Source organism: Pyrus communis, chromosome 10 (assembly GCF_963583255.1).
Source record: "Pyrus communis chromosome 10, drPyrComm1.1, whole genome shotgun sequence".
In the NCBI taxonomy this organism is placed as follows: Eukaryota; Viridiplantae; Streptophyta; class Magnoliopsida; order Rosales; family Rosaceae; genus Pyrus; species Pyrus communis.
Window position 1 is genome coordinate 21,765,511 of NC_084812.1, and position 72,089 is coordinate 21,837,599.

At 36.6% G+C, this 72,089-nt stretch overlaps 6 protein-coding genes across 7 annotated transcripts; 2 read left to right on the forward strand and 4 right to left on the reverse strand.

Annotated features, from left to right (window-relative positions):
- Nucleotides 1-16,185: 16,185 nt before the first annotated feature.
- Nucleotides 16,186-19,006, forward strand: LOC137749067 (trihelix transcription factor PTL-like). The gene is made up of 2 exons (XM_068489249.1): nt 16,186-16,660; nt 17,470-19,006. The coding sequence occupies exons 1-2, from the start codon at nt 16,218-16,220 to the stop codon at nt 18,734-18,736; spliced, it is 1,710 nt and encodes a 569-aa protein (XP_068345350.1). The 5' UTR covers nt 16,186-16,217; the 3' UTR covers nt 18,737-19,006.
- Nucleotides 19,007-23,361: 4,355 nt separating this feature from the next.
- On the reverse strand, nt 23,362-32,953 carry LOC137748002 (short-chain dehydrogenase TIC 32, chloroplastic-like). Its single transcript, XM_068488116.1, has 8 exons — nt 32,924-32,953; nt 32,153-32,206; nt 31,853-32,106; nt 31,628-31,707; nt 31,144-31,297; nt 30,937-30,991; nt 28,889-28,893; nt 23,362-23,425 (listed from the first exon to the last, which is right to left on the reverse strand). The coding sequence occupies exons 1-8, from the start codon at nt 32,951-32,953 to the stop codon at nt 23,362-23,364; spliced, it is 696 nt and encodes a 231-aa protein (XP_068344217.1).
- Nucleotides 32,954-34,199: 1,246 nt separating this feature from the next.
- LOC137748222 (cytochrome P450 77A3-like) lies at nt 34,200-35,919 on the forward strand. The gene has a single exon (XM_068488334.1). It carries the CDS (start codon nt 34,269-34,271, stop codon nt 35,811-35,813), a length of 1,545 nt encoding a protein of 514 aa, XP_068344435.1. The 5' UTR covers nt 34,200-34,268; the 3' UTR covers nt 35,814-35,919.
- Nucleotides 35,920-40,270: 4,351 nt separating this feature from the next.
- LOC137748223 (RING-H2 finger protein ATL8-like) lies at nt 40,271-44,840 on the reverse strand. Its single transcript, XM_068488335.1, has 3 exons — nt 44,221-44,840; nt 43,242-43,339; nt 40,271-41,615 (listed from the first exon to the last, which is right to left on the reverse strand). Exons 1-3 carry the CDS (start codon nt 44,377-44,379, stop codon nt 41,192-41,194), a joined length of 681 nt encoding a protein of 226 aa, XP_068344436.1. The 5' UTR covers nt 44,380-44,840; the 3' UTR covers nt 40,271-41,191.
- Nucleotides 44,841-58,363: 13,523 nt separating this feature from the next.
- On the reverse strand, nt 58,364-58,867 carry LOC137748003 (uncharacterized). Its single transcript, XM_068488117.1, has one exon. It carries the CDS (start codon nt 58,865-58,867, stop codon nt 58,364-58,366), a length of 504 nt encoding a protein of 167 aa, XP_068344218.1.
- Nucleotides 58,868-62,572: 3,705 nt separating this feature from the next.
- LOC137748893 (uncharacterized) lies at nt 62,573-68,791 on the reverse strand. 2 transcript variants are annotated; one of them, XM_068489087.1, is made up of 6 exons: nt 68,653-68,791; nt 68,457-68,536; nt 67,698-67,809; nt 67,151-67,584; nt 66,022-66,337; nt 62,573-64,022 (listed from the first exon to the last, which is right to left on the reverse strand). In XM_068489087.1, exons 2-6 carry the CDS (start codon nt 68,489-68,491, stop codon nt 62,628-62,630), a joined length of 2,292 nt encoding a protein of 763 aa, XP_068345188.1. In that variant the 5' UTR covers nt 68,492-68,536; nt 68,653-68,791; the 3' UTR covers nt 62,573-62,627. The 2 variants fall into 2 exon arrangements, with proteins under 2 accessions (XP_068345188.1, XP_068345187.1); XM_068489086.1 differs by having other exon boundaries at nt 68,457-68,762.
- Nucleotides 68,792-72,089: the final 3,298 nt, after the last annotated feature.

Consider the following 72,089-nt stretch of genomic DNA (forward strand, 5'->3'; position numbering starts at 1 on the left):
CTAAACCAAAATAACTACACGATTCCTACAATGGAACAAAAATAAACATTATTTTTGGAATGACTGCAAAATAAACACACTATTTATGAAACAATAGCAAAATAATACATACTATTTATGAAACAACAAAATAACCTACACTATTTCTGAAACATAACCAAAATAACACACTATTTCTAGAATTATAGCAAAATAACACACACTATTTCTAAAACTGAACTAAAATAACCTACACTATTTCTGGAATCACAGCAAAATAAACCGTACTTTTTCTGAAACTACAACAAAATTACCCACACTATATCTCAAACATAACCAAAATAACACATAATATTTTTGAAACTACAGCAAAATAACACACTATTTCTGAAATTGAACAAAAATAATCTACATTATTTCTGAAAGAAAGCAAAATTATCCACACTAGTTCAAAAAATTGAATCAAAATAACTCACACTATATTAAAATAAAAAATAAACATTATTCCTAGAAGTACAATATTATAATCCTCTCTCCACTCACATGTATTTCTACTTCTTCCTTCAATTCTCATGATTTCACCATTAAAATAATATAAAATAATATTAATAGGTTTTTAAAACAAATAATATTCATGTGTTATAATTGGTGATTCTATTGGTTGTAGCGGCAACTTGGTACATGTGGTAGTAAAATTGGGGTCTTGCCGCCATAATTTGAAAGTGATAGGGAAGAGGAAGAATGACAATCAGGACTCAGAGGTGCAGATTGAGTTTAGATACGAAAGACTACAGGATTTTTGTTATAAATGTGGAATAATTGGGGCATTCCAATACGGAGTGTTCTATTGAAGCCTTGAAGGGTGGAATGGCAGGGTATGGAGAATGGACCAAGGCTGTTCCAGTTCGGGATTTCATTGATCTTCCAAGACCACTGGCTATTAATTGGGGAGGACGAAGGCATGCAGGGGCAACAAGGGTAGGCTTCAGGTCCTCAAGTCAGCAACGAATGGAGGATTCCTCAGGGGGGGAACAAGTACTAATAGTGAAAAAAATGAAGGAGAACCTGCCCTAAAAGTACTACATTTGGGTAAAGGTAAGGAAAAAAAAGTGGCGTAGAGTACATAGAAGGGAGGAAGGTTTGAGCCTCAACCTGGCCTAATGGGTGATGGAAGGCAATGGGCCTATGAGACAACATCGATTCGTGATGGGCTTTGCACAAGTGGAATCAAGAAATGAATATATGAGAATCTCATCCCGTCTGTCACGATAGAAGAGATTCAGGAAGAGGAACTCAGTCAACCTGAAGGTACAGTAACAATGCATAATCTTTTACCTCAAACCGTTCAGCTCCAACAAAGTACGGAAAACAATGGAGAAGGGGGTGTCCAGGATCTTCAGGTAAAGGGTATTGGCAGTAACAACAAACGGGAGTTAGATGGAATGGGTAAGGAGGGGGGCCAGTTATCTATGAAAAAATGTAAAACGGAGGAGGATTCAGTAAAGGTAAAGGAAAGGAAAGAAAGGGCAGTAGACCGATTGAGGAAAATGATTACGAAGGAAAGGTGTTTGATGATGGAAAGGGCGATCTATGCAGAAGAAGAGTTGCAGTAAGTTTCGATTAAGTATCAGGATATGTGGGATTACATGGAGGAGATATATGAGAAGGAGAAAAATGATCTAATGGCCAAGAAAGAGGGATCTTCTTCCCGAGGTGGTGACGGTAGGCCTTCAACAACCGCACGATCATCATGATACACCTCTTCTGGAATTGCCGTGGTCTTAGGTCGGACACAGTAGTTCGAGCTCTACATGGGCTAATCAGGAAACATAGACCTTTTATGACCTTTCTCTCATAAAGAAAAATGAAAGATCATAGAATAGTAAGGGTGGGGCGAAGAATGGGGTATTGCAATGGGTTTGATGTTGCTCCGGTTGGAAGGTCAGATGGTCTTATTCTTTGGTGGGATGACTCGGTCCAAGTGAATATGAGGGATTCCTCAAAACACTTCATTGATGCGACCTATTGCATTGTGCAATTGCAATGTGAGTTATGATTCACCGGGGTGTACGGAACATCTTACAGATCTGAGAAGGCTGATTTTTGGAAGGGAATGATACAGAACTTTAGTTCGGATAATACCCCGTGGATATGTGGTGGGAATTTTAATGAATTCTTATGGGATCATGAGAAATCGGGGGTCGTCGAAGTGAGATAAAATCAAACAACATATCTGGAAGAGTTTATGAGCAAGTTGGAGATATCGGACTTGGGTTTTAATGGCCCTAAATTCACTTGGTGGGGGAAACGAAATAGGCAGCTAGTGGAGGCACGATTAGACAGAGGGCTTGTGAATAAAAGTTGGCAGGTACTTTGGCCTAATTGTTTGGTTTCTATTGGCATGACATTCGGTTCTGACCATAACCATGTTCTTGTGCACTGTGATCCGAAGGTAGAAAAAAGGAAAAAGATATTCCGTTTTGAGGCATACTGGGCGAATGAGGCAGATTGTAAGGAGATTGTGAAATAGGTACAGGTGCAAGCTTAGGAAGGAAATTCAGTGGAGCGATGGAACAAAAAATTCTGTGATTGCCGTGGTCAACTTGTCAGGTGGAGTAGAAGGAAATTCAGCCAGAGAAGATGGCAAGTTCAGGAGATGATGAGCCAATTGGGTCGGCTTCAAATGGACTGGAGAAGTAATTCTCAAGAAATAGAAGATTTATAAAAAGTTGTTGATAACTTGTGGAGTCAGGAGGAATGTATCTGGCAGCAAAAATCAAGGGCCTAGTGGTTAAAGGAAAGGGATGCCAATACAAAATTCTATCTTCAACCTACCCTCCAAAGAAGAAGGAGAAATAAGGTGGTATCTCTAAAAAATGGTAACGGGGAGTGGGTGGACAATCAAGGTCAGGTTCGAAGGTTGTTTGATGAGCACTTTGTGGATCGCTTCTCTTCTTCGGGACAAAGGGACTGGAGAGGCATCCTTGACTGCGTCATCCCTAAGGTATTTGAGGAGATGAATGCCACATTATCGGCTCCAGTTTCTACGGACGAGATAAAACATGCTGCTTTGAAAATGGGTGATCTTAAAGCCTCGGGCCCAGTCGGTTTCCAAGGAATTTTTTATCAGTCATAATGGGACATTATTGTTGCATATGTTAATAAAATGATTGAAGATTTGATGGTTGGGTCTTTACAACCTTTGCGAATCAATGGTACTCACTTGGCCTTAATTCCAAAAGTTTTAAACCCGGAGTTTGTCTAATTTTCGCCCCATCAGTCTCTGCAATTATTCTTACAAAAATCTATCCAAGGTCCTGGCTAACCGATTAAAGCGGTTACTGCTGGAGCTGATTTCTCCAACCCAAAATGCTTTTGTGGAAGGAAGACAAATTCAAGGTAACATTGACATTGCACATGAGCTATTCCACTTCCTTAAAACAAGAAAGACGAAATGCAAGCTGGAGTTGGGAATTAAACTGGATATGCATAAAGCTTATGATAGGGTGGAATGGGACTTCTTAATGGCGGTAATGGAGAAGATGGGCTTTGGCAGTTGTTGGAGAAACGTGATCCTGGGTTGTATTTCCACCGTGAGTTTTGCCATTCTCCTAAATGGTCAACCTGGTCCTCGGTTCACACTTTCTCGTGGGCTTCGCCATGGGGATCCCCTGTCCTCATATCTATTTATGTTGGTCAGTGAGGTGCTCTCCCTCCTTATTCAACAGGCGAGTGATAGAAAGCAGATTGAAGGGGTGAAAATGGGTCTTGCCGGTCCTATAATCTCTCATATATTTTTTGCTGATGACACACTAATTTTCCTTAAGGCGGATGAGAAAAATTACAGGAATTTATATCAAGTAATCGATGAGTACTGCTCGACCTCGGGCCAACAAGTCAATAAGTCAAAATCTAGTGTTTACTTTGGGGTAAATGTGCCGGAGTCTCTCTCAATCCAGCTAACTGCCACTCTTGGTATGGAAAGAGTTGGGGATTCGAGATTGTACTTGGGTGTTCCAGCTATTTGGGGTAAATCTAAGAAGAACGACCTTGCTTACATCAAAGGCCGGCTTTTAGGAAAGATTCAAGGTTGGAAGCGTACTACTCTCTCTCAGGCGGGGCGTGAAGTCCTTATCAAGGCGGTGGTGCAAGCAATTCTGACGTGCCTTATGAATCTATTCAAATTTCCTACGACTCTTTGCAATGAATTAGATACTATGATATCAAAATTTTGGTGGGGTAAAAAAGAAGGTGATAACCGTATTCATTGGGTCTCTAGGGAACTGTTGGGTCGGTCGAAACAAGATGGTGGGCTTGGCTTGTGGTGCTTTGCGAAGTTCAATGACGCCCTTTTGGCGAAGCAATGTTGAAAGTTGTTATCGGAACCGAATTCCTTGTGGGCGACGGTGCTTAAAGCCTGATACTTCCCTAATTGCTCTTTCCTCGATCCAAATCGGGGTGGAAGAGCATCTTGGGCTTGGTCAAGTCTCCTTGTTGGAAGAGATATTATTCTTGGGGGTGCAGACTGGCAGATTATGAATGACAAAAAGGTTCGAGTATGGGTGGACAGATGGCTTCCATCAATCCCCTCAGGAAGATCTTCTCCCTTGGGCACAGTGCAAGTATCTAGGAATTTGAGGGTCAACTCCCTGATATGCAATGAGAATGGGGCTTGGGACATTGATTTCTTGAAACCTTTTATGGCGGAGGAGGAGAGATAAAAGCGATTCTTGAGACTCATACGGGTGACTCGACCTTAATGGATAGATTCGTGTGGCCTTCCGGAAAAAAGGAAACGTACTCGGCAAAATCTGGTTATCATTGGGCTTTGACCAGAACCTGACTTCACAGGAACGTCAATCCTCATACGTCTGCTATGATCCCAAAACAGTTATGGAAGTGTATATGGAATCTAGACGTACCACCAAAAATAAGGGTTTTCAAGTAGAAGTCCCTTCATGTGGCAGTGGCAACGATGGCTAACTTATTTTTTCGGCGATCTTCTCAATCCCCCATTTGCCTTCTTTGTAACTTGGCAGATGAGTCTACAGAACATCTATTTCTTCAATGCCCGTGGGTGGAGGTGCTGTGGTACGGGGGAAGTATGACTTGAGGTGTAGGTAGGGGTGGGATAACTTCTTGGGCGAACTGGTTGAGTGGTATTTATGCTGACAGGGGTGAAAGGATCAAATTGCTATCAAATATTGCTGTCACTTGTTGGCATATATGGAAGCCACGATGCAATTTTATTTTCAAGCAACAACCAATTTACCAGGGGCGGGTTATCGCCGCTATTCATCATTCGGTGGGTATGTCCAAGGATGCCAATTGAGTTCCGAGTATAAGGCCTCTGGTCAACGACCTTTAAGTTGCCTAATTTCATTTTATTTTTCTCTGCAATTAATTTTCTTCAACTGGGACCCATATAAAGACTTTAATTGAGAAGTGAAAATCCACGTGTAAACAAGTCCAACTAGCATCTCCATTCCATTCCTCTCGCTATCACATGCATGTACAAACATGCTGACGACACTCAGCACTCATTACACCACATACACATGCAGGCATAGACACAACCAAACAAATATTTAGTGGGAGTGTTCCCTGACAAAATTTTCAACCAAACAAATATCTAATGGAATTGGCTCACAGAATGCGGTGTCCGTTAGGAGTAAAGGCTGGAAAAAAAAAATTATTTCGTTTTAGACTTTTAATTCAGCTTATGTGTGTTTAATATTTGTGAATCTAATATAAGTTAGTTTTGTTCTTATGATTAAATATGAAGTTTTTTTAATTAAATAATAGTATAGGATGATTTTTTTGTTAAATTAAGCTTAATCCAATCCTTTTCATAAAGCTTTTTTTTATTTTTTATTTTTTAGGCCAACTAAAAAAATTAGTGTTGGACCAACGCATAGCTGTTGTATGTGACAATATAGTGGATTCTATGAATTATTGAAGAAAAAATATTTATTGGGTTGAAGTAAAATTTTCATTTGATTTACCAAGTTTTGTGCTTTCCCTACTAATATCAATTTTCGAAAATAATATGTCATGCTTTGTTGGGCTATTTCCCAGAAAACCCTCTCCGTGTTCCCAGAATCAGCATCTGGGGTATCCTTCCCTATTTGCAGTTTCTCCTTTTTCCCAAATTCAGTATTTGGGACATTCTTCCTCTCTGTATCTTTAGGAGAAAACTGATATGTTCTATGCTACACAGAAAAGGATGTTGCCTAATGCTTACCGGTTGTTCACAGGTACATTTCTTTTATACTTTTAGTTGACTAATTTTTGCTTAATTTCAGTCCTGTATTTCACTTATGAGAGAGGAAAGTGTAATGTAGAAAGTTAGTTTGAGGAACTGAATAAATATCAATAGTTTATAGGTTAGCCTTGCAAAATGTTAACTGAGTTTATTACACCTCTGCCTTGCCTCTCGCCTCTTCTCTCGCTGTTGATCACCCCTTCTCACAACTTCATCTAAAATGTTCTGCATGTATAAGATTTGTGTTCATGGAGGTCATTTCAAAGGGATCTCAAGTTGGGCTGCAGAGATTTGATTCAAATTTATGGATTTGGGTAAGAAACTAAGAACCTCTAATCTTTTCTTTTGGTTTTAAGAGCTGAAATTGACATGTCTGTGCTTCTCCTTGTGAGATATAAGAGATTGAGAAATTTTTTGTTTACTGTTCTGGGGTGGGAGGGTACTGTCATATACAACAACAACAACAACAACAAAACATTTTCCCACTAAGTTACAACAGATTGAGGAATTTTAATCAATTTGATAAATTAAAAATTGAGAGTTGGCAATCTACACCAAAAAATTGGTAACTAAATTGGCTAATAGGTTTTCAATTCCATGGTATTATTTTCTGTGATGATAGTTTTTTGCGTATGAATTATTAGCATAGTCAGGCACTACAATAAGCTCATTCCTATGACTGAACTATAGAATATAGATACAGAGCTGGGTGGCAGATAGGATGAATTGAAGAGAGGGACGATTTCTTATCCTATAAGAATATGGTCTTTCTTTTAGTTAATGTATGGTGGTTGTGTTTGATTTGGGTCTAACATGAGTAAGTTCATTCTCTTAAATTCATGTGGTAGAGGCTTCCTGGATTGGTAAGATGGTTTTACCAAGTCATCATCCTTAGAGCAACTCCAGCGTTGGAGCCCTCCCCCCAGACTATGCACTATTCAATTCACCTAATGAACAGTAACTGCCCTAAATGACTTCTCATATTTCAAATAAGTAAATATGTCTAATCCTCCTTCAGATATCGAGAATTGTGAGATATTAGGTTCGGCACTAGAAGTAATTACACAAATAATTGCTTTTCAGCACAAATTGGTATTCACCTTTCTTTGGCAGCACAAATTGCATCTATACAACACCAACACAGTTGAAATATAGAAAAACGCTCTTAACCGCTTGAGTTACAACAAGTTCAATCTTTTAATTGACTAAAACAACAAATGGCAGGCAGGGTATAGAATTTGCTTTCCCACAAGTTTGGGGGTAAAATTGGAAGAAGAGTGGGTCAAAGAAGGGTAATGAGAATGAAGAGAAGAAGAGCAGCAATGAAAGAATACTTAACAGCAGCAACAAGTATAGCCAATGCGATGAACAGAAGCTGCCACAGCACCTGCACACTCGCCCACGTCAGCAGCCCCGTCAATCCGACGGCCAAGATGTTGTTAGGATCTGGGTCCAGTAGCAGATCACCCAATCTGATGTTTTCGAACGAAGGCCGTTGATTCTTCCCCAAATGGTCGTCTCCGCCACCACTGTCGGATCTGATAAACCACGTGTGTCTTCCGCGCCTTCTGTTGCTGAAGAACAATCCAAGTACATTGAGGATATGGTTCCTGCGCAAACATAATCCTATCAGGAATCCTATCAGCAGTTCCATTCTTGTTCTGTTTTGAATTGTAACCATGCTATTACTTGTATATTGTCCTACACGGATTCCTCTTGTACTACTATAAATATTAATGATCAGTTGGCTCGCTCCATTATTGAGTTGAGATTATAAACATTGTTCCACTATCTTTCATGATCCAATTCCTTCTTTGCCCTTCTCTTCTTCCCTCTCCTCGGAATTGAAATCCTGCTTCAACCCATTGCCGTCGTCGGCAAATACAACAAATCTTTTGGGTGTTTTTGGGATTTGGGTTTTGAGGGGCGAATAAAAAGAGAAGTTGAGATGGGTCTGTAGTGATGGAAATGGAATAGATGGAAGTCTTGGGATTGGTGGAAGTGTGAGAGCAATGAGCCCTAACATGATTTCCTGCAAATCCAATTTTTACAGGAAAATTGAGAAAGCGGGAGAGGATCTTTATCGATTTCCCCACAATATTTTTCAATTTTTGTGGGTTGGGTTTTGGGTTGTATGTGAATTGGATTGAAGCCTTTTGGACTCGGTTAATTAGTAGTAGTGATTGCGGACTTTGGGCTCCGTTGCAAGGGCTTTAGGCCTTCACTAACATTTGTTGGAGCAACTCCACCCCTTCCTTAATTAACTGGGCAACAACCCATTTTCCCCCCTAGCCCCCCAAAAACCCACCCCACCCAATCAGCTGGGCTTCGGTGGAGGCCAGCAGCATGCCCAACACAAAATAGACTGACCCAATTACCCGGCTCATGTGATGTCAACCTTATGCCCCTCAATAATTTATAAGTTTTAAGTTTATACTTTAAATTTATTGATTAACTTAATTAAACTACGTTTGATTGTTTACAAATTTAGCTGTTGAATTTGAATTAATTATTGCAATTGATAAGTAGGACCCCGAGAAATGGGCTAAGAAAGGGCTACATTTGGCCAGCCTTACGCCCCTTAGCCAAATAATGGTTTGGTGGCTTCATGGAATTATAGCTTAGTCATCAATTAGAGATGAGTTTTTTGACAGATCAACGCAAGGGACCACAAGCATGACTTTCCTTGAGATGGTAGGCTGCCCTACATCAGTAGGGACATTCAAAACTATTGTAATACACGCAAATATCAGTACACCATAGTGAATGTAACCTAGTCGTAAGTGAATCTTTTATGTTTATTATCCTATAATCCATCTCACCCGCTTCAATTGCCTTTGTTCACATAGGTTCTTGTTGTAACCATTTTCTAGCATGAATAACTACAGCTAAAAGTATTGTTTTCACTTTGTAAGATTTTCTTTTTGTTGTTTAACAACTTTGTCACGTTACTTTGTAATTAATGATTTATATATGAAAGCATCCTAAAACTTAAGGAGTTCTCAAAAGCTCAAGATATTTTGTGAAAAAAATAATAAACGTGAAGGGTTATGTGAAATATGATAAATTTTAAGCGGGTGTCCATGTGATTAACTATAATGACAAATTAGTGGAGAATTTCTTCAACTACACCAATTTTGGATGAAATTTTAACACATGGGGTTTCGTGGAAACAGCTTGAAACATCAAGGGGTATTATTGTAAACCTAACGGAATTTCACTTCAACACAAAAAACATCAAGGGTTACTAGCTTAAACAACAAAAAATTGTGAGGTATGATTAGGGTTAAACTATCACAACCTGCCACTTTACGTTATGGAGATCAAGGCCAGTGTAACATCCCACATCCCACATCCCCCAGGGGAGTGATCCTTAAATGTATATTCCCAACCCTACCTAGCACGAGGCCTTTTGGGAGCTCACTGGCTTCGGGTTTCGTAGGAACTCCGAAGTTAAGCGAGAAGAGGGCTAGAGCAATCCCATGATGGGTGACCCACTATGAAGTTGCTCGTGAGTTCCCAAAAACAAAACCGTGAGCGAATGGTAAGCCCAAAGCAGACAATATCGTGCTACGGTGGTGGAGCGAGCCCGGGAAGTGATTCGTCCCGAGCCAGGATGTGACAATTGGTATCATAGCCTAACCCTGGCCGCGTATGTCCCGACGAGGACGTCGGGCCCCTAAGGGGGGTGGATTGTAACATCCCACATCGCCAAGGGGAGTGATCCTTAAATATATATTCTCATCCCTACCTAGCACGAGGCTTTTTGGGAGCTCACTGGCTTCGGGCTCTGTAGGAATTCCGAAGTTAAGCGAGAAGGGGGCTAGAGCAATCTCATGATGGGTGACCCACTGGGAAGTTGCTCGTGAGTTCCCAAGAACAAAACCGTGAGGGAATGGTAAGCCCAAAGCGGACAATATCGTGCTACGATGGTGGAGCGGGCCCGATAAGTGATCCGACGCAGGCTGGGATGTGACAACCAGCCTTGGCCAAGGGTGGGGAGTGCGACGACCTAATTTTGGGGCCTAAAAAATTTATGTTGCTTGTTAAGTTACTTATAAATTGTTTAAAAAAAAAAAAAAAAAAAAAAAAAAAGCCCCCATGATGGGTGACCCACTGGGAAGTTGCTCGTGAGTTCCCAAAAACAAAACCGTGAGGGAATGGTAAGCCCAAAGCGGACAATATCGTGCTACTGTGGTGGAGCGGGCCCGGGAAGTGATCTGCCTCGGACAGGGATATGACAACCAGCCTTGGCCAAGGGTGGGGAGTGCGACGGCCTTTGGGGCCTAAAAAATTTATGTTGCTTGTTAAGTTACTTATAAATTGTTTTAAAAAAAAAAAAAAAAAATGTAAAAAGGGCCCTAATACACGTTAACAAACAATTAAGTCCAACAACTAAATGAAAAACAATTGTTTTCTTTTGACTAGACCTGTTATTTGTGTCGTGTTTTTTGTGTTCGTAACGTTTTCATGTCATACCTGATATCCTTACGGCTCGTGTTGTGTACACCCATTAAAGTAAATGGGTGATATGACCCTACCCGAAATTGACCCATTAATATTATTAGATGACATGACCCAACTCGTTACCCGTTAAAGAAAATATATTTTAAATCAATAAATAATGAAAATGAAAAACATAATTTGACCAAAAAAATAGAAAACATAATACTAAATTAGTGTACATATATATATATATACACACACATTCCACATTCTCACATAAACATTACTTCAAAACATAAAAGAAAAATATGTGTCTTTCAAGTGTTACATACTTCAAAATGAGAGCCTAATGAAAAAACATCAGTACATTACTATAAAATACCAAAGGTTCAAGGGTATGCAAAATGAAGGGAGTTGCGTTTCAAGGTTGAAGAACCTTGTACGTTTATATATGCTTTCACATTTTTTAGACTTGTACATTAATGATTATGAATTTTATTTATTTTGAACTCCCTTAAAAATAATATTCATGAGGGTTTGTATGGTTTTAAAAATTCAAACGACGATGTATCCATTCTCAAAGCGTAGAGGATGCGATCACGAGCCTTTGCATATTTTTTTCACATTTTTCACACTTGTAAATTAATTATTATAAATTTTTTTTAAGGAACTATTATTAGCACTCATAAATCTCATTCTACACTTCTCACAAAATGTATTTTTCTTTTTAATTATAGAAAGTTTGGAGTGCCAAATGAGATTTTTGAAATGTTAATAACAGTTCCCTTTTTTTTAATGTGTTTGGTATTTTTAAATTACTTGATACTTTTATTTTTAATGTCTTATATAATTTTTTAATCTCACTGTTTGCCTATAGTATACTGTAAAAATAAATAAATAAATAAAACTCAAAATTTTTAAATTTATATAGAACAACAATACAATAATATATATTACTATGACTATTATATTTTATAGTAAGTTTTTTTTAGTAGTTTAGAAAATTAAAATCATCAGATTAAAAAAAAAAAAATTAAAATCATCAAAATAATTTTTTTCTTAACGTGTCGAAACAGGTTAATTACCCGTGTGTCACCTTTATGTAAACCTATAAAGGACTTGTTATTAACAGATTCTTATCATGTGATCCGATAACGACTCAATTAGTTTTCGTGTTAACCCGAAACCCATTATTTTCGTGTTGTTTACTTGTTATGTTAACAAATCGTGTAAGAAATTGCCAGGTCTACTTTTGACGCAACGCAAGAACAAAATCAAATTAGAAAAAAATCAGAAAACACCAACGTTGGTGCACTCCCTTCGACATTTGGCGCACCATTTTGTTGCTAAGAAATACTTTCCCTTGTGTTGTTTTCCTCTTCCTCTCTCTCATTTAAAGTTACAAGCACCATATATTAGAACACTTTTAACGTTTAATTTTTACCCAAATTAGTTTTATGAGGGCTTTCATCTCTTTGCTATTATTTTGTGACTCACCAAATACACAAGATGAAACCACTTCTTCTTAACTGAGGAGTTCCGATGGTTTTTATTGAATTTTCTTGATTTTCTTTGGCTTTCGGGTAGAGGGAGAAAGGGACTGAGAGGGCGAGAGAAGGATAGAGAATAAGGAAGGGGTATGCTGGTGGAGAAAAAGTTCGCCTCCATTAGGTGTGAGACAAGGGCTTCGTTTTCTATTTCATCATGGGCCTCCAACAAGGCAGGGCCTATCCTGATTGAGATGATTTGTGGATTAAAGTTTCGGCTCATCATATCTAGCCATACAAGCTTATTCTTTTGGGTGATTTGCTTGAGTTTACAAACTAATTTCAACATTAAGATTAGGTCAATTGTGTTTATTGACTTTGTAAGAAGATAAATTTGATTGAATAAACTCATAAACGAGTCATTAGACTGATGCCAACAGCTAGAAAGTTAAACAACCATAGTGGCTCAAAGCGATCCCAATAAAACTCAAAGCCCCCCACTGTATGGCATGCCTTTGTTACACTGTCTAGGCACAAACTGAAAACAAAAATAAAGAACAAAATTGTAGCAATGGTCCTTCAATTTTAATCCAATTGGAGCAATGATCCCTAAACTAAAATTTCACGACCATTGGTCCCTTAACTCATCAAAATGTCCAGCTATAGCCCTTTTCATCAACTCCGTCAAAATGAGTCATGTTTGCAGGACCATTACTACAATTAGGTTAAAGTTGAGGGATCATTGCTCCAATTGCATTAAAGTTGAGGGACCATTTCTCCAATTTGATTAAAGTTAAGGGACCATTGCTACAATTTTTCTCCTTTGGGTTTTCCATATTTGCCCTTTGATTCAGCCTTATGTGTGTGGCACGTGACTCATTGTGACGAAAATTCTAACGGAGTAGACGAAAAGATACATAGCAGAACGTTTTGATGAGTGAAGAAACTAATGGTCATGAATTTTTAGTTGAGAGACCATTGTTTCTACAATTTCCTCAAAATAATATGATAATGAGAAACCAAAACATGAAGTTGAAGAAGAAAATAGTTCATATTAACATATGCCAAAATATGAAATTATTTATTAACTTAAATAAAAATTCCTTATCTTTTATTTGCAAGTGTTAGGAACTTACGCATTTACATATAAGAGATGAAAGATTAAATAATTTTAAAACTAATCATCTATACTATTATTAATAAAACTCTCCTTGTCAACCTTTTGAGAAAATGACAATCATATTCCTATTTTTTCTATTTTATACTCACTTTTGATACATAATGTTTACATAGTAATGAGGACAAAACAATAATTATGTACATTTTGAGAAAATGACAATCATGGTAAACTCTTATTTTTCTTGTTTTACCCTCGCTTTTGATACATAATGTTTACATAGTAAGGAGGACAAAACAGTAATTATGTACCTTTTGAGAAAATGACAATCATATCCCTATTTTTCCTATTTTACCCAATAATAAGAAAAAAAATATGTCCTTATTAAAAGAAACTGTCCCATCATTATTGTTCCATAATTTTTTTTTTAATTTTAAAAACTAATTAATCAATCACACTCTTTAATAAAAAAAATAAAATAAAACATAAAATGAAATTATTCACACACACAATGTGTGCTCATCTTCTAGTTTTTATAAACATAAGAAAAATTGGATAGGCCTACGTTTTCTTCCCTTTGGGATCATATAATAGTAAACCAATTAATTTTTCAAAGGCGTACGTACAAAAGCTGAAATGATTAGATGTGTGTCCAGCTGTGAGGAGAAGACAAATATCCGATATTGCTCGCAAGAATCCATTCACCTTCAAAAAACCACTTTTGGTTGATTTGCCATGTGAACCGAAAAGATGGTTGTTCCTTCTCCTAATTGATACAAGGTTGGGATGCAAAATGGGATGTAAATTATAGATTTTAGGGTGCTTGGTCAGTTTGTTAGGCTGCTAAAGTTTTAAATATCTATAATTTACATCTCATTTTATATTTTCTTAAACTTGAAAGTTCTACAAATGGGGATAAGAATAATTGGGCAGTGTTACTTAAACGTTGCGATGGTGGTGATAACAAACCAAGTTCGGTGGTGTTCTTGCCAAACTTGAGCTGTTACATGGTGTAATCCACCCATTAACAAGCTAAGAACATGCCTTTGGAAGCATGTCTACATATAGAGCCGGTCCTGAGGGTGTGCAACAGGTGCCACCACACAGGTCTCCCGATTCAGAAGGACCCCCAAATTTTCATTACATGTATACAGATGCATATAAAATAGAGTAGATGCAAAAGACAATGTTATATGTGGTTCTAGTGCTAGCGGTTTAGCTCTTTTTCCTTATATCCATTGTGTTGGGTTCGAATCCCTGTGATATTGTTTTGCTATTTTAGTTTTATAGATGAAAAAATTGAAAAAAAATATAACATTAAAAAAAATGAAGGGCCTCCATCTAAGTTTTGCACATGACCCCTAAATACTCAAGGCCTGCCCTGTCTACATACAATCTTAATTCAATTGTGATTCTCGACGAAAATTGCATGGAAATTTTTTTTTTCTTATCCTTGTAAAACTGAATTTCCTTTTGAGTGAAATCCCAACTAGGTGAAATCCGAATACGATCAAGATTTTCAGCGAACCATGAATCTCACCCAGTCTTCTTTTCCAAATGAGAATCTAAGACAAAATGCTATGGACGACCAACAATATCCTTTCGCCTACACCCAATCCGAATGATTAAGTACTTTATAGAATGCTCTATCCAACTTTCACTGAATCAAAACCTTTGAATGAATTTGCTCGACCGAGCTTTATAAAACCATTGAACGAACATTCTCGACTTAGACTTTATAAAAACTCTGAGCCAAAACCTCCGAACAAATATTCTTGGCCACAACATTCTCGTTCGAAACATTCTCAACCATATAGATGGAATAGTCATAATTTGCGGCCACATGATTAAATCATAAAATTATCCAAAAATGATTGAATGTTATAATAATTAGTAATCTTTCTATCTAACCACCTAAATTATACGGGTAGTTGCTGTGAAATAGGTTCCAAATAATATTGTAACAAAACCAAATCAATTGAATAAGTATGCCTATATATATTAACAGTATATAGATATTTATACAATTGGAATTTATAGGATTTCACTGATCCACCCATGTAAGCAAGGTGTTTGGTAAACAAATAGAGAAGGGAAAAAAGAGGGACAATTATTGAAAGAGTATATCTATGTTCGATTTAGTATTATTAAGACTTTTATTTTATTTTTAATACATTGATATTTTTACATTTAGGGAATGAGGAGTTTGGCTAAGCCACATAATGGGTAGCCTAATTTAGTGTCAAATTCGTCATTCATAAGATTCGAACCTAAGATCTCTCACTATCAAGTGAAGAGAAATATTATCAGACCGTAGTACTGTGTGACAGTATTATTAAGACAATTAAACATTAAGTAGGGTTTGAGACTTTAAGTGAAATTGGAAGACCTAGTTTGGCGCTCGAACACACTGCTCTCAGGCTCTCAGCACTAAGCTATGTAGGTGGTGTAGAAGACCAATTAACTAGCAAGAAGTTAGAACCCTAGAAGGGTAGAACCGTAGAAGATGGATATGGAATGGCCAGTCAAAACTCAAAACCACACACGGATGGCACTGTTTGCAATTGCATGGTACAGTAGAGGATTATCATGCACTCGTGGAATGCCTTTCCATCTGTCATTACGTACTCTCCTTTTTTAGCTTTCTCTCTCACATGAACAGAGACAGTGATGCAAGAGTGACGAAAGTTGCGTTAGACTCGGATCCTGTCTCCAATGGAAAAAGCTCAAATTCTGCACTGCACTCACATATTTTGGTCCTCTCTCTCTCTCCCCTCTATTTTAAAAGCAAAAGCACTTTCTCCAATAACTGCGAGTACTGCTGATTACTGCTAGTGCTAGCTAAATCTCTCTCTCTCTCCTCCCCCCCCCCCCCCTCACTCACTCTCTCTCTCTCTCTCTCTCTCTCTCTCTCTCTAGGGATATGGATGACTATGGACCTCCAGATCTGCGGCAGCTGATGGCCTCAAGAACCCAGTTTCATACGCCCTTACAATTCCCAGAGCAATTTTCAGTGCACCAAAATCTCACGCCACCACCGCCACCTCCGCCCCATTATCGTCATCTCCCCATAATGCTAAGCAGTGAGGTTGTTCCATCTGCTGGCTTGCTTGACAATCATCGTTATACTAGTATGATCACGACAACAGCTTGTCATCCTACCACTTCATCAGCTGCTTCTGCTGCTGCTGCATTGTATGGGATAGAGTTTGAGCATGGATGGAATAATATTGATGGAGCAAATACTAATAATAATAGTAGATGGCCAAGGCAAGAAACCCTTACCCTTCTTGAGATTAGATCTGCTCTTGATTCCAAGTTCAAGGAGACTAATCAGAAAGGACCTTTGTGGGATGAAGTCTCTAGGTATACCCTATTGCTTCTCTTCTTAATTTTTATATACTATTTTCTTTCTAATTTCTTTTCATCAAAACAAAATATGTAGAGAGTGAGGTCACTACAACCGAGTACTTTCTTCTTTCTAATTTCTTGTAATATTTCTCTTTTTTTTCCTCATTTTTTTCTTTAATTAAGATGGATGTTCATCTTTTACCTCAGCATAAGCAAAAGGGAAAGAAAAAGTGTTGAGCTTCTTTCTACTTATATTGTTTCATATATTAATGTTAATTTCTTAAATACTTTCAGGCTTTTTGATGAATTCATTTTTTATCCTTAGTTAATTTAGTGCATGAAAATGACAAAACATATGAGTTAACTAGAGATCGACCCAGGACTTCTTTTTTTCGTTTTCTTTTTCTGGTTTTGGTATGCAAATTGACTGGTCCAAGAGTACTCTCTGCAACATCTTAAATATTTGTTTTCTAGTTGAGAGACCTGCTTCTTGTTCAATTAGGGCAATGAAATCTGCTCACACCTAAAAAGGGCCATACATTCCATATGACATCGATGTAAGGGGGAATACTTTGATTAATTTAAACATAAAGTAAGTGAAATTCTAAAACTGGAAATTGTAGCTTAATATACTAATCTCGAAAAACTTATGGTCTGTATAAAGGACTGAATGGTGTGGCTATCTTGATTCTATAACAATATTAACAATTTCTACACGATCATATCTTAATTTAATATTTTGAGATTATGAGAAACTAAGCATATGTATATGTCGTCTACAATTTTAATAAAATCTGTTCCTTTTCCATTTTCTTGATGTATAGGATAATGGCTGAGGAACATGGATTCCAGAGAACAGGGAAGAAATGCAAAGAAAAGTTTGAGAACTTGTATAAGTACTACAAGAAAACCAAGGAAGGCAAAACTGGGAGGCAAGATGGGAAGCACTATAGGTTCTTTCGTCAGCTTGAAGCAATTTATGGAAATCACCATCAAAGTACCAATCAGTCCTCCGTTTACAGTAGACCAAACCCTCTTCTTTGTCACACTACTCCGAGTAACAGTATTAACCGAGATCAAAATCAAGAAGTAGTTGTGCAAGACCAAAAGTTCATAAGCTGCGAGAGCCTTAGTTTCTCCAATAACTCAACTGAATTTGATCAAACCTCACCCTCAAAGAACAACGACGACGAGGATTCACTTTCAGCCATTGATTATTTTCCGATGAATCAGTCAACGGGGAGCCTTAAGAATGAGAAGAAAAGCTATGCGACACCGGTAAAGAAGAAATGGAAAGCAAAGGTGGTGGACTTTATGAACTCACAAATGGGGAAAGTAATAAAGACCCAGGAGGCATTGATGGAGAAGATGGTAAAGAGTATTGAAGCTAGTGCAGACGAGAGAATAGCTAAGGAAGAAGAATGGAGGAAGCAAGAGGCGGCCAAGTATGAGCGAGATGTACATGAGTTTTGGGCTAAAGAAAGGGCATGGGTTGAAACTCGAGACGCCGCGATAATGGAGACTCTAAGAAAATATACAGGCAAAGGAACTTACAACAACAGTGGCAAGGATGATATTGCAAAAGAAATTGGCAGTGATCACAGTAAGAATTATCCTAGATGGACTGAACACGAAGTTGCAAGTTTAATACAGCTGAAGACTAGCTTGGAACGAACATTCAAAGAAAGTGAGTATCTGAAGGAGGAGGGAGTATGGGAGGAGATAGCTGCAAATATGGGTAGTTTGGGCTACACAAGGAGTGGAGGAGAGTGTAAAGAGAAATGGGAGAATGAAAGTGTTTGTTTTAAAATGACAACAGAAAGTAACAAGATGCACAAACAAGATACAAAGACTAATAACACGTACTTTAGTCAGATCTCTGGTTACGAAGAAGGCCATGAAGTTCGGAATCAAAGACAGGATGGGATGGGACTTCAATTAATGGATGAAGGGCTTTCTCCGTCATGTTCTAATATGGATGTGAACTCCAGCTCTTTGCACATTCCATTTAATGGAGGAGAAAACTTGTGGGACGAGAGAGACTCCTATGTAACCAATTCACTACGTAACAAGCGTTTATTGCACTGGTGATGCGTTTTTTTTTTAACATTTGACACACATCTTTAGACTGGTGAAGCCACTAGAGTCTAGAACCATGTTTTGGTTGTAAGAGAGATCTCTATCTTGCGCGATAGGAATGGAACTGTTCATCAGCAAGGGAAAGCACCAGTACTAAGTTAGAACAAGGTGATTAAGTAATTAGAGAGACTATTTGAGTTCTCTTTATGAGTGTAAGTATGTGACTTAATTCTTATGGTAGATTTTTGCCAATGTGTGTTTGTTTCTGGAGAAGGTGCTTTTCTAATTTGTCCAGGTAAGAAAGCATTGACTGGGGGACTTTTACGAAAAGGTAAGTGTTAAGGATTATTTCCTCATGGTCTTTGTTGATTAATTTGCTTTCTGAATGGATTTGTTCCTAATCAAGTAAGTAAGGTTCCTTAACAAAAAAAAAAGTAGCACTTTGATTCCATATCATGTTATATATCATGATTAATTACAGCTGGGGAGGAGAATGAGATGTACACAAGCAGCTGTGGATCAAGATTTTCTTTCTGGAAAAATATTTCTCATGGTTCAGACTAGCAGGTTTGTGAACTTTACGTAATTAATACCATGTCTTCCAACTGAAGACTCTGAAGATCCTTTTGTTTTTAGGCTTGTTTGGAAGTGTTTTGACAGTACCAAAAGAGCTTCAACTTTTTGTGTTTTGGACTGCAAAGTTCAAGATAATTAATGTTTTCTGATAGCATTTGTGAGATAATTAAGTATTTTAGAACACCAGGTACATACGTAGTTGCTTCTTCAAAAGCATTCTAAAATAGAATATGTAAGAGCACTAGGGTTTTAGTTAAAATATTTATATGCTCTCAACATAAAAACCACTGTGTAAGAAGCACATACGTGGGGTTTTAATGAAATTTGAGTTGTTAATAAAAAAACTACTAAGAAGCACTCGAGTTTTTAATGAAATTGATCTTGCGAAGCACTTGGATATTCTTAATGAAGTTTGTCCATAGTTATAAACAAAATCCTACTTATACATGTAAAAGTTTTTTGATATAGAAGTACTCATCATAACTTATTTATGGCACATATATATACTATCAACTTGAAAAAAGTACATACTCGTTATTTGGATTTGTTATTCTTATTGTTTTAGAGTGTGTACTTCTCATTAGGTTCTAAAGTTTTGGCAATAGATTGCTTAATATCGATTACCAATTTACATTGTCAATATGTTTATATTAATAATTGGTTGCTTTTTAGTAATGTCGATCAAATACTTCTCACTCACTGCCTTAATTGCATGCACCTCGATTATTTGGTTTTAACCTAATTATTTCCAACGGAATTTTTATGGTTTCTAGCCAAAAACAAATTGATCAACATCCACAAACCTAGGGCTACCAAAGGTCTTCAATTAAACATCCAATAAGAAACCAGAGTATTTTGTGAACTCTCAAGGAGAAAGTGAGAAAAGAATCGATTAACACATTCTGTAAAATATTATCAACAGAGTTAGAAGTATTCCCATAGTCTGCTTGATTGTGTCCACGGACAGGATGAAATTTTCTATAGTTTTTCTAGACTCGAAAAAAATGGATAACTGTAACTTGTCACCACTTGTGCTCCTTTTTATACCGATAAAAGAAGTATTCTCAAGACCTTAATTAGGTAGTAGACAGAGACACACACTGGTGAGTGGTCATCATATACTGAGTTACGGACAGCAAGCGTCATGCATGGTTCATGGCAGTACCCTCATACCATTTATAAATAAAGAAATTTTGTTTATTTTATGGGTAACTGAAGTCATACGTTACCCGGTCAGGGGAACACGAACGGTAAAAATAGTCCTTTCATTTCATGGAGATCAACACGCCCAGGCTGGTCACTTTCAGCTACTAGAACCCTTCTATATCAACAGAAATTTCATGGAAATTTTTACGAAAAACTCTCAATACTATTTACTTTAACAAATAATCACATTTTTACACTAAAAAATCAATCCTGATACTATTCACTTTACCCTTTATTTTGTTCTTATCGTTAAAACTTAAAGTTTTCAAGTCATTTTCATTAGTTTTCCTAAATTTCATTTCTTTTAGTTGCTCTTCCACTCCAATCGATATCTAGAATTCTGCAGAATTTTTCTATTACCATTAGAATACGAGGTAGTAATAAAATAAACATTAGATTATGTGTTTGATTTTGCTTTAAAAGAGAAGATCCAATCTCAATAACAACGAGTTTAATCATTAAGGGACAGTTGATAACCATTTTGTGTTTAGTTTTCATTTTTCATATTCTTTGGGTTATATGAGCGATAGGAAGAGCTTGTGATTGTGATTTAGAAATTAAAGCTGGTGTTGGTGATTTGAACTGTGTATGCCTGTTGAACTTATCCATTGAATTATAAACTGAGGTCACATTCCTGTGTGTCCTTTCATTTGTAAACAATATGTTATTGTTTGTTATTTACACGAGCTTCATAGTTTATCATATGCATTTGATGTAATCCGATAAATTTCTCTAGGATGCAACGGTCATCCTTGCAAATTAAGTTTCAAATTGGTGGCTCGAGGTGAGGAAATGAGAGCACTTTAGCGTTATTGTGGGCAGTGACACTTGAGAGTAGGCTGGGTTTGCTACCCTTTATCATTTATTTTAGATAATTAACGGCCCAATTTGTTTTTGAATTAGTGATTATTGTAAATGTCGTTGATTCTCTGATGTAGGCTTAGTAACAATCGTCTTTAAACTATATACAAGTCTAGTTTTGTCTCCGAACTCTAATAATAGTTGCTTCAGTCATCTAATTATATCATATCTTGCACTTGTGATCTATTTTTCCGTTAAGTTGAGGGGTCAAGTAAGAATTTCAGCCAAAAAAATGCATATTTTATTATAAAAAATAAAAAAAAGGATTAGGTTAATCAACAATATTTATGTTAATTATGAATAGGTTAATCATGTATTGTGATCCTTGAATGCATTTTAGATAAACAAAAATTACAAAATCTGCCACTACTATTGACACCCCTTTCTCATATTTTTTTATTTATTTATATTTTGGAATAGGTCAATACGGATTCAAACTAATGTAGTATATGTTTCCTTTTTCCTTTTCTTTCTTTTTTTTTTTTTTTTTTTTTTTTTAACATTTGGATCAAACGTTGCGTTGCAATATCTGTTTCCTTGTTCTGTTTTTTTCCGTACTCACATACCTCCTATGCTTCACACCTCACACGACACGTATTTGGATTCAAACACTGCAATGCAGTGTTCGTTTCTAGGTTCTATTTTTTTACATTATTTTTGCATTTGGATTCAGAGCAATGCAATGTCTATTTCTTGGTTCTATTTTTTTACATTTAGATTCAGACATTACAATACAATGTCCACTTCCTAGTTTTTTCTTTTTCTTTTTTTTTTCTTTTTTTAACATTTGGATTCAGACGATGTGGTACAAAATGGATGATGGGGAATTATTGCTCAAAATGGTGAGATTAGAAGCAAGAAAAGTATTAGAATTGTGAGATCGTGATGCGTAGATACGTGGAAATTGAAAATTGTAGACTGTAGGAGGAGAAAGGAACAGAAGAAAGCCAAGAAAAAGCATTGACTACCACTGACCCTAGCAACAACTAAGGCTTGGGATGATGCAAATTGAAAAAACTAGGATCACTCACACAAGGGTGAGAAAGACTCTCACCGGAGTAGACAAAACCTCTCACAAGAGGAGAGAATGACTTTGGTGTTTATAGTTAAACTCAAATTGTTGTGACCGACCAAATAAGTTAATTCGACGTGGGTAAACTGACTTGGGTCGTCTCATGTTAGTTGCGATTTACTCATTCCAACAGGCATTTGTTTGGTTATGGTTCCACCTTACATTTCGATTACCAGATCAATTCCACCATTATGCATTCATGTGCTGTGACTCAATAAACAGACACGACATATTTGGGCCAAATTTTGATTAAATGACACAATATAAAAGAAACACTAACATTTTCCGTAAAACTAAAAACATTTTCATAATGTCAAAAGCATTTTTGGCAATGTGTGAGACCATGATTTCTGGGCCAATGATTGGTGGCAAGAAGGTCTGGAATACTCGAAACCCATAGAGCGCAGTCCGGCAAGCTAGGCTTAAGCCTATTAAAGATATTACTTGTCTCTCAAGTAAAGAAACCCTAATTAAAGTCAAATTAGGATATCTTAGGGATTAGGCAACATAATCAAGATTCTAGGAAGATTGGGTATCTTATTCTAGATTTCCTCTTAGATAGTCTCTCGATTTAATGAAGATTACTCTCCCTGCAAGGACTCTCAATATCCCTATAAATACACTAGCTTAGGTATTTATCGAAAGAGGATCACTCTCTCACTCGAACTTCTATACACATATTCTTTCTATACCTAACAGAGGCTTGAACGATGCCGTCTACGCATCAACACGTCCATGGATAACTCTTCTCTCAATGGCTCGACTATTCGTCAAGGATGGTTTACTCCGTTTTCTTTAGAACTACGTCGTGGTTTCATTCTCCTTCCCAAAGATATGTAGGAAGTCCTATTCGGATTCAACCACTCCCTATCAACTTGTACAAAAAACACTTTGGGTGACGTAAGTCATTCGTCGCACAAAGTCAAAAAACGTCGCACAAAAATTTGCCCGACGAACCTTCGTCACGCGGCAAGCGTCGCGCCAAGCTTGTGGTAGCAGGGTTTGCACGACAAAGAAATAACCTACGTCGCGCTAAGTGGATTTGCGTGATGTAGGGTTGTGCGTCGCGCCAAGACACTTTGCGTGACGCACGTCACTACGTCACAAAAATCCACTTTGCGTGTCGCACGCCTATGTCACGCAAACCTACTTTGTGTGACGTATGCATTCGTCATGCAAATCCACTTTGCGGGACACATTTCCCTACATCATGCAAAGACACTTTGCATGACCAATTGAACTTCTTCATCGCGCAAACTTTTTTTTTTTTTTTTTTTTTTTTGACAAAAATATTTTTGATTTAATTTTTAATAAATATTGTAATTCAATTCTAAACAATAAATAATAAACCAAGAAAAAGTATTTAATTATAAACCATATGAAAATGTACATACAAGATATCCGAACACAAAAAGAAAAAACTACAATAAGTAGTCTTCTAGGTTTTATACATCAGACTACTGGGTATCGGGTAGGCAAAGTGGCTAGGAGGTCGAAGGTGGAGCAAGATCAGGGATGGCAACTGGATTTGGAGACCGGACATCGCTAAGGCCTATACAATCATACTCATCTGGGCCCTCATCTGCTCGTTCTCGGCCTTCATCTGCTCATTCTCAGCCTTTATCTGCTCGCTCTGGGCCCTCATCTACTCGCTCCGGGCCCTTATCTGCTCGCTCCGGGCCTTTATCTGCTCGTCCTGGGCTGCAAGCTGATCTTTTAGGGTTGTCACTTCCTCCTTCAGGGATTGACCTCTCCTGTGGTAGATCTAGAAGAGGAGGCACTCGTCTGACGAACCAGCGCCTTCCCCATACCCCAAACAACCTTGCCATGACAACGACCGTACTTTTGATCTAGGACCTCAGTCATGATCTAAAAACCTACATCCTCGGGTAAAGTGACGTCCTCCATCGGGGTCTCTGGGGGAAGCTGCAATGTTGCTTCTTGGAGAACAACCCTTTTCCACCATAGCAGCTTGTAATAATAAAGAAAAAAATATAATGTTTAATAACAAAATAAATATAATTTTGAACAATTCATAAATATAAGAATAATAACAATTACATATACTTACATGAAGCTGCTTAGTGGTCTCATTACCAGGTCGAACATAAACGTCCTTGAACACGTCGATCTCTGGAAACTTAAAACCTTCCTGAAGAAAAAAAAAACATTAGGAAAATTTTATTAATCAATAATAAAAAATAAATTGTATAAAATTTCAAAATTAATATACTTTTACCTGACATCGTGCCTCAGGCCTATATGAAAAGGGCTTCGAACCAGAATGGTGTAGAAGTGTCTTAGACTCCTAAGCTATCTTGCCAGCAACATATTTCTTCTGTTAAACACACAATATACAAGTTAGTGCGACTATTTGAAAGAAATTATTTTAAAAAGCTTAAAAAATAACTAAAACATTAATGAATTATTATTAAAATATTATGTACATACCACAAAATTTGGGTCCGTAAAATGGTTGCAGAGCCATTCCCAATCCTCTGGCCGGTCCTCCAACTCGGATGGGCAACCCTCTAGGCAAGCAGTCTATGGATCATTAAATTCCTTAAAATACGCATGAAGATCACTCTTCCAATTTTTGTACCGATTTGCGAAGGTCTTGTCTAAGTAGGTGATAACCGCGAGGGATATGTCCTTAAAATCAAATTTGACCTACAAATAAAACAACAAAATAATAGTAAGAAATTTAATAATATTAAGATAACATACTTTGGTTTATAATATTTGTAAACATAATTAAAAAAATGATAAAGGGCTAAAAATTAATATACTAACCGACAACTTGTCCCACACCAGTATCTTCGTCTCCTAGGGAATTTCTACCCAAGTCTCCTACTGCATAGGACAACAATCCCGAATAACACAACCACAGCTAGTAGCGACGATGCTATGTTGCTATGAGGTAGCCGCTCCACGATTTCGCGAGTTATACGCAATCTTGATCAAGGAGGCAAACAGATGTACATTTTGTGCCGTCTTCAGCATTCGATTAGGCCCCCTGGTTTTTTTTTAGCTCTCCAAAAAAACTTAAATGGTAAAAACCCTAAGCTTAAATTTTTACAGAAAATTCTGCAAAACCTCCCCTAATAGTATATCATTTCCCAAAACCTTAAAAAAGTAAAATAACAGTAATTCACAACCCGCAACACATTTTCACAATCCAGCAAATTTTCACAATCATAAAAATAATAGTTTCAAAATGAAAAAAAAAAAAAAAACAACATAGTGAGAATTAGAAAAAAAAAACTACCTGGCTGGGAGCCCCCACCCTCAACACTGGATGATGAGGAAGTGTGAATATAAGGCTCCAAATCGCGGTGGCTCCGATGAGGCCGCTGTGCACTGAGTGATTGAACCGACACTGATGACGTCGATGATACAAGCACCTGGGACGCCATAGCAGTACCCTCAGTAAGGGGTGTAGGCTCCCCAGTCAATGGAGCACTCACGGCTGAAGTAGTGAATGCTGATAATGCAAGAGGCGCATTGGTCACACTCCTACGACGAGTGATCAACTACGACATCTATACACTTTTTGAACCATAAAAATATAGCATTAGAAACTAATCCTTTCTTGCATTTGAAACTAGAAGAAAAAAGCAAAGAAGACTGAACAACTAAACCATGTGTGAAAAAAGCAAAGAAAACTGAACAAACATTAACAGAAGGTTAAAATTTCTAAATGAAACTAACATACGTATTCTCCTCCGGGTAGGAATACGGGATTGAACAATCAAAGTTGCCACTTAGAAAAAACATATAGCACACTAAAGATAAAGTAGAACCCACACGCAATGGCCTTGGAAGTGCATATAAAATCTTCGTTTAATCATAATTTCCCAATCTACATATCTAGAAACTATCATAAACTTGACCTTTTCTGTCGGCTCCCGCTAAAGCATTGCTTATCTGTTAATATATATATATATATATGATATAATATACCATATAAGGAATGCTCATCTGAGCCATATACCTTGTGACCTCAGACATGGATGCTCCTATACAATTTTACCTTTTAATTAGAGATTCGTCTGTTGTATGCTTGTGTAATATTGAATTTGCATAAAATTAACCTTTCAAAGTATCTGCAAAAACAAAACACAAACGAAAAGCAAATTATAACTTGTTCTTAAGAGTTTCTGACAAAATAAACTATAAAACAAAAGAATATAAGGTGATACCATGCTTTCCAGATTTCAGCTTCTCTTTTCCACGACTCCATCTAAAACTATACCTAACACATGGCGGCTAAGAACAAGATAAATTGATGTTTTCTGGTGGCTTAAGAGAAATCAAAACATTCAAGTTCCTTCTTCACCTCTTCAGGGAGATTGGCTAATCTAATAAACAAAACCAAGACTCTCATGACCACTGCTATATCAAACTATCTTCCTAAATTATATGAATTGCAGTTAAAATGAACTTAAAAATCCTCTTTAGAAGGTTATTGGAACTTCAAACATGCAGCGTGTTATGTATGAATCAGTTAACATTAAACCCAAAGACGATAACAACAATAGTAACACAAATACAACGATTTAAATTCCCCAAAATCATATGTATCTGCCTTTGGTTGTGGCTTTATTCATTCAAATTACCAAATTGCACAATGCAATTATCATAAACGGACATTTGGAAATGGGAAATATAACATGACACAAGATAAATTAGAACAAAACACAGCTTTTTTTATTTACTCATAATGTATGTATTGAGTACTTCCCTTACACAGATCAGGAAAGCAAATGCTAGTTATATGAAACACCCTAGAAGCTTAAATAAAATGATATTTCATAAACTGAGAACCACATAATCTGATCAGTCAGTACTGAAAACTGAACATTCAGGTAATCCCCAAAATTTGGCAGAAGAAACAAAAAAATTCTTAAATTCTCGAAGCAAGAGCCCGCATTAATTGGTCCCAAACCAGTGAAGCTGAAGAACTAAAACCTAATGCAATGTGATACCCCAAACTAAACAAAACTCATCTCATAAAATCAGTGATATTGATAAATTACTTAGTAAGCATAACAACGTTTGCATCAGGTGAGCTAAATTCAATAAATTAATTAAATCAATTTATCCTTAACATAATGATTGATCACACAAATAACAATAAACATTTGAGCACAAATTCGATTCAAAATAATAAAGAAAAAAAATCCCAGGCACAAATTCGATTCAAAAGAGAAAGGGACTGAATAGGGGTGTGCGGGTGGTGGTAAATGGGGACAAGTCGTTCCCCCTTTAAATAAATTTGTTTTTCAATCACAAAATGAAACAACTCTGGGCTCTCTGGTTTTCAAAGTACTCAAAAATCAACATGCAATTTCACCCTAAACCCTAAATAACAAAAACCCAACGAAAATCAGAAACCCTTACCTTGATTTTGGGACTTGATTCGCGTCGGCTTCGAGATTCGTGTGGCTACCCGTCGTTTAGAACGAGAGGGAAGAGAGAGGTCTACGGGAAAAAAAGAGGGAAGACATGTCTGGGTTCAACATTTGGGGATCAAGGTTGCGAAGAGGAGAGAGAGGTCTATGGGAAAGAGAGAGGGAGAAATGAGCGAAAGGGAAGAGAGGTCTATGGGAAAGATAGAGGAGATGCAGGACTATAGGAAGAGAGAGGTATATGGGAAAGAAAGAGGAGATGTAGGTTTACAGAAAGAAAGAGAGAGAGGGAAGAGAGGTATGCAGGGTTCAAGGTTGTGAAACTTGGAAAATTGAAAAACAAACGCCTATTTTTCGCTATAGGACCGCCAAAATTATCAACTGGTTTTGATGTAGGTATACAATTTGACGTCGTGCAAAGTCGTTTTGCGCGACGACTACATTAAAGCGTCTCGCAAGGTTTTTTTTTTTTTTTTTTTTTTTAATTATTAAAAAATTACTGAAAATGTGACTTTACTCCTTTCAAGTTCAAATTTTTTTTTTTACATAAACCCCACAATAATATATTTTTCTAAAAACCCATAATAATTTTTTTTACACATATATCATTCAATTTCTTAAGTGTTATAAGTACAAAATAAATAAATTAAAATCTACTTAGTAAATACATATACCATTGAACTTGATGGGAAACACATTGTACGAAACTAGTTTCAATGATCCAACCGTCAAACTTGTTTGTATATGCTTCGCGATCGTATACGCCAAAAATCGCAAAAAACAAACATGCAGAGATCAAGTAACAGGACAAAACTTTTCAACGGTTATAAATGAAAAATAACGATTTAACGGTAGTTTTAACTCCGATTTTGATGATTTTTTACAGCTACACTCCTGGATCCTAAATGAATACAATGAACTAATTCAATCGTCAATTTAAAGTATTTACACAAGTGGATACCACAAAATCTTATGTTATACTTAATGAAAGTATCAATAAACTCTAGTGTTAGTAAATTTATCATTTTGATGGGAAACTCATTGTACGAAACTAGTTTCAACGATCCAACCGCCAAACTTGTTTGTATATGCTTCGAGATCGCATACACCAAAAAGAGCAGAAAACAAACATTTAGAGATCAAGTAACGGGACAAAACTTTTCGACGGTTATAAACAAAAAAGCACGATTTAAAGGTTATTTGAACTCTGATTTTGATAATTTTTTACAGATACACTCCTTGACCCTATATGAGTACAATGAATGAAATCAATCTTCAATTTAAAATATTTACACTAGTGGATACCACAAAATCTTATGTATACTTGATGAAAGTAATAAAAACACTTTGCGTGACGCACATCCCCAACGTCACACAAAGACACTTTGCATGACGCACGTCCCCAACATCACGCAAACTGGGATTGCACGACGCACATCCCCTGACGTCGCAGAAAGACACTTTGTGTGACGCAAGAACCTACGTTGCGTGACCTATGGAACTTCTTCGTCGCGCAAACTTTTTTTTTTTTTTTTTCTTTTTTGACAAAAATATTTTTGATTTAATTTTTAATACATATTGTAATTAAATTCTAAAAATAAATAATAAACCAAGAAAAAGTATTTAATTATAACCTATATGAAAATGTATGTGCAAAATGTCCGAACAGAAAAAGAAAAAACTTAAACAACCTTTGCATGACGCATTGGCCCACTTTGGCGTTGCGCAAAGTTATATTTTAAAAAACTCAAAAGGTTGAACCAAAACTCAAAAGAAAATGATAGCCAAGTTGAATTGGTCAACAACAAATCACTCCTACTTCAACTACTTGGTGACTAAATAAGAAAAATAGAAGTAATTGAATCCTCAAATCCATAAAATCTCCAAAATCCACTAAAAAAATAACAAAAAAAAATCAAGAATATAATATCTAACTGATTCACACTTTGTTCAAATTTCAACCACTTAATATCATATATTAATAAACATGATCATACACCTCAAAGTTAAACATGATTGTAATATCTCCTGAAATAGGGCCCATAGGGGACACATAAATGTGCCACGTGGACACCTTCCTCACTCATGCACAAGAACTCCTTCACTATAAATAGTAGCTCCTCACCCACATTATCCAAGACCCAATTGAAGCCTTCAAGCAGTGGATTCTGCAAATCCAAAAAAGAAAAGAAAGACCAATGTCTGATTTCACAGAAGATTTTCAAAGCATTAAACCTTCATTTCCTTTCTTAGATATTGACCCAAACATGTAACTAGTAAACCAGTTTGCAGACTAATTCAATATTCCAAGTGTCATGGAATATCCAAGCTTGAATATTCCAGGACAAGATCTTGATAACCTTTGAATATTCCATCAGTTTAACAAAAGATAGTACAGAGAGTTGAACAAAGATGAGACAAAGGGGAAGTAGCTGTCCCCATATGCTAGTTATTTCCACACAACCTGAGATACATTAATCATCAAACTACCTCCTAATTAAGGCTAGTTGCTTGTAGAAATGCTCTGAAATGCTCCCTAACATAATGAAAATAATCATGATAAGAAAATACACTCAACAACTATTATTTAAAAAAAAAATAGAAACAATAACAAAAGAAGGTGTATGTTGACCCAATTACCTGATCATTCCTCCAGCAACCGGACCTCTGTTAGCATCCTGTTCAACACTATAAAGATCTTGGATTTTCACGGTGAGCCTGTGCAGAAACAATTCCTCGGTACTTAGTGACTTTGGCCAATCCATGGACGCCACCATATGATGGAATAAATTAACAGGTTAACACATTACCCATTTTTAATTAAAATGAAATCATAATAGAAGACTGAAACTTACAGCTGCAATTGACAGAATTCTGTCCTCCCAAGGTTGCGGATGGGTAACACCCGCACCAAAGATCATTGTGTTTAACCATCTGCACAAATGTAGAAACAAGATGAAAACCATCTAGATTAGGAAAATAGTTCCATTGATTGAAAAGATGAAATCACGTCCAGACCTCAACTACACTTATGACAAGTTGGGATTAGTGAAAACATTTCAAATCCCTTGCAATATATTCGCAATAGCATGCAATATATTCGCGAGTTTTGATTGTCCATAAGCGTACATGCTGGTGTATCTGTACATTTTCAAGTAAGAAAAGAAAATCAAAATGAAGTATTAGTGGACAAAATTTGGTACATCATATGATAAAATCATTAAATCGTATACTACTGCAATTTCGCAGCAGCATAGAGTGATAAAATCATTAACTTGTCCTCTCAGACTTACCCTGATTCATCATTAATCTTGTCAAAACGAATTCCCTCGGTATATGCAAATCGGTGAGCCTCTGATGATAAATTCACGATCCTTCCTTCTTTGTTGCCTTCCCTTGTTGTCTTTTTCATGGTTTCTAACAGAAGGTTTGTCAAAAGAAAATGGCCTGCAGAACAGTGGTAAGAACTATCAGATCCCAATTTTATACAGAGGATATAACAACTGATTTCAAATGACCTGTATTTTTAAAATGAGAAGCGGAAACCTTATTGAACAGCAAAAACTTGGGGGAAGTCGCAGTCTCTATGTGAAAAATGAAGTTTTTCAGGATCCTAATATTATTCCAATCTAACAATTCCGTGTTTCTTTAAACAAAAACAGAAAATTGCAACGATGGGCCAGAACTTTCCTATCTCAAGTTTGTCAACCATATACCCTCATGGAAAAGATTTTCACATCCTAGAGAGAAAGCAAGAGAATTTTATGTTTTGAATACCTAAATGATTGGTTGCAAACTGCATTTCAATGTTGTCTTTTGAAAGCATGAACGGAGTTGCCATAACCCCTGCATTATTACTTCAAACAAACACAGAGGAGAAATTAGCAATAACAATCATCAATCCAAAGGCACACAACCAAGCGTGTATGCAAACACACACAGACACATGTAGTCACAAGCAGCAACTGAGTTATATTCAGCAGTCCAATTTAGATGTCTTACATCAGAATATGCAATGGTCGACCAGATGAGTTATATTCTGATGCAAACTTCCTAACTGATGCCATTGAGCTGAGATCAAGCTCCATGACATCGATTTTGGCCGTGGGGATTTCCTTAAGTATTTCCTCCTTAACATTCCTACCAGCATCAGTATTCCTTACTGCCATGACGACATGAACACCACGCAAGGCTAGAGCTCGTGTTGTCTCCAAACCAAGACCACCCGATGCTCCTGAAATTAAACAGTCTAAGAACTGAAAAAGGCAAAACATTTCAAATTGCTCTCATAAGAGCCATTACTTGTCTCACATTTAGCTTCCCAGTGTACCTCTGCCCAGCAACAATGGAACAAAGCTACAAAAAGGTAAATAGGTAAATTGGTAAATTATCTTCACAAGCTGTTTTGTGTGACGCCAACTGCGTCACGCAAAGAAGTTTTGCACGACGCATGTGCACCTGCGTCACCCAAAGTTAACAAAAAAAGCGTAAAACATTCTTGGTTTGGCGCCAAAATCTTGCGGGACGCACAAAACGTCATGCAAACGGCCTTTGCGCGATGTTTTGTGTTTAGCGTCGCGTAAACAGACTTTGCACGACGAATTTGGCTGCGTCGCGCAAACATGTTTTCGTACTAGTGTCAAAACGTGGGTCCCCAAAACCCAATGCCGTAGGATCAAATCCTACATAGCGTGATTCTGTTCTTGTTAGGTCTAATTACATTGAAATGACTCCACTAATCGCACCCCCAATTAACCTCATTCTCTCCTCGTCAGTGATCATGGGCTAATTTGACTGGATTTCATCTCCGTCTGCGAATGTGCACGAATTTAGTTCCAACACAATATTTAGCCGAAAAGTTGAATGTGCTTTGGAATAAACACACGTGATTAAAAGTTGTTTCTAAAAGATGCGATAGAGTCAAGTTTCATATAAAACACATGCAATTTATCTCATGGAATTGCAGATCAAAATCCAACCCACAGGTAACTCAAAAGTAGCAACAAGGATACACAAACTTAATACAAACTAACTAAATAGTTAGCAGATTAAGGAAACACCCAGAGACTTCACCAAAGAGACAAAATTTAGAAGCGGCTCCATTAATATTTCTCCATCCCATCCATATCACTCGACCATTGTCATGAAAATTTTATTACTCTTATTTATTGCTGCCTATTTTATTTTGCTAACAATTCCCTTGCTATGTGTCACAAGCATCATTGTATTTTGGGTCATGCTGAGACCAAAATTTTAAATTAAATTTTGTAGACTAAATAGTGTGAATATTGTGAATTATTACTTAAATGTTAATTCATATGTTTATTTTTTATTGATGACACATTATTTAATTTGTAAATTTAATTTAAAATTTTAATCTTTCTAACATTATCTTTTTATTTTTGGGATAAAAATATAATTTCATTTCCTACGAATTCCAATACATTTTCTGACCACTGCCCCTCCACCGCACAAATTTATTACCAAAAAGTAAAAAAGTTTTTCTTTTTAATTTTTATTGCTTGGGATGTAAAGAAACTTACGCGTATGATCTTCGACAGATTCCAATATCAAGCCTTTGAATTTCGTGATGAGTATAGATAATCGTATATCGTACTATCAGAATTTATTTTAAAATTAAATATAAATAATACTTAATAAAAAATAACCGTAAAATGTTCGATGAACATTATCGATCACGGAATCTTTAAGATCTTTAGAAAAATGATCAGGTCAAGATCGTTTTCCATTAAAAAGTAGCCTAAAAGGTATTGCAAGAGGAAAATTACCAAACCAAATACAAAAATGGCTAGAATTATGTGCCAAATAAACAAAACCATCAACGGACATGTTGAACTTCTCTGAAAATGTGATTAATCGTGTAATTTGGAATCTGCTGCAGTAGATGTGAAAAAAGATTACTCAAATAAAAATAAAAGAGTTTTTAGAATAGTAAAAATGTTATTTTTATAATTTAGTTGTTGCATTATTTGTATTATCTTTCTAATAGAGAGGAAATCTACATATATTGACGGACACTAATTTTATTAAAGGAATGATACAAGTAATGGTATAACTGGATAATATTGCACCGTTACTCTAAAACTAGTTGTTCAAATTAATGGAGTGGTTGCCCACACTTTATACCACTTCTGTAAAAAATTGACAGGCTTGAGAGGGTAGCATTTAACAATATACACCCACCACCAACCACACGGCCCAAGAACACCCCGACCACCCCCCAACCCCACCCCACCCCACCCCCACCCCTCCCCACCTTCAAAGTACAAGGGAAGTGCCTTTATTAATCCCAACTGTAATTTCAAGCTTTACCCATTTTATACCCATCTCTCTCTTCCCCACACTCTTCACTTCACTCTCTCTCCTCCTCTCTCACACACCTTCCCTGCATTCATCAATGGCTACTTTCTCCTTCTCCTCTGCCTCTCTTTCCTCTTACTACCACCTTTTTTTCACCCTCCTTGCATTCCTCGTTTCTGGTTTAATCTTCCTGCTCACCCACAAGTCCAAATCCAAGCACCCCAACCTCCCTCCCGGTCCGCCGGGATGGCCGATTGTCGGCAACCTCTTCCAGTTTGCCCGCTCCGGAAAACCATTCTTCCAGTACGCCGATGATCTCCGGCAAAAGTACGGCCCCATTTTCACCCTCAAAATGGGTACCCGAACCATGATCATCCTGAGCGACGCCAAGCTCGTCCACGAAGCGTTGATCGAGAAGGGCGCAGTCTTCGCCACCCGACCCAGAGAGAACCCTACCCGAACAATCTTCAGCTGCAACAAGTTCACCGTCAACGCCGCTGTCTACGGCCCGGTGTGGCGGTCCCTGCGGCGGAACATGGTCCAGAACATGCTCAGCTCCACTCGCCTCAAGGAGTTCCGAAGTGTTCGAGAAAATGCCATGGACACACTCATCGAGCGGATTAAGGCCGACGCCAAGGCCAATGACGGCGTCGTTTCGGTCCTTAAAAACGCGCGCTTCGCCGTGTTTTGCATCCTTTTGGCAATGTGTTTCGGGATCGAGATGGACGAGGAGACCGTGGAGAAAATGGATCAGATAATGAAAAAGGTTTTAATCGTGCTCGACCCGAGAATCGACGATTATTTGCCGATTTTAAGCCCCTTTTTCTCCAAGCAGAGGAAGAGGGCTCTGGAAGTGAGAAACGAGCAGATTCAGTTCATTGTCCCGTTCATCGAACGACGTCGCAGGGCGCTCGAGAACCCAGGGTCGGATCTCAAAGCGACGTCATTCTCCTACCTCGACACTCTTTTCGATCTCAAAGTGGACGGACGAAAATCTTCGCCTTCTCATGCTGAATTGGTCACGCTTTGTTCAGAGTTTCTGAATGGCGGCACTGACACGACGGCGACGGCTCTCGAATGGGGAATTGCTCAGCTCATAGCAAATCCGGACATTCAAGAGAAGCTGTACAGCGAAGTTAAAGCGAGTGTGGGCGACAGAAAAGTTGACGAGAAAGATGTGGAGAAAATGCCTTACTTGCAAGCCGCAGTGAAGGAGCTTTTACGTAAACACCCTCCTACCTACTTTTCGCTAACCCATGCAGTAACTGAGCCTACTACTTTAGCCGGGTACGACATACCGACGGATGTAAATGTTGAGATTTACTTGCCCGGCATATCGGACGACTCGAAATTGTGGTCCAACCCAGAAAAGTTCGATCCTGACCGGTTTGTGTCCGGTAGGGAGGAGGCGGATATAACCGGGGTGACCGGAGTTAAAATGATGCCGTTCGGGGTCGGCAGGAGGATATGCCCGGGGTTGGGCATGGCGACCGTGCATGTTCATCTAATGCTGGCTAGAATGGTGCAGGAGTTCGAGTGGAGTGCTTACCAGGCTAGTGAGAAGATAGATTTTGCTGGAAAATTGGAGTTCACTGTGGTGATGAAGAACACTCTTAGAGCTATGATCAAGCCTCGAATCTGATTGATTCGGTGGAAAAATCTAATAAATTTTGATATAATACGGATATATAGCGTTTATCATATGTACATCTTGTTTTCATTTTAATCTGTATCATGGATCACCGTTTCGTATTGTTTTTCGTTTTATTTATTATGTTTTGGTTATTTTTAAGTGTTTATGGATTTAAAAAATTATTTTGTTGTACTTTAAGGAATAATTAGTTGTAAAATAAAGCAGCTTGAGCATTTGATATGAAAAACTGTATAAAAGCGTTTGGCAATTAATGGTATTAATATGTGGTAATTGTAGCCACTGTTTTAAAAATTCCCGTCTAGGCAAGGTTAGATCATCTTCAAAGAAGATGTCAAATTTTGAACATAAAATTTAAATTTGATAGCATACATGACACTTTGACATATTTTAACATTTCGCTCTCCACCTGATATGTCAAATTAAACTATTATTTTATTATATTATTTTGTTTTCTTAATTTTTGTTTTATATTTTAAATTTTACACATATAAATCATTCATGATAATTGAAACCCAACAAATAACTTTTTTCTGGTTGAACACTAATAAGGACATGATCCTCATCCTTGTTGAATAACTTTTCTCTTGCTTCCAACACCACGAATAACTTTTTTCTTGCTCCAGACAACAAAATCTCATCAGTTTGAACACTGAGCTCTCTTTATCAAATCGAAAGAAGACCTATCTTTTTTATTCATGTGATCAGAGATGAATTGTCTCCAGAATCTCACAGAGTTTCTCATCCATTCCGCACACACATATTCCATAAGCATTCACAATTTTCTTTACCAATTAATTTCTTTTTTCATTTCATCTTTTTCTTCCAAATCTCATATCCTCTGTTTTGCCTCTCCAGAGCTTCGGGAGCTAATCCCAGGAGGCCTTCGGCAGGATATGAACAGACTGCATGTTCAATAATCAACATTTATTATAATAAATGATTAAACTAATTAAAAAAATATATTTGAAGCTGCTGTCGAATTTGACAGCAACCTCCTTTGCTGCCATTCCATGTCATGTCACATAGGATTTGACATTTCGATTGGAAATAATTAGTGGCTGTCTTTTTTTAGTGTTATAGCTTATGTGGATATTTTAACATCTTCTTTGGAGATGTTCTTAGGCAGCTGGCCACCGCCCCAATTAATCTCTAGGCATTTGAAACTTAAGAAAATGCACCTAGAACTGTTTAGGCGTCCGTAGACCGTCTAGGCGCCTGCTTAGGCACCCGTTTAGATCAAGAATCTCACTCAAATAGGAAATAGATAACTTTCATTTTGCGTTATGTTCTATTACTTTATAATCTATATGTCATTCTATTTTCCCATTTATGTATCTCAATGTAGTTATGTGTTTTTAAGTATAAACAAACACTTATTTATACGATGGATAATAAACTTACTTAAATCCTCCTAGGCCCCGTCTACGCGCTAGGCTCCAGTCAATAGCTCAACTAACACCCGGCGTCCTTTAGAACTTTGAGTGTAGCACTACTAAAAAAGTATTAGACAAATATTGGGTATCCATCGCTTTTTTTTTTTTTTTTTTTGGCCAACTCCTTCTATTAAGTTCATTTAAAATCTTGCTTTACACAAGTATAACATGTAAAAGTTTGTTAAGCATTGATCGTGCTTAGTACCAATATCTACAATACATGATACATTTTCACTTCTACTTTTTTATTCTCTACACTGGTTTCGAAGCTTTTCGTACGAGATAAATTAGCTTAGCTTAATTAAGAAAGCAAATTGTAAATTGTCTTGCACTCTAGCTTAACTAAGACGTTTAAATTTCTTGTAATCTTAAGTTCCTTGTGTGTCAAGTATTGCGGAAAAAGTCGTATAAAAAAATTAAATATGGTGCAACTGAGTGTGGGGTAGAATTTGAGAGGATTAGTAATAGTTAAAAGTGGTTAAATTTAACAAACTGCATGCTTGTGTAATTAAAGTCAAAACTTGAGTCCATCTGTATTTATGTACATTAAAGCAATCAGTTGCTACGTACTTTAAATTTTGGAAGAAATAATTATATCGTGTGAATGTGTGTCTTCTTCCATTCCACAGAATCTGTCGATGAATCCTATGTGACCACCATGAATGTTGTTCTTGACCGCAAAGTCACACCTGATGTGATACTTTATATATGTGTGTGTGTGTGTGTGTGTGTGTGTGTGTGTGTGTGTATCTTGCCTAAACTTAGCTTTACCAATTCCTCAGGCTTGTTTTAATGTTTTTGTTTTTGAACAAGTGGTATGAAAAGCGAGAATCGCTGAGCACAAGATCTCGAGTGCAAGATGTCAATGAATTTAATCATTTGAAATTGTTTACATATTTACTTCAAAAGATATTAGCAATATTGCAATTGTTGTGCAAATCAACCATCGAATTATGTGACTTGGCTCGAGATCATGTCAAGATTAGCTATGGTCAAGCGTAGCATCGTTTCATGATGACCCTTACGATACAAATACATCAAACAAAAACATTTGATACAAAAAATTTTCATTGTGAACTAAAACTTTATGTGCTCATAGAATACTTGTTACAAGGTATATCATTTCACGTATTATATAATATGAGTGAGCTTCTCACTTTTGAGTAAAATAATAACACCATGTAACATTGTTTCAAGTATATTAAAAATTCCGAATCTTCATCTAGCAATGTGATAAGATAATCAAAACCGTATATTGTAGGGAGTAAGTAAACAATTACTTCACACAGAAAACTTAAACAAGCGTTTTTGAGAGAAAAACTTAACCCGGTTAAGAATTCAGACATATTTCTTTAAAAGCGGGAATGGAGAGAAAATTATACAACGAACGATGTGGCTGGTATTCTTTCTTCCCATGGATCGGGGATTTAACGAGGGAAGGGTGATTACAGCAGTCGTACAAGTGGAGGTGGAATACGGACCAGACAAGGATTGTCTACCCTCCTAGTTTCGGTGCTCTCTTGTTTTGTGTGGTTACAGTTAAGCCACGTCAACATTTTATATTATTTTTCTAATAGAGATAATAAGATAAAAATAAATAGTAATATAAAATGTTAACGTGACTTAACCATGATCATACAAACAGAAGGTACGGGAGGACATCGAAACTAAGAAGGCAGACAATCCTTGTCCATACGGACCACCATAATGTCAATATGTCTGCATCGTGGCATTCATAAGCCGAATAATTTGGTTCCCTTTTCATGTGAATACTTATGTGTCGATATTGCATCTTGGAAAAGCTGCCCTGAGTCATTATTTGTACATCGTATCCTAAGAGAGATTTAATGTATCCAACATTCAAAAATGCATTTTCGTTCTATTTATATTACAACATGCAATACGTAAGTTCTATTTATATTATAACACGTAATATATACAATTTTTGTATGGAAAGATTTCTCGCATTGTAGGTATACGCTTTGCACCATCATACTCTAAAGTACACTACCATGACCATCTATACAAGTAACACTTTCAGCAGTCTTAAATGTAATGAAATTGTTGCTTGCTTCTTATTTATTTGTACACTGATCTCACAATTATATAAATGGTAGTGTTAGAGAGACTAAATTTATAGACAAAATTTTTAAAACTAAAAGACATGGAAATTAACGATCAATTTATTATTTAAGCGTTGATAAACGTACTCATTCCTATTGATGATATATCATTTAGTTTCCAAATTTTATCTGTAAACTTAATCTCCTTAACATTACTTTTTTTTTTTTTATATATAAATAATAGGGAACTGTTGTCTGCCATTCAATAAAATCATATTGAACTCATCTTTAGAAGAGAAAAAAGAATAATGAGTGTCAACGCTACATATAGAAAGAGGCTTGACTTTATATAGGCCATTAAATTGTTGTCTCGTGGCAGTTTAAATAGTCGGGGTCTCTTTTGAGTTTTCAAGATCATGCCAACAAAGAAAATATTTCACTTTATAAGTTATTTCACCTCATCTTTACTTGTAAGTAAATGGAAGGTTTAACGTTTAACTATTGTGGATGGTGAGTTTAATATCATATTATTATGAAGGGTAATACTTGAGATATCAAATTTTTTAACCGAAATGATGTGTTACTAATAAGAAACAAACACGTTAATCAACACTTAATTATTACCACCCCCACCTGTCCTCCACCACCGCTATTGCCTCTGCACCACCGGTCCACCACCATAATCACACACGAACATCGCCACTATCATCACCACCACACCCTGCCGTTGTATGCAGAGTGGTGATAACTTTCTTTGACCACCACCACCTTAACAATGACCATTTTCATTGCTTTCACCACATTACTCCGACCACCGTTTCCAACACCACTGCCACCATCAGCCCCACTGGTCATATTGTGTGATGTAGAAACAACTACAAGAGCATGACTGTCAGTGTCTGTTGCTTGGTGTACTTACTAGTTACGAAACTCAACCGATATTGCCGGCTGATACAAAACATAAATTTTCTTTTTCCAAAATTCAATGTCATACATTACACGCACAAACATTTACAGCACTAGATAACTCTCTGTGCCAATGCTTTTTGCCAACTACTAACAAACACTCTACTTGCAAATTTTACTATTCCGATGTGTCACACGACTGTAGAAAAGCTATATTGGATTCGGGTTGAACAAAATCAATAGAGTAGTAATTTTCACAATCCCGTCTTCTTCTTCTACATTCTCTCATTTGTCGCTTGATTCTTCTTGGGTGTGCTCAATCCAATGGCGAGAAAATAAAATTAGGAACGTAGACGCTAAGCGCAGTGCGCAATGGTTTTTTGGAGCATTTTCCAATCACATAAAGCCTAAAGTTGACACAAAGAGTGATTAAAAGTGTTTATCCATGCGCCTAAGGTTCTATGTTCCAACCCTCTCCCCTAATATCGCTTGTATTAAAAAGGGCGTAAAGTTGAATTCGAGATCAAGTTTTGGGTCTAAATCATTAGCTTAATCCCATTTTACCCCTTCCCAAGCTTCATCAATTCCCCATATAAAAGGGGAGAGTGCTCAAACAGATTCCTTCTCTCCATTTCCATGGCAATGAGTTGACAGTAAGGGCATACATGTGAAATACATAACCTCCAGCAAGCAACCTTTATCTGCTACTACTTAAAGAACTGATCTAACAAAACTGCCCAAGACCAGCCACCCGAACAACGAAACAAAAGCAAGTGAATCAAAACGAAAAGTAAAATCACTTTTCGATTATATATACAGCAAGCAGAAGAGCCAACAACCGACTTCCTAAGAGAAGGTAACAATGCTATTTTTACTTCCAAACTTTTACGACATACCCATTCTCAATCGCTGCCCGATCAGAGGTATTAGTGGATGTATCCTGAATTCAAAGGTACCAATGTGCCTACGGATTTGATGGGCTTTCTACATGCTTATTTGCCAAGTCCTTAGAAATCTGATTACTCTCAGTTAAGGGGGAGCTATTCTCCCTGGCATCCGTTGCATCACCCTCTGATGCCGCATGATCTTCTTGAATGGGGTCCATACCATGGTTTTCATGAGTTCTTGATGCGCGACTATTCAAGAGATAGCGATAAGAATGGGTATTGAAGGACTCTGTACCGTAATGAGACCGAATAGCCGAACTGAACAAGGGTTGCATGCGGCGTTTTCTCTCAGGAAACTCGCGCAATGATATTCTACAAACAGGACATGTGGAATGCTGCTGAAGCCATATGTCTATACAGGTCACATGGAAGGAGTGCTCACAATAGGGGAGGATCCGCAATACATCATCACCATGGTATTCTGCGAGGCAAACAGTGCATCTGCAAAATAAAAGAAAAATGAAATTTCATTAGAAAAATGCAAGGATTAAGAGATAACATGTTTGACCATATTGATTGAAATTGAAATTGTTGTAAAGTGCCAAGAGTATAGGTGAACATAACAAAAATATTCATTTGATTCTCATTGCTTTTTCTCTTTTCTTTTAACCACTAAAGCAACAGAGAATAAGAGAAAAATTCTGAAACACGTTATTGAGTATTCAGATACCAGACTAAACGTTTACTGTATGTTCTTCATTGGAATGTCACTCAAATTGCAAACTTGACCTCAGTAAAGAGAGAAACAGCAGGCTTGACTAGGTCAAAAAGAGAACCTTCACATATTGCCGGAACATTGAAATGAAAGGATTAAGGAACCAAAAACCTTAAAACATTTCGGGATATGCAATAACCAACAAAGTACAAAAAATGGGAAGAGAAATGATTCAGGATAGCAGGATACTGGCTCAGACTCAAAGAACTATTATGTGGTCGATTTACATTGTCAGGCATTAACAAGGATAACTTTTACTGCAGAAGAACACTGCATTTTCCAGATTTTTTAAAACTTACAAAATAAGAGAGCTCCAAAAGAACTGGGAAATGTTATATAGCCCTCTAAATATGCCTACATTGCATCATAACGACAATACTGCACTTTTTAAGAAATATATGAATAGTAACATTTGATATCAGAAATCACAAGGGTGGCAATAGCTCTAAGAGCACGTGAAGATAGAAATACTTACATTGATCAATTACTTCTTAAAATAATTTTGGGAACACTAAATAAGTAGCCACTGGCTTTTAGAAACATAAGAAAATGATCTATGATTACACACTGAATACAGCTGAGGATGAATCAGAGGCTATACAAGATTGAAGTGGACAAGTACCTAGCGTAAACTTCATTCTTATATACATTCACTGACCTTCCAAGCCCTTCCAAGCTCAAGGACATATTAACCTCTCTCAAACTACAGTGTCTTTTACGAGAAAATTAAACATCACAGACAGAAATTCTAAAATTCTCCATAAACAAATGTTAACCAATGTATCACATCCCACAGTCCAGAACAAATCTAAAATTCTCCATGAGAAAAACAGGGTATGTGGCATCATGGAAGTCTATTGAACATTAAAATGCTGTATTATGTAACCGGAAAAAAGAGAATAAAAGAGGCGTGCTTCTAAGAAACATTATCATCATTTAGGTATGGAAAGAGGAGATTAGCATCTCAAACTAAACATTATCAGTATTAGCCAAAGTACTTGATATTTGCAACTCCCAAAGGTCCAAAAGTTTTACAAGTTAGAATTGGTCAATTCTACAGTATCTCCCAACGAGAAACTTTAGAACGAACACTGGAAATCCTTCCCTCTACCCCTTTCCCTGGTATTTTCAAATTCCAATACTAAACAAATTATAAGACATATGGTTGAGAATCTGAATTGGAATAGTTACCTATACCAAATATTATGGAAAATTGAAATAATGCACTCAAGTCCAAAATAGTGAAAAATCATCATATATCTCGCAAACATTGCATATTACAATCATTCAAATGATAAAAAATGCAAACAGCAATTAAAGTGAGGTATGGAAGAATTAAAGAAATAACATACTGAGCATCTTCTGCTGCTGAAAAAAATGCATCACTGTACTTCTTTGTTGGAAACTTGGCTACTACTACAGGTTCAACGCCATGCAATCCCCGCTCCAGCTGTATACAAATTAAGTGAAAACCATTTAAATTCATGATCAAAGATACGTATTCCACATAAGCTCGTATTATAAAAAGAAAGAAAATTGGAATATATATATATATATATATATAGGTCTAATAAATCAACAACCTGTTTGTATATATTTTATGTGATTCACCAGAATAAGTAAAGAGATATACAAAGACCAAAAGATATATTAAATAGTCTAAATGGTACACTAACTACCAATTCAAAATGACAAATTAAACTCAGGAAGTCACAAAAGAAAGTTGAAAATAAATATTATGCATAAAACTACGAGAAAATTTGGTCCCTGAACTTGTCACAACATGGAGCAATAGTCCTTTTGAGTAACAACTTAAGAGATTAAAGGGGAAAATAAGGAGTTCTAATGGAGTTATCCAAAAGGACCATTGCTGCACACTATGACAAGTTCTTTACCAAATTACCAACAGTCACTGACTTTTAGTTCAGGAACCAAAGCTTGAACTAGACTAAAGTCTGGGGGCCATTGCTCCAAATCTCTCTAAACTAAAATCCAAGAACCTTGTTCAATGTAGAAAATGATAAGAACTACATATTATGACAAAACGCACAATAACTAAATAAGGACATAATTACTGAAAGAGTTATGACAAAACGCACAATAACTAAATAAGGACATAATTACTGAAAGAGTAAGATCTAAGTACAGTGAAACCATTGACAGTCGTGCCAAGAAATTTTTCCTTCATTTCCAATGAAAAATGGAAAATTCCCAGATTCTATTTTATCCTAACAAGATTAAAATCAAAGCCAATTACTGATAAACGAACAATCCATTCATCCATTCCAGAAAACAAATCAAAAGTAAAGAACTGAAAAGGATGAAACATACAATACTGAGATCGGATCTGGAAGCTATCGGGAAGGAGCGTCTAGAAACATTGAGGTGAATCCTCGCACAGACAAGCCTGGTGCACACGAACACGATGAACATGGTGCTCACCGCGAACCCAATCACCGTCATCACCAGGTTTATCCCTGAAGATATCATGACTCTGTATTTGGGATTTCCAATTTACCCAAATTCACAACAAGCTCAAAATTTATTCAGAAAAAATCAAGACCCGTCAGTCACTCTCACACACACTGCACTGAATTGGGTAAGATTTTCCACTGAGGTAGTGGAAATTCTGAGATATGGGTTTTGTATTGCTGGTGTTGCAGGTTCTAGTGCTGCTGTTGCTTCTGGGATTGAGCCAATTGTCATGGACAGGACAGCTCAAAGATTAGTTGTTGTGTGGCAGTGAAGAGAGGGGGGAGAAGAGGACTGCTTCAGTGTAGGAGGGAAGAAGGCAGGACTGGATAAGGAGAAAGCCATGGAGGGATTGAGCAGAGCCAGGGACTGAGGAAGCCCATGTAACTGGAATCACACAAAATAAGAGGGATATGATGTACTCGAGGAAGGAGGGATTTGCTCAGATCCAAAGGAAAATCCAGGTTTTGGGTGTTGGGTTAAGATTGGATACTGACTTCAGTCACTAAACAGTGTTGACCGTACAGCAATTAAAATCTAATTAAACATTTTTTTTAATTACAAATATAGAGATAAGTATATTTTATGTCAAAAAATCCACATATGTAAAATAAAAGACATCACTAATGCTTTTGAACCAATATGCTAATTTCTATGTTACATGAGATGGAATAGTAATAGAGGAAGTTGTTGTGAAATTTGACAACACTTTCTAATCTATTTTTAGTAATTAATAAATGCTTTTCATAATTTTTATTTTTTTTATTCTTATATTTTTAAAAAATACTAACAATAACTGATAAAAGTAAATAATGTGCAAGTGACCCTTTACCACAGTGGTGAAAATGTGTTAAGCTCTTGCATGACGACGTAGGTTAAAATCTCGTCAGTTGCTAATCTAACATTTAATCTATTAAAATCTATCGTTTGACCAAAAAAAAAGAAAGTAAAAAAAGTAATAAATAATGGTTTAAATCCAACATATCTGTTGGATAACCAAATTTAAAATAAAAAAATATTAATGTGACACATAAGTGTGACAACCCGTTTCAAATTTTAAGTTTTTATTTTATTTTAAAAGCGTGAATTTACGAAAATGCCATAGAGACAAAGATTTTGACTTATGTTGACCATCGTCTAGAGAGACGTATGACTTATTCTTTTAACATATTCTCGTAGTACTCGTGGATGTGAACGCATAGGCAAAAGCCGTTTGCGAGTCCGGATTATAAGGGTTTAGTTATGGACGTTTGAAAATGACTATTTAAAATTTAGTTATAAATTATTTGAATTTCCCACCTTGTGGGAAAGTGGCCAATCTGATTTTAGGCACAAGTAGGAAAGAACCAATTAAATTAGAGGGAGAGGGTGAGACCCAATCAGAAATAGAAAGAAGAAAAAAAAAAAAAAAAAATCTCAGCTTTCCCGTGGGTTTTTCCAACTCGCGACCACCCATTTTCCAAGGTTGATTCCGGCCAACTCCGGTGGATTTTTTCGACGCCACCACCACCATCTTGAAGCTCTCATTCCCCTCTACAAAACCCACCCAAGAACCACCTTGATTAACCACGGTATGTGGCGGTTTGAGGCCACGAAAGTTGGCGGTTCTCACGGTGCTCACGGTGCTCCGGGCACCCTTTTTGATTTTCCGGCAAATCGGCAAAGTGATGGCCGATGCCACCACTTGGGCTTTGTAGCCCATGATCCCAGGAGCAAAACCCAACTAACCTTGACCCAGTTGGACCACTGTAGAAGACGAATCGACATCGGGAAGTTTTAGGCACCCGCCGGCTTTGTGGGCAAAATTGACCATCTTCCGTCCACTTTTGGACTTTGTGTCAGGTATGAAAGTTGCTCCATTCACTGAGATCTTCATTTTTGTGAAGTTTGAGAATTTTTGGAAATAGTTGGATTTTCCGGCGAGTCGGGGCGGCCGACCGCCACCCGCGGCGGGGCGTGGCCAGTGGGCTGCCAATGCTATTTTTAGGCTATGTCGAATGTCTTGAATTCAGTTTTGTTATTTGAATGACGTAGGTTGATCATTGGAACCTAAATTTGTTACGATACGTTACTTGATAAAAATGTGAATCGACGATCCGACTGTTGGATCGTCACCAAAAGTGGATACATTATATTACGTAATATTTAAAGATCATAGGAATTTATGGATCGGGAATCCGATGTACGGATCTTCCTGAATCGGATTTGTAAGTTAATAAAATAAATGTTCACGACCACTTGTTTTAGGCAATTGGCGGAGATCCGACCGTTGGATCGTAATGAAATTTTAATATGTTGTTCTAGAAACATATTGTGGATCGTTGGGAGTTACGGATTGAAAATCTGATATGCGGATCTTCCGGGTCGAGTTATACAGGGTTGTAGACCCTACCGTCGATCTTTGATCGACTGTTGACATGTGGTCAATGAGTCTCAAACTATTTTAGAGTGCCCTTGAGGTTGTGTTTTATGTGAATTACGTATTCTACGGATAAGAATTCTGAGATGTGATTTGATAATTGGTCACATGGACCAATCATTCAGGATGCCTCGATGCGTGCGCTAGAGAATCATAGCGTGGACTCCAGGTGAGTGCATCTTTTCCTTTTTATCGTACATATTATTGAGAGTTCTATCGACACTTTTAAATTGATTAGGTATATTACTTTCATATATAATTATTATGAATGCTTGAAGTATTATATGAACTACGAATGGTTTGATCCCTATTTAGGGTACGTAGGCAGTCTAACGAGACGTTAGATGCAGCCATAATATATTTGAGACAAAAGCCTTATTTGGGAAATTGAGTAATGCGAACGAAATTGGTAAAGGCAAGTTTTAGTTTTGTGAATTAGTTAGTTAATTAGTGTTAATTGGGTTGTCATGGATAATTATCCCTGAAAATAAGTAGTTCGGGAGTAGGGCGTTATTGATTGTACATTTCACACCGTATTGTTTATAATTGAAAATGCTACAACATGGTTGAGTATTAGATTGCATCATGGTATATCTATATGTATACTACTTGCATATAATTATTGGGAATGCTTTCAAGTGCAAAGGTGAACGCAGGACACCCAGGTAAGCTTCAGGTGAGTACATGTTGATGTTAGTGATGGTAGTGAGTACGATTGTGTTGAGATATAGTATAGCTCATAAACCTGCACCCCGGTGTTAGTGCTCCCGCCCGTGGCCAAGGCACAGTCCTTCACGTGATGTTCACCTCCCGCACCTTACGCTCACCTTGGATCCAAGGTAGGTGCACAGTCATGTGTACAGATCACTTTAGGTGGTTCCAACTCGTAGGTGACCCGCGATTATTCGCACAGTCTTCACGCGATCGTAGCACTTGAGCGTATTTATTTACACCCAATCATGTCGTACATACTACTTTAGGTGGTTCCGACTCGTGTGCAGGTATACTTTGAGCTATTGGTTAGCCATGATTAATGAGATATGGATAAGTCGTACATGTCACTATAGGTGACTCCGACTTATATGTTAGCCATGATTGATGAGATATGGATAAGTCGTACAGGTCACTATAGGTGACTCCGACTTATATGCTAGCCATGATTGATGAGATATGGATAAGTTGTACATGTCATTTTAGATGACTCTGACTGACATATCATTTTGTATTGATTAAGTTCATTTGGCCTACTTATTAATGCATGGTGGAGTTGATGGCAAGCCGTGGTTTTGGTCATTTCTGAGTATGGTTTGGATATATGTATATATGTTGTACTGTCCTATAGAAAACGATAAGGGAATTACAGTGAGGGGTTATTACTGTTTGAAAGGTAATAGTTTTGGGAAACTTGGTTTTACAGCTTACTCACACTTTCTGTTTTGTACCCCTTCAGGTTTTAACTGCTGAGTTCGTATCGACGAGGATATATATAGCTAATCTTAGTTTTGGTGGCTACTTTTAAGGGTATGATTCTTATCCACACTACTGTACTTTACTTATGCTCTGACATCGCGTGTGAAATGGGTTCGCTCCCATTCGTAGCGCACTCTGGTATTTAGACACTTTTAGTTTCAAATTTATGCACATTTTGTACACTATCACACTTTATGGCTTCGTCACCTTCCAGGTGTCGGCCAACACAGCTCGATTTGGGGTCCTAGTGGACATTCCAAGTCGAGGTGTGTCATAAGCCTTCAAATTTAAATTTTATGTTTAAAATTTGAAATCTCCTTGGAGATGGTCTAAGGAGACTATCTTAAAAGTGGGACTCTCTAGCGCCTCATGTCATCTTTAAAGAAAATGTCAAATTTTAGATGGAATGGCACTGTGCATATTTGCCGTAAAAAATTCAACCAAAATATTATTTGCTGACTGAATTTGTAAACTCTGTAATTAGGAGCAAATTTAACATCAATGCCAATTTTTTTTAATTCATTTTAATGGTAGGTCTCTTATTCCACTAACATTTCAACTAATACAAATTTTTTTTCAATATTTTTTTAATAATTACAACCTTTTAAAGCTCTGTTTAAATAAGAAAATAACATTTGACAATTTGGTTGGAGAAGCATGAAATTTGAAATAGGACTTCAAATTGCCAAATCAGTCATCAATTGTAATTTGATTCTTATAATTTGACATTTTCTTTGGAGATGGTTTCTCTTTAAATTATATTTTGCAAATGTTGATAAACGTGTTTATATTCTATTAGCGACGCATCACATGATTTATAAATTTGATATAAAAAGTTAGTTTACAACATCTCTTTATTTATTTAGAATAACCATATTTACACTGATTTTCAAATAGAGCTGCACGATTTTAATTTTCTCACACTACATTCTTATAATATGAAATCATAACAATTTATGTTTTTGAGTTGTTTAACTTTCTGAACCCTTGTAAAAGTGAGGAGTGACCATTATGCTACTTGTTTTTTAATTGACATGAAATTCACACTTACACCACGTCAAACTTTGATTTCTTTGAAACAACAATAGTCTCACAATTAGGCAGCCTAGAAACGGGTTCACATCACATCTACCAAAATTAATTAACGAATTAACTAACTTAATTAATCTTTGTTAACGTAGTCAATTAATCAACTAAATTAAGCTCATGCTTCAAATTTATTGGTGTACAATCTATTATATTTTATTCTAAGCCAAAAAATAATCTATTACTATTTTATAATTACTAGCACTTTACATGACTAACTATTTCGTAAACCTTTAAGTTTAAGATTATTGGCAACTGAGATCATTTCTAATAGAAAAGGTTAAAGGTCTAAAAGTCAAATGAACATAAAAAGTTTTGTGACGAGTATGATGATGCCGAAATCAACCAAGTCCGTATCCAAGCTATTCAGCCAAAATTGGAGATACCGTTCTCATGGGTGGCAAACAACTTACTGAACCCCAAGCTATTCATATCTGTGTGTATTTGAAGGTACTACAAATCAATACCAAGTGATAGGTATGTTGTATTCGGAATCACTTTTGCCCCGTTATTAAACACAAGAAAAATTAATGAAAAGAGTTTGAAAACTTTGAGTTTTAACTACAATGACAAAATAAAGGGTAAAGTGAATAGTATTATGATTGACTTTTTAGTGTAAAAATATGATTTTTTGTTAAAGTGAACAGTACCGAAAGTTTTTCATTAAAGTTCCCTGGCGAAGGGAGGCATGAGTCTTCCATTGTCAACTTTGAAAGGCATTTTACTGTATAGAAGTGTACAGAAAGATTAATTGTCAATATATATTTACCATTCTCTATAGATTTTCTAGGTGTTTTTTCTTTTTCATCTTGGCTTGTGCATTTTAGATGCGGGGGGCGCTTCGGTAAAGAGACCAACATGAGGTCAGGCATGACCAAAACACAAGGGGTTTTATATTTTTGTGAGAGTTCAGATCACAGTGGCCCTTCACAAGTTTTTTTCCTTAGATTCAATCAAAAACTTACAAATAGGCAGGTTAAAATAACCAAATGTTTTGTAAGTGACAAATATTGATGCCACTAAAAAATCCGAATCAGTTTATTATTCATACAATGTCTCATCTATAAAAAATTATTCTTACAATGTGAATGTGACATTATTGTGAATGTGGCGTCATCCAACACATTAATAAAATATGAGATCATTTATTTATCGAACTGAATTAAAACAAATAGTTGATATCAATAAAAATATTATTCATATATAGCTGGAAGAGGTCTCTACCATTCGAGAGGCATTGGAGGAGTGCAGCAGACATGGTTTGTCAAACATTATCATTGAGTCTGATGCCTGTGAAGTTATTAGAATGATGATAAGGAAGGAGATCGGTGTTTATGCGGAGGTGGAAAGCATAGCGCATGACATTTGGGCTGTTACAAATGATGTGGGGAGGACTGCTTCGTTCAAGTTTGTTCGTTAAGAAGGCAACCGAGCGACACATTATGTTGCAGCGTTTATTCAAAAAATTGGAGGTTCTTTTAGATGGGATTGTATTGGTTCGGAGTTCCTTTTTAACATTTTGGCTCAAGATGTAAACATTTTAATTTAATCCTTGAATTATCAACTCAGTGAAAATTAGATCCCTAAATTTTTTTTTTCTTCAGAAAAATCAGTCCTTAAGTTATAAAAATCTGCCAATTACTTCCCTAATATTATATTCAAAGCTAATATATTCAATTTTCCATTAATTTAAATCACATTACTTGCATATGATACACATTGGAGGGTAGATTAGTAGTTTTTCATAAAGAAATAGTATATGGAGTCAACTTTGGAGGGTAAGTTGGTAGTTTTGCGTAAGAAATAGTGTAAGTTAACTTTAGAGGGTAAATTAGACGTTAGATTCACAATCTATATGAAATTTTAAGGGCTTATAGGCAAGGAAATAACGGTATTACACTCGAAAGTATGTCAAGTGACTTAAGTTAATGAAAAATTGGATGAAATAACTTTGAATATAATAGTAGAGATGAAATTAGCAATTTTTAATGAATTTAGGGACTTATTTTATCCAAAAAATAATAATTCAGGAACCTAATTTTCACTAAAATGATAGTTTAGGTCCAAATTTAAGTCACGGCTAAAATAATTTAAAAAAATTATTTAACTCAAAATTCAACCAAAAATTCTATAAATACATATGTATTTGTTCAAATATCCACACAAAACTCATTTTTCTCCTGCAATTCTTCCAATTTTTCTTTCTACCATTTCTTCTCATTTTCAAATTTTTCAAGATGGCAAAAGAGCCTGATAGAGGTCATAATTGGACATTTGACGAAGATATTGCTTTATGTTTGGTATGGATTTCTGTTAGCGAAGATGGTGTCGTCGACACGAATCAAAATAGAAAGGCTTTGTGGGGTAAAATCGTCGATAAGTTCCATGAAAACTCCAACGTCAATTGAAGGGAAGCTGGTGGTGTTTATGATTGGTGGAAGATTATCAACAAAGTGTGCACTTTGTGGAAGGGAAGCTTGGAGAGAGTCACAGTTGACATGCCTACTGGAAGGGGGCCCCCAGAAATTGTGAGTTTCTTTGTTGATATTTTATTTGTCATGTACATAATAGTATTTTTTGCAACCAATTGGTTTTATGTATTTGTTGCATAGGGTGACAAAGCAATGATAATTTACAAGACAAGAACTACACCAAAAAATCAAGCTTTTAAGTTGCGTCATGCTTGGAACATCCTCCTCAAGGATTGTCTGAGGTGGAGAACCGATGCGGACCAACAATGGAGAAGATTATTTCATAGTGAAGCCCCACCCCCCTCAATGATGTCAATGAAGGTGTGAATGTTGCTGACAATGAAGGTGTCGAACAAATGACCCCAACTTCTTCTTTTGCAAGGCTACTGGGTAGCGATAAGCAAAAGGAAGCAAAGAGAAAAGGGAAGTCCCAAGATCCAATAAGTGCACAACTTGCTAGCGGATTGGCAAGAATGAACGAAAATCATATCTCTCGGCAAGAAGAATCGGTCCAAATGCGTTTGGCCATGAAGGAAGAAGGGGATAGGGAGCAAGAAAGGTTTGAAATTAATTTGATGATGAAGGACCTCGACAAATATACTCCATAGAGGAAGAAATATTTGCGTGGTAAGTAAAAGGACATTTTACGAAAGAATGCCACAAGGAGTATATTTCAAGATGATGATTCATCTCAAGACTATCACCCAAGTCCATCACCAAGTCCAGATGGGGGATATCATTATTAACTTTATGTAGTTTATAAGTTTTCGATTGTATTAAGTTTATGTGGTTTATCATGATTTTCATGTATTGATTTAGTGATTTTTCAAAATTTATCGGAATTTAAATATTTTTAGATTAAAATGTTCATAAAATTAATTTAGGATAATCTATATAATTTTTTTTTAAAAGTTAATTTAAAAAAAAATTTGCCTAAATTCATTCTTTAATAATATCGGGCTAAAATTTTAGGCTAGAAGGATTGGAGTAGAAAAGTTGTTTCTAGGCTAAAACCTAAATTTCTGGGCTAAATATTTTTAGATTTTAGGTCAGGATTGGAGATGGTCTTAGTAGGGGAATCCGAACGCAAGACCTCATATGCATATGTGAATGAACTGAGCTACAATCCATTTGCTCATTATTGATTATCCTTATCTGTACAAATTAAAGAATATCCTATCAAAATGTCAAAAATATTCACCAAAAATACAAAACCGTTGACAATTTCTTTTTTGGTGCCTTCCTAGTTCCTACCTGTTTCCCCAATACGGTATCTGGAATCACCAGATCATTTGGCAGTTTTACGACCTGGGCCACCTTGTTCAACACCATCATCTATATCAATAGTCTTCACCTTGAATCGCTTGAGCCTAAGTTTCGATTCGCCTCCTTTGAAATCCCATGGTGAACCAACGCTCAGACTCCATTGCATAGTTCGAACTAGTTTGGTTTCACTTGAGCTAATACCACATGTAATTTTTTCAGAACCGCCTCAAGAAACTTATCGTGACCTCCCGGAAATACTTTCTGGAATAGTTCCAGCCTTCAGAAATAAAGTTCTCTAAAGAACTCTACCAACGCTAGCAGCCTCGGATCAACAGACCTTCCAACTTTGGATTGGAATCTGTAGTAATTGTCACCTATATCGCTAACATTTCTCCGAAGTAGGCCCCTTTCGAACAGCGACATATCGTTCTTCGTGCTCGGAAATGAAGTGCTTGTGCGCTCGATGGCTCGGTACTGTAGCAATATCATCTACTTGTGGATACCCTTCTGGCCTCTCCATGGATATAACTGTTGGGGGAAAAAACTAGAGTACACAACTCTAACACAAGTGTTGGAGAGACAACATAAGTAAACAAATTACTTGTATAACACACACAAAATATTACAACACACAAACTCTCAATGACACTCTTTGAAGCTATGACACTCACTCTTTCTAGAGACACACTCTAGATCACTCACACTCCTACAAGACTATTCTTGCTTCTCGCTCTCACTTGGTTGCCTACTACTTCTTCTTCTTGCTTGGTTTATTGATGATACAAATGGGGTGGATGCCTTCTCCTTTTATATGCATGGATGGAAACTTCAAGAAGCATGGACACATCATGCTAGAGATATTTAGATAATTCCACTAACTTCCTAAGCTAGAATTATCTACACTAATCTTGCATGTTGGTGGAATTCTCACCATTGTTCTAGACTCTTCTACCAACTTAAGAAATAACATTCTAGTCCTTTCTATAAATGACTACTTTAACTTGGATAATCTAGCTAACCAACTTTAGTGAATGTTCTAGAATTCTTTATTCTAGATTTGTGTAGGTCTTTCAATGAGATGAGGTTGATTTCTTTAACAATAACAACCGGTCGTTGTGTGTTTATATATATATATATATATATATATATATATATATATATATATAGACACACAAGAGAATGGGATTGAATGCTTTTATGTATTAGGGTTTCTGCACTTTTTGAACAACAAACTAATTGATCTCAATGTTCTTTGGGAAGGGTTTTGGATGGTTTTCCTATATATATAGTTAGGTTTTTGTTGGAGCAATATTAGAAAATATGCAAAATAACACAAGAATTCCAATGATAATAATCATAAAGAAAATAACAACATCAATAGTATACAAGATTAATATTTAACTAGAGATAATGTTAGAAAAACTGACAATCTTGTGTTATTTTCATATTATCTTTTTTAATATGCCCAAGTGTTAGCAAACTACTTATTAGTAAGTCCAAACATATGTTTTGAGGACTTAACATTGGAAAACAACCACTCTCATATGAAATAAAATTTCATAAGATGGATTGTGCACACCATCATCTTATGAAATTTTATTTCATATGAGAGTGGTTGTTTTCCAATGTTAAAGTCCTTGAAACATATGTTCGGACTTACTGATAAGTAATTTGCTAACACTTGGACGTATTCCCCCACATTCCCCACATTTAAGGTATTTAAAGAAAGATCTCTGGAGCTTTCCATACCTTAAAATTACATATTATCATGTTTAGGTAGCAAATACTTCTATTCTTTCTTGTTAAGTAAATACCATTATATCTTAATGATATTTAAGCAACCCCACAATTCTCTCATAATTGTGATTGCTTTAAGGTTGTTAAAGCACTTCTTTGGACCTTAGCCTCCTCTATTTATTAATTCAATTGTCATTTTATTAAGACGAAAGTAACTCATCCATAATGAGTTCAAGCTCTATGATTTGAATATGGTATTGTTTATTGTTATTACAAACATGTTCTTACCATGAACAACCATGATATAACAAACTCATTGGTTGTCCTTGCTTACCAAATAAGCAACATTGTGTCTTCTACAAATGTACAAAGACCTGTAGAAGACCCCCACACTCTCCGTGTCTTATTCTTTTCAAACGAATTGGCAGTTGGCTTCATCCATGGCTAACATGGTCATTGCATGCAAGATTCTTTATGATGCTTGTCATAATAGTAATTAATTGTCTTCTTTGCTAGTACCAATAACAGCCTGAAACTGTTTCTTTTTAGCCGTAACATAAATCGCTGATAGACAATATTATCATCTTCTTGTAATAACATCATTTAGATGACATCATTAATTATATCCATTTTGTGCAAATAGAACACTAAACCAAAATACTACTTCAAACAATATTGCAGTTGCTTTAATTTGTTCATGTCTCTTCATTTTTACCAAATACTATTGGTAATCGTTTGGCATGGAATTCTTGTCCAAAACACCTAAACAATTCTCAGGTTTTGATCTTGGAAAGCAACTTGCAACATCAAGAACCCTGAGCGGTTTCTAAGTTCCTTCATCAACACAAATATGTCTTGCATATTTACAGGAACTTCTCATTTATAGATAATACAGATAGTGAATTAATTTAGAAAACCACATGTTCTTATCCAAAATAACGATGTCTCTTTTTCCAAAAGAATGAATTGGAAACACCGATAATTAGTTATTTAAATTGAACTGCATATATGTATAACTGATCGACATGTATTTCACAGAAACATCCATGTATCCTAGAATTAGACTCGTTCTAGATTAATGCATAAATTATAAGATTATAATGCATGATCCTCATGGTCTGCGTATATGCATGCTAAGTCAATTAACATTTCATGGACAATTCTACACATACCTCTTATGGAGTGAAGTGTCAAATTTTCAAGGATGCCAAAAAGGCTGTTGAGACACCTCATTTGTTCGAATCAAATCATTCAATCCAAAAATACCCATTCTCCTTTTACTTTTATCTTCATCAATATATATATGAAGTCTCACAATTAGATATCTTCCGTCAATTATTTGTACTTAAGAAGGTGGCAATTTTTCATTTACGCTACCATGGAATACAACAAAAGGTCATACTTTCATAATGATCATCACGTACAATGATTTGAAGATCTCCAACTTGTTTAGACGATTTTTTTTTTCTTTTTCTCTTCATTGTTTTACATATACTACGTATACATCTTATAGCCCATAATTTTTCGAAACATATTTTCTAACAATTGCATATAAAATTCTATCTTTAGATTGTTGGAGCAATATTAGAAAATATGAAAATAACACAGAATTCCAATAATAATAATAATCATATAGAAAATAACAACATCGATAGTATACAAGATTAATATAAACAACTAGAGATAAAGTTAGAAAAATTGACAAATAACTTAGCGATTGAGGATTGCATAAATGCAATGTCTTAAAGATAGAATTTCGCCCCTACTCTTGTGCTTGTAGTTCAGTAGGTGTCCATGTCCTAGGATTCAACAATCGATAATCCGAAGTCAAAGCACTTCAATCTTCGAACTCTGGCGAATTTTATATATTTCATACTTTCAAGACACGACTCGGAATTTGATACATGAAGCATGAGAGAAACAAAGTGGGGGAACCCTATTTCTCAAGAGTAAAATTTAACTCTAATTTTCTATATTAATGATCATGGTTTTATGAATTTATATAGCACCCAAGTACTTCTTGTTAAAGAGATATAACTTTTCACTTGTACTTCTTGTTAAAGAGCTATAACTTTTCATTTATAAGTATACTTCATTTGATAAAGGAATGCACTTAAATAACATAACATTTCTAAGAAATATGATTAACACTATTTTTCATTCAATTATTAAAATTATATCTTACAATATTTTATATTATAATATATAATTTTCAACAGTTTTGAGAAGCTAGTTGTTGGAAATGATTAAGAAAAAGGAGACTAGTTCAAGATTTTAAAGTAAGCCATGACTTTGTCCTCATGCCAACTAAAGCTATATGCGTAGCTAATTGGACTCTAGATTATTTTTATGGATTGGGGGACACACAATTGACCAGATCATGGCCACACGTTTGGGTTTGATCAAAACCAATGACTGCTAATCCTCTTGATCACGGGGCTTAATTGATTTGGGCTGTCTTATGATCATTCCATTTTGCACACCTAGTCACGATGTAACGTTACTTAACTAAAATAATAGAAGAGCCATCTTTAGGCTCACAATTTTCTTTTGGTGTTGTGAAAACTCAACTAAAACATAATACAATTATTTATAAGGTGGACTGTGTTAGAAGCTTCCTTTTGTTCTAATCGTATTTTATTATTATCTTGATGGTTATGGACTCTCTCTTTTAACTATATTACTATCTCGGATTCAAATAATCAAGGGAATAGCATTGAAGATGATTACAAACCAATAGGCTAGCACAACCCTCGATCAACATCCTGTCAACCTCTATATATTAGAATAATAATATCTCGTGATTTAATTGGAATTTCAAATAATAAAAATTTTCATCTGATAACTCCCAAGTGATTTGGCCATCTGAATCTCAAAATATCTGACCTCATTTTTAGATTAAGGCAGTGATACAAGAAGAAATTATTCGAAGTTAAATGGAGAAGGGAAACAGCGATGAAATAAGCTAAAATAAAATACAAATTTCAGGCACTTAACTCACGGGAATTATAAGTGATGGGTAGAATTAAAAGTAACATAAGTAAAATGGGATTACATTAACTAAAACATAAGAAAATCACAAGTTGGCCTTCGTGTTTCATCGTTGAGGAACTATAGATGCAGCAAATTGCTCCCAAATTTTCTTACTCGTAGCCAAAGCTTGAGATTTGTCGACATCGGGTCTAGAAGCAAGCGCCTCGTTGACGAACATGTCGTGACATGGCTTACCTAGAGACACAAGAACATAACAACAACCATCACTTACAGTCGCCTCTTTGAAAATACTTTTGCTCAATTCCAACTCACACTAGAGCAGTTAACTCAAGATGTTTCGTATTACACAAGTACCACGATCCACGACTAGGGCAGTTTTATATACTCTTAAATTTGTTTCAACCTTCAGACTTTTTCTCCAGGACCTCATTATTCATTGTTTTTTCTATACAAAGAATAATATCCCATCAGAAAGTCAATACATTCTCCACCACCACCACTATCTTCCTGCAGAACATTGATCATTTGTACGTCTTTTTGTTCTTGGTTCTGCAACATTCTATTTCGAGCCACTGGGTTTAGCAGTTTGATCAACGCCATCATCTACATCGATGGTCCTTACCTTGAATCTCTCAAGCCTCATTTCGGATTCTCTTCCTTTGAAATCACGCGGTGAACCAATACTTAGACTCCGTTGCATTGTCCGAACTGCTTCGGTTTGATCCAATTTCTTTTGGGCTAATACCATACCCAATTTCTTTGGCACCTCAATAATTAACTTATCCTGAACCCCGGGAAATATTTTCTTGAACAGTTCAAATCTTCGAAAATAAAGTTCTCTAAAGAATTCCACCAGCGCTAGCAACCTTGGATCAACTGACTTGCCAATTTTTGACTGGAATCTGTAGTAAGTTTCACCTATATCACTAACACTTCTCCGGAGTAGGCCGCTCTCGAGCAGTGACATATCGTTCTTGGTGCCGAAGAATGAAGTTCCTGAGCTTGATGGCTCGGTACTTGTTGCAATGTCGTCTACTTGTGGATATCCTTCTGGCTTCTCCATGGATACAACAACCGATAATTTGATATTCCTAGATACAAAGAGGGGAGATTGAGCTGTTGTGTTGAAGGGTTTGCTATAACAAATTGATAGATCTCAATGCTTTTGAAAGCGTTTATGTTTTGGATAATTTTGGTGGGCATTTGTGCACATATATATAGGTGTTGAGAATGTGTAGTTGACCAAGTTCAAGATATCGAATTAAACCATGACTTGGTCATGCCAATTAACTTAGCTACGCATAGCTGATTAATTCAATTCGAGATGATTTTTGAATGGGAAGACACACAATATATGAGAGTCAAATCATGGCGGCACATTTAGGTTTGATCAAAACTATCAACTAGTCAACCTCTTGACCATGGTCGCCTTAGTCGTGTTCTTGAAAAGGTGGGTCGCTTGAAAAAGAAATGCCATTGTTAGACTGGTTGTTGGTGTGATAGCTTTCTTTGGTCCCAGGTCCTGGTGTGTTTGAGGCAACTGCTAAGAACTTTGTTTACAAGTTAGATTTGGACCAAATTGTCAGAGAGGAACGTAGTTGTGTGGTGGAATTTTAGTCAAAAGAAAACGCAGCCTTTCTTTTGTATCCCAAGCCATCATGCACTATTGATGTGTGTGTGTCTATATATATATATATATATATATATATATATCAGCGTTGGGATTCGAGGACATAAGCTTTTTAACAGATATTTTATAAGATCTACATCATAATGTATTTCAATATTATTCAAACCATTTTATATTTTAATAATAATTCATAAATCATCTTTACAAAAACTTAGACATTATCATTGAGAAATTCATTTGTAGTGAAGAAAATTGATGAATACGGTTTTACAAAGAAACACTAAATTTATTCCAACTAGTGAGAATGAATCTTACATTGATGAGATGATGGACCTTGCACGGGCTTATAAGTAAGTTAAGCTACTCCCTATATTGCCAATTGATTTTAGAGTAAATTACACTATACCACCTTAGATTTGGGATCGATTTTAATTTCTTACAACATCTTTAAAACATTTCACTTTCATACCTCAATTACTATTTTATTTCAATATAATATGTCCGTTACATTTTCCATTCATTGATCCGTTAAGTGTTGACGTGACTTCTATATTTATACCACGTGATTGCCAAATGTTTGCCACGTGGCAAAAAAAAATTTTTAATTTTTTTTTAAAATAACCTTAATCTTCTAAATTAAAAAAAATAAAAAAATAAAGGTTAGAAAATTGATGTTGTCGTCGTTGTCATCTTGATTTAGTTCCGAAATATCATATAGCCCGCTTCGATCAATCTTCTGAACAACTCTCCAACCATTGCCAGCTTTAGGGTGGTCTAGAAATAATATTTGTTTCGCCATCCCCCTACCCCCCTGCCCCCGCGAACCCAGATTCGCGAAATCCATATCCTATATTCCCCCACCAAACCCCATCACCAAACACCCCCCCCCCCCAACCCGCGGGAACCCAGATCCCACCCCCGGCGGCGAAGTAATGGGTTTTTTTTTTCCTTTTCTCATCTTCTTCTTCTGGGTTGTAGGTTGGGTGGGTGAGGAAAACAAGCTTCTGTTTCGCTCTCTTTGTACCTCTCTCGCAGCGCTCTCTAGCCACTCTCTCACATCGCTAGCTCTCTCGTCTGAATCCTAGGTTGTTGTTCTTCTTCTTCTTCTTTCCTCTCTTCCGCCCTTCTCCCTCCATTTTTCTTGCAATTTTTCTTATTCTTCTTTCTCTATTCCATCTTCATCCTTCTATTTTTCATGCAATTTTATTTCAGTTGATTGATTTTAATTATTTTCTTATCTCCAATTTTGCAATTGATGATATAATTTTGTCTTTCATTTAAAATTTTAGGGTTTGTCAATTCCCGAGCTCTCCTACCCCCCTCAAACTATGAAATCTGCTCTCAACTCAAGTCCTTTTCTTTTTCCCCAGTTTTTCTCTCCAACCCCAGCTGTAAATCTCTCAAGGCAGTAGGAAGCCAACGTCATCGCTTTCTAAAAATGAGGAAGAAATCACTGAAATTTCGACCAAGCTCGAAGACTTGTCCTCGAGGGTTGGGGTTTTTTTTTCCTCTCCTCTTCTTCTTCTGAGTTGCAGGTTGGGTTGGGGGGATGGGATCTGGATTTTCTAACCCTTTTTTTTTTTTTTTCAAAAAATTAAAATAAAAATAAAAAAATTTTGCCACGTGGCGCACATTTGGCAGTCACGTCAACATTTAACAGATCAATAGATATAAAATGTAACGGAGGTTTTATATTGAAATAAAATAATACTTGAGGTATGAAAGTGAAATGTTTTAAAGATGTTGTAAGGAATTGAAATTGACCACAAACCTATGGTAGTAAAGTGTAATTTACCCTTGATTTTATGATGCAACCTCAACTTTCTTCATAGTTTCATAGCTTAACGGCCACATGCGTTCTACGTCATTCTGTTTTTGGTGTCCACGTGTTAGGCTTGAAAATTCGATCGCTACACGTGAGGGGGCGCATTGAAAATGAATCACACATTGATGAGATGAGGAATCTTGTATGGGCTTATAAATAAGTTCGATTACTACCCATATTCCCAATTGGCATATAGTTTTGGATTTGGATGATTTTTTATAGACCTGATTTTTTAGAGAAGACATAAAATTTAAACAGAGGTGGGAGTGATGGTAGCAAGGGTGTAGGTGGTGGTGGGCATGATGAGACCTTAGTTGTGGTGTCGGTAGTGGGATGGTGAAACGGCAGAAGTGGTGGTGGCCATGATGGATAAGTTGATAGCATTAAAGGCCGGAATATGATGGTGGCAGCGATGGTGGTGTCAAAGATTGGTTCAAGGCATAGTGGAGCAACTAGTACAGTTATCTTTGACCAATAAAGTTCCTTGTAGTTAGGCAAATAATGGAATTTAAAATCTGCTTTTGTTTGAATTTTTTGTCGCATATAAGTACAGTGCAGTTTGATGAGTCCATGGAAAGTGTTTGGGATGCAAATTGCTCTAATAAGTGTGGAATAATATGCAGAGTTTCTTCCACTGGCCAAATCATTATTTTATTCCATGTAGTTTGGGTCAATCTTTAGTTTATTAGAGGACAATCGCTTAATTCCATCTTTTTTTACACAGCGAGCATGTGCTAGGTATCATGTGTGAGGGGTGTACCGATATGTGTGAGAATGTGAGTGTTGTTTTATGTTAAAAAGTTAAGGAATTTTGCTACTGTTTTTAAGGAGTGAGGTTATTCTCATAAATTTTGAATCACGTGAGAGGTATCATTACTACTGCTCCAATTTGAAGATATTTATATTCATTTATAAATGAAAATTCTGAAGTTTAATTTTAACATGAATTGAGGTTTGGCAATCGAAACACCCTCAAAATTAGGGAGACGCACCTTAAGAACTCACGACTTTCCGGTTTTCCTTCTCAACCATAATTTGGCAATGGAAATGAAAATAAACGTTCGGTTTTCCCTAAATTTGAATGGGCAAGTCAGACCCTCGTCAGCTTTTTGTTTGAAAACTAGAAAGTATCAAACAAGAACTCAATTTTTTTAAGAAAAAAAGTGAAAGTAAAAACTGTAACAAAATGATTATTAAACCGCCTTTAAAGGAAACAGAAACCAGGACAAGATGGAAGCACAAACCGTGGCGGCATTCGAGTACTATCCGTGTCCTTCAGTAAAGGGCTCAATAGGGCCATGATTTCAAAAACATTTACAAAACACTAAGCTTCACTGTGACTAACTAGCAATGCCATGCTACATGCTACTATCTGTACATATTAGGTCGAGTATGATCGTAATATGAATACCGATCTGTTGGTGCCCCAACTGGCCTTCTTGGTAGGGCTCTCATTAATGCTTCATCAGATGTCATCCATGGCGTCGGGTCTGGAACAGAGGGATAGTGCCTTCTTGGTAGGGCTCTCATTAATGCTTCATCAGATGTCATCCATGGCGTCGGGTCTGGAACAGAGGGATAGTTGGAATAGGGAGGATTGGTAAGCCTCGACGAGGGGAGGCCCATATCAAAGTAAGGATCAATATGTGGCAGCGGCGGAGAAACTCTTGACCCAGAATCTGCATAACGCCCAGTTATAAATCGATTATCTGCTGAAAAATTTGATCTGGTATCGACGTTAGGGCTACTGGGAAATATAACTGCCGCGGTAGTTGGAAAATTTGGTCTAGTCTCAACATAAGGATTGATGGCGGATCGATCAGCACCAGCAGTAGAAAATGTTGGCCTGAGTTCAATGTATTGACTGGTAACGAATCGATCAGCAGCACTAGTAGAAAAAGTTGGTCTGGGCTCAATATATTGACTGGTGGAGAATCGATCAGCAGCATTAGTAGAGAAGGTTGGTCTAGTCTCAACATAAGGGCTTGTGACAAACGCATCAGGAGTAACTGAAACCCTATTTTCAGGAAAATGCCTTGCAGAAGGTAAGCCAGAAGAACCAAAGTAGGTATTGTGAGCCGCAGCTTCTTCAACTGCAAAATCAGTTGGTAGTCTGAAAAGCCCGGCACACCCAACAGGAATCTCTACTCTGTCTACGGTTTTCGTAGCAGGAATGGATGGTTCAATGGACTTGTGTGCAGATGTACCATCTACTAGCGGCAATCTAGTCATTGTCTGTTGTAGTGATAACCTTGCTTGTTTAAGTGCATCCAGTACACCACCCAACTTATCCTGCGTGTCATGAGGCACCAATGCATATAGGTCGTTTCTGCTCCCTGCAGCATTTCCTTTATGGAAACCATAGCCAGCATCAGAAGACGTGGCATCTGATGTATGTTTGTGGGCCGACTGATGCAGAAGTTGGTCAGTGTGGGAGCCACGTGAAGTCTGCCGAGCATAATTTTCTGCGCTCTCTTGATTTTGCTTTCCATTTGCCGTGGGGAATGCAAATTCTTGAACTTGTGAGGAAGCAACAGAGCTTCTACTCGGATTATCCTGCAACCCTCCCACATCAATATGTGAAGCTAATAGAAAACCGTTTGACTGAATTTTGACTGTTTCCTTAGGTAGGCAGACATCTCCTTCTGCTGACTTTGACTCTTGAGCTTGGGCAGCAGTCACCCTGGCAGGAGATGGCATTTGTGCCTTTATCTCGTCTCTTTCCTCGGTGATATCGGAATGGTTCCCAGGGTCGCATGAATCCTATATGACCAAAAACCCACCAGGTTTAGTGGATAAAAATTCCAAACAATAGAAAACAACGAGAAGACCTTTTATGTAAAAAAAAACACATACCATCATTATTAACAAATGCAACCAGCAAAGTGAATGACCGCTTAGAAACATATGCTACTTGTACCAAACACAATATCACAAGGAGAAAAACACCCATGCCATGTGTTCATTCAAAACTGATTAATTTGTTTTGAAGCTTAGTTCGGTAAAATGATTCATGTTTACGTTTTTTTTTATCTTAAAGACTCACAGGAAGAGTAAAGTTCTCACTCATATGAAAAATACATGGAAGAAATGAGGTTAATGCTGCATCATCATTAATAATCCCCAATATAATGGGTAGAGCAAGCGTTTCAAAGCCATGAAAGACGAATTAACATCTTCTGGAAAAGGTGGCTCCTATAAGCCCAAATAATAAGACAACACCAAGCTAACATGAAACTAGCAGGTGAAGTTATGGTTGACTATTACTGTAAAAGCTAACACAAATAATACTTTGACACGACAATCATGTTTAACTACTATTATAAAGCTGACTTTTGTTCCATTGCTTGACCTAGCGTTGCATGAGTCCCAGTACAATTTAAGATTTTCTTTTTTCCTTGCTAAAGTTATACCTTCCTCTGGTATTTGATTGTTTCTTAAAAGCAATTGAGAGTTTTGTTATGATATTTGGTTGGGACTTGAAAACTTTTGACAAATGAGTTCGGTGAGAGTAAAGGAAATTCTTTTGAAGGACAGGAATCAATACAATTTCAAATATAACGTCATACAAGAGATCTTGAAGACATGGACAGAGATCTTGATGACATGGACAGGAATCAATACAATTTCAAATATAACGTCATACAAGAGATCTTGATGACATTGTTGAAGATGAGGCAAAACCTAAAGTCCTAAGACCCGATGAATTATTTACAGAAAATTGATGTGAAGTTGTCAAATATGTTGATAAATCGGGTTTGAAAATTTTAATTTGATGTTGCCAAGAGTTAATTTCTCTAGTAAATCAGATGAAAACTAATTTAAAGAAACTGTGGGTTGTGAGACTGATTACGGAGAACGAAAGTAATTGTCCAAGAATGCATACAACTGTAGCTCCTACAAATCTCTTGGAAAATTGAGGAAGAGAAAAGAAAGGGTTATCTTTCATATGAGTAACTATAATTTTCTTCTTCGTTTTTGGGAAAGGACACAAAACCAAACCAAATTTACCAAACATATGAAATCTCAATTACAGCAGAATACACAAAGCCCAGAAGCCGAAAGGAACATTCAAGATATGAGATTGTGACTGGGAGTTCAACTAATGGCAACATAATTGATGGTGAATGTTGGCAATGGCACTGCTGACAAGTGATGGATGCAATTAGCAACAGTGAAGTGACGACTGTGCCATTGGTTGTATTTGCAAAGGTAGTGAATATGTTAGTAGTAAGTCTAGTGACTAGTTTTATGATAAAGGGATGACCCATGGTAATTTTGACCGTGGTGACGGTTGAATAAGTTCAGTTATCAGCTTCAATTAGTTCTTTGGAACTGAATGTTTGAACTTTTACGTGGGTTTTCACTAATCAAAGTAAGCCATGGCCTATGGACTACAACAACATACTTTTCAGAAATTAACTAACAAAAATACTCCAAAACTAGGCTATATACGCTATCAACACATAATTTAAGAAACTAACTGATTGAAAATTAAGATGTTTTGGAAATACTCTAACAACACTTGATGAATTATATTGCAGAACTTAAAATCGGTCAAGCATAACTAAAAAGATGGAAAAGGAAAATTATACAATCATGGCAACAATTACGGTTTGTAGCACTATTATGGAGTATGTAAATCCAAAGGGCATTTATTCCAAGCATTAAGACATTATGCAGCGAAATAGTGATATTCTTTGAAGGCGATGCAAAAACATTTAAATGGTCCATGATACGAATAGCTTCATATAAAACATACCGGTGTACTGGTATTATTTTCTCTAAACTTCTCTTCCCATTCTCTTTGAGCCTTCTCCATCTCTTCATTTTGACAAATAAGTTGCGCCTGATGTTCTAGTGCTTTTTCCATATCTTTGTCTCTTCCATGCCCACTGAAATCCAGGTCCCTATTTCTTTGTTTTTCAATGGTCCCTGACAGCACACCATTTGATAAAATTTTCCCTTCTTGGAATTCAGAACTTTCTCTCAATTTCTCAGGCCCACCGTATAGGCCATTTGGAAGCCCTTCTGAAGAAGCAGAAACACCATTTTCTTGAGAATCAAACTTGTCTGATCTGAAAAAATACAATAAAATGAATCTATTTAAAACTACGGTGTTATACAGAACCCCACGGTACATAAACCAAGGACTTTTCAGAAAACTCTGCTCTTTTTGCTTTTTCATTTTGTCTCTGGATTTAAATTGTTTTATATTGTTGGGAGGATAACATAATAGACATATTATGAACATTATACGGTAAATTCAGCCCGGATTGTGTATCAGTGCATGTAGCATTTAACGCAATAGATATGAAAAATCAGTTTCAGTCTACAATTATCTTCGTCAGCTAGAAAATTCTGGGAGGAAGAATGGATATAACAACACTCCTGAATTCAGAGAAACAAAGACTATAAAGTATACATGTTCTTACTGATTTTTCCATGATAGCTTTCTTTATTGAATATGCATATAAGTCTGAAGTTATTAACTTGCTTTACACTGATACTACAAAGTTTTAAAGCAAACACAATAATGATAACAACAATGATATTAACCATAACAATCATAACAACAATAACACTTAGTTATTAGATAACTGGGCTGCTGCGGTTAGTATTTGATACCAAAAGTCTTAGGTCTTAGGTTGAAGACATCTCTACAGTTAGATTAGGCTAGTATTTGTAATGCACCTTAACGGATGAAATACTTTTGTCTTCATTGAATCACTTTCAGTTGGCTTAGGAAAATTTATTAAGAGAATATACATACTAAATCAAATAGCGCAGCACCTTAACCCATACATACATATATCAAATAAGCAGGCCTATGAATGTATATACTATATATGCACAGAAAACAAGAAAAGTAGTAAGCCAAACAAACAAACCTTGTTTCTTTGTGTTTTATCTGGCGGCAGGATTTTCCAAGGTGGTGTCTTGGAGAACTTGAACCCACGGATGTAAAATTGCCACGTCTTCTCGTGGATAGATCCTTATACTTTTCCTGAGAATGTGGAGATTCAATGCGCCCTTTCCAAGACAAGCTTCTACCAGGTATTCGAGAAGAATCAGCATCAGAACCCGAAAGTTCCTCCTGATCGTTTCTTCTCGCCGTCAAAATTTCGAAGCTTTCTTCTTCATTTGTCAAGTTATTACCCACTTTGGATCCCTGGTGTGTTTCTTGATCAGAGCTGGAATCAAATTCTTCGGAAATGTCACTTGCCCCTTGGTTCTCCAAAATGGCAAGAACATCTGCTGTGGCTTTCTCGGCCATTTTTCTTTGAAGAGAAACAATCTTAAGTTGCTCCTCCAGTTCTTCTACCTAAATTGTAAACAAAACAAATATTGTAAAACTAGTGAAAGTGAGAGTGAGAGTTCTTTGAACAATAGACCTGATATTAAAAGATCCACAGTTTCCCATGTCCTGAAATATACCATTTTTTCCAGCTCATTAACTCTCTGTCTTGCACTTCTTGAAACGGACCTCTCAGACAGCAACCGTGCCCGAAGAAACTCAATCGTCATTGCACTGGAATCCTCCATACTCCTGGTTTACATGGCAATAATTAGGGGTTGAAGCACTATTATGACTCAAATAAAACAAAAAATCACTCTTTCAAACAATCTATAAGAACCAAACACCATTAATCTCAAAAAAGGAAAACTGAAAAGTGAATGCTGCAAGTAGTTCATCATTAAATGGGATCATTTATTTCATCTCTAAGAAGAATAAAGAAATAAAAGACGCATCAGCGTCAAACAATATGGTTAACATTGATATGATCATGGAAATATAAAACATGACATCCATCATACCAAGCATCAATAGTAAGCTCTGCTAATTAAACTCCTCGACTGTGGAATTGCAAGCTAAAAATTTCATACTCTTCTACATTTTCTCATCACAAGTGTACAAACAGGAAGACTCAGCTAACGAATACTAAAATTCATAGTCATACACAATTAAAAACCTCAAAACCACAAAACACCAGTTGATCTTTGCATTTGAAATTTCCAATTCTTAGCTTTTCTTCGGCTTCATTGACATTGAAAAGGTAAGAAAAATGCGAAAAGAAACCGCCTGAGTGACGGTGAACGCACAACACCCCCGTGAGACAAAAGAGTTCAAACATTGAGATCCACATCAAAACGAAGCGAAAACAAAGAAATGAGAGGTACCCAGATGATCCTTACCTCTGATCTTGCGAGTCCTGATTAGAATTATGCATTCTAAAGGAAGATCAAACGGAACCCCCAACTTCAAAATTGAGCTGCTGCAACCATGATAGAGATTAAACATCAAAAAATGAAATTGAAATTGAAGAGCAATCCAGGTGAGAGATTGCGAAAATTAAGAGGGTAGAAAGGCAAGGATAGAGAACTAGGGTGCAATTTGGGTTGCCTTAGAATGAAAGCTCCATGAATGATGAACCCTAACGGAGGGAATGAACAGAGGAAGCTTCTTACTCGCGACCATTTGAACAATGAGGGTGCAAAAGCAACAAGCCAATGATGCCTTTGGTCCATTTGGGACATCCTGTCTTTTTTAATTAATTTTCAAGCAGATATCTCTACTAATTAATAAAACACTCATTGTCAATCAAAATCCTATGAAATTATCAGTTTAACTCTCTAATTAAAATAGAACATGAATAAGAAATATGAGACAGAAATGTAATTTTATACAATCAAATTTTGCTGTTTGTTTTTTCAAAGCCTCACCTACATGTGATGTTAAAATATCTCTAATATGTGTTTATACACACAAAGTGTGTAGACAAATGCTAGTGTGAATAAATCTTTGCCCCTTGCATGTTATCTAAACAAGTCATTTTGGACTTCACATATGTCATTGATATAAATCTCATAAAGACTCAAGCATGAGAAAGCTAACTCGCAATCGAAATCGGAATTTGAGATGAAATATGTTGAAAAACTTGTCCATGTCTTGGCATGAGGTTCTCGCATTATTTTAATAGTATTTTGGTCACCAATTGAACTACCCACAATCATCTGTATGCAAGATGCAAAGTTGAGACTTTTTGAAGGGGTTATGGAATCAAAGGTCTATGTTTAAGTAGGGTTCATCTACGTTGTACTTAGCTCATTGCATTGCGCTGGACATCTCTTTCGATACGCCTACATGTCACCATTGAATTGGTGAAAGACGCGTTATGTCTTTATCGTTGAGAATAATGCTATATCTTGTAGGTCCAAAAAATAGACCATTAAGAGAATGCCACACGACATCCAAGAGACCACACCAAGTTTATTTTGTCTACATCAGCAAAGCAAGAGAAAATTGAAATCAAGAAGATCTGATCCCAAAAGAGCCTCGCTAATCTCTACACGAAGTTGTCGTTGAAGTTTACCTTCCCGAAACTTGTCCAAGGAGTTGGATTGCTTACACTATCTCATTTGCAATGTTGTTAGTTCTCAAAGGGAGTTTTGAGACTCATTTGGCCTTAATGTACTTTTTTCCCTTAGATAATGAGCTCTTCCTCCCACTAGGGTTTTGCTAACCTAACAGGGTTTTAACGAGGCACCCATATTGGGCTGATCAAACCCTTGACATGTGCGTTTACAGCCTGTGAAATCCCATTCCTGGATTTCACTATTGTAATTTACGTATTTCGTATTCGCGAGATTTTATAGTATTTTCGTGAATTTAAATTAATTTTAGATTTTAATTACTTAATTACAAAGTTTGAATTTTTGAAAATAATTATTTAAAATCCGTAGACCTTGGGGGGTCATCTTAATGTTTTCTAATTGAGCTCGACCCCATGAGCACGTAGGCGAATGCCGTTTGTGAATCGAGAAAAGGAAGGAGAAGTTACGGACGTTAGAAGTTTCTTAAATAAAATAAGGATTTAATATTTTTAAGGGTTTCCATTGATTTGGAAAGGGACCAATTAGAAAAGAAGAGAATATTAGAAGCTGCCAGATGGCAGCAGGATAGAGGGGAAAAAAGAGAGTTAAGGGAGGGAAAAAGAGAAGGGAGTGACCAATCAAGAGGAGGAGAAAGGAAAGAATGGAGAGAAAAGAGAAGTACCATATCCCTTAATTTGCGCAACCCAACTTTTCCGACCCTTTTCTGCTACTATTCCGACATGATTTCCTTCGGTTTTTCCATCAAAATGCCACCATCCACCACCTATAACCTACTCAGCGACCTCTCATCTTCCATCTCCACCTAAACCCGAGGGTTTTTGGCCTCGGTTTCATGAAGAACAGCACCGGAGTGCTCAGGAGGTTCTCGATGGTGATCCGCCAATCTTGTAGGCAGCACCACCAACCATCACCCATAATCGACTCACGTTGAACCCAGGAACAAGGCCCAAACAAGTTTGGGGGAAGCGGATGATTGGGGAAGACGAATTAAGAACACCCATTTCTAGGGATTCAGGCGGTTCTTGGCGTTTTCATGCCACTTCCCCGCCGAATTGGACCTCGGCCTAGGTATAAAAATTACTCATCTCCTCACGATATTCATTTTGGTGTAATTTGAGAATTTTTGGAGTTAGGTGAATGTTTCGAGGAGTCGGGGTGGCCAGCATGTGGCTGCGACACATGGCACGAGGACTCACTTGACCCTTCTACACTAAATTCGATACCTCGATTCCATATGTGACATCCGGTTGATGAAATCCCATCGTTTGAACATATTTTTGTTAGAGGCCGCCACTTTATCATTATAACAATCAACAATCCGACTGTTGGATCATTTTCAAACTTTAATATGTTATTATATGTAATATTTGAGGACCTTAGGAACTTATGGATCGGGAATCCGACATACGGATCTTTGCGAATTGAATTTCTAAGTTATAAAACCAAACGTTGACCGCCACCTAATTTTAGGAAATCCGACTGTTGGATCGTTCCGAAAGTTTAGGATATTGTTGTAGAAGATTAATGAGACTCTTGTGAAGTTACGGATCGGAAATCTGTGGACGGATGTTCGAGATCAATTATGTAGGGTTGTGGACCCTACCATTGACAAAGAGTTGCCTTTTGATCAACATGTCTCGATCGTTTTAAATACTAAAATTAGTATTACTAGAGACTAAGTAGAGTCTAGTGGGCCTATTGGTGTTATCCCAGTTAATATATACCTTAATTTACGTGTATGGGACGCATTATTGTGATATATATATATGTGTGTGTGTGTGTGTGTATTTAACTTCTTGTTAAAATAAATGAGATGTATGCTTTCTAGTTTCAAAATATGAGATGGTACCTTGTTAGAAATATTCTATAGAATTCGTATGTTTGGGTGACTAGATATTGGGTAGTTAAGAAGAATTGGTATTGTTTATATTTGAAATTGTGATTCATAGTAAATTGACGTAGGTTATAGTACGTGATTCGATATTCGTTGGTTATGTGGAATTAATAGTGCGTATGCTAGTATTATAATTTGTTTATGTTGATGTATGTTGTGTAATGATGTGACTGCACCACGTAGCAATGATACATGGATGGTTCTGCATGGTTAATCTGCATTGGGGAACCATACTATATATGGGTTGCGACTGGTTAATCAACATTGGGCAAGCCTAGGATTACGCCTAGTTAATCCTCATTGGGCGATCCTCATTACCTAGGTATAACCATAAGTAGTTTAGGGGTAATCACTCTTGGTTAATCCGCATTCGGTGATCACTACCTATCAGTATGTGTAGGAGTGACTTTGCCTGGTTAATCCGCATTTAAGGGTCACTGCCTACTCTATTTGCTTCTATAGGTGGTTCTGCTTGGTTAATCTACATTGGAGAGCACACTATTGGATGATTGCCTACTGTTCTGCCTGGTTAATTTTCA

What these genes read in the sequence shown, in the direction of transcription:
- LOC137749067 (XM_068489249.1), top strand. Translation starts at nt 16,218, where the DNA reads ATGGATGACTATGGACCTCCAGATCTGCGGCAGCTGATGGCCTCAAGA. An exon ending in TTGTGGGATGAAGTCTCTAG is followed by an intron (nt 16,661 to 17,469) that starts GTATACCCTATT and finishes CTTGATGTATAG; the next exon opens with GATAATGGCTGAGGAACATG.
- LOC137748002 (XM_068488116.1), bottom strand. Translation starts at nt 32,953, where the DNA reads ATGGAGCCGCTTCTAAATTTTGTCTCTTTG. An exon ending in CGACCATTGCATATTCTGAT is followed by an intron (nt 31,708 to 31,852) that starts GTAAGACATCTA and finishes GTTTGTTTGAAG; the next exon opens with TAATAATGCAGGGGTTATGG. An exon ending in AAGATTAATGATGAATCAGG is followed by an intron (nt 30,992 to 31,143) that starts GTAAGTCTGAGA and finishes GAAAATGTACAG; the next exon opens with ATACACCAGCATGTACGCTT.
- LOC137748222 (XM_068488334.1), top strand. Translation starts at nt 34,269, where the DNA reads ATGGCTACTTTCTCCTTCTCCTCTGCCTCTCTTTCCTCTTACTACCAC.
- LOC137748223 (XM_068488335.1), bottom strand. Translation starts at nt 44,379, where the DNA reads ATGATATCTTCAGGGATAAACCTGGTGATGACGGTGATTGGGTTCGCG. An exon ending in CCAGATCCGATCTCAGTATT is followed by an intron (nt 43,340 to 44,220) that starts GTATGTTTCATC and finishes ATTTGTATACAG; the next exon opens with CTGGAGCGGGGATTGCATGG. An exon ending in TCAGCAGCAGAAGATGCTCA is followed by an intron (nt 41,616 to 43,241) that starts GTATGTTATTTC and finishes TTTATTTTGCAG; the next exon opens with ATGCACTGTTTGCCTCGCAG.
- LOC137748003 (XM_068488117.1), bottom strand. Translation starts at nt 58,867, where the DNA reads ATGGAGAAGCCAGAAGGATATCCACAAGTAGACGACATTGCAACAAGT.
- LOC137748893 (XM_068489087.1), bottom strand. Translation starts at nt 68,491, where the DNA reads ATGCATAATTCTAATCAGGACTCGCAAGATCAGAG. An exon ending in TTAATGAGCTGGAAAAAATG is followed by an intron (nt 67,585 to 67,697) that starts GTATATTTCAGG and finishes TTTACAATTTAG; the next exon opens with GTAGAAGAACTGGAGGAGCA. An exon ending in ATAAAACACAAAGAAACAAG is followed by an intron (nt 66,338 to 67,150) that starts GTTTGTTTGTTT and finishes GTATTTTTTCAG; the next exon opens with ATCAGACAAGTTTGATTCTC.